The 60,592-nt window shown below is 34.6% G+C and overlaps 1 protein-coding gene across 1 annotated transcript; it reads left to right on the forward strand.

The window, feature by feature from the left end:
- Nucleotides 1-31,902: 31,902 nt before the first annotated feature.
- On the forward strand, nt 31,903-60,348 carry LOC145255585 (2-(3-amino-3-carboxypropyl)histidine synthase subunit 1-like). Its single transcript, XM_080114061.1, has 12 exons — nt 31,903-32,058; nt 32,825-32,901; nt 36,429-36,498; nt 39,706-39,769; nt 41,149-41,270; nt 45,654-45,808; nt 46,508-46,626; nt 51,716-51,784; nt 53,171-53,327; nt 54,899-54,999; nt 57,583-57,661; nt 60,113-60,348. The coding sequence occupies exons 1-12, from the start codon at nt 31,980-31,982 to the stop codon at nt 60,299-60,301; spliced, it is 1,281 nt and encodes a 426-aa protein (XP_079970187.1). The 5' UTR covers nt 31,903-31,979; the 3' UTR covers nt 60,302-60,348.
- Nucleotides 60,349-60,592: the final 244 nt, after the last annotated feature.

The raw sequence follows: 60,592 nt of genomic DNA on the forward strand, positions 1-60,592 counted from the left end.
TAAATGAAATGCCATAACTTCGTGAACATCGCATGAATTTGAATAAAATTTTGGGAAATAACTAACCTTAAAGCAGCCCTTTGATGATACAATTTTCATTTTATTGTGATGTATATTTAGTGAAATATTGATCAATAAAGCGATTGACACAGTTTATATATATATATATATATATATATATATATATATATATATATATATATATATATAGAGAGAGAGAGAGAGAGAGAGAGAGAGAGAGAGAGAGAGAATAAATGACAAAAAGTTATATTCCAAAATTCATGATTTTGACGATCTTATAATTTATTCCTTTAATTCGGTTGACTTATACAATTCTTGACAGTATCTGTTTCGTAGCGCAAAATCAATCACTTAATTATTATATCAATCAGTGATCATGAATTTTGGAATATAACTTTTTGTTATTTATTCTCTATATTGCTCTGTAATTACATTGAGCTTCTTAAATAAAGGTTGATACATATTATAAGAAAAAAAAAATATATATATATATCCCTATAAATATATTAGCATCTTTACTGATAACCATGCCTGAAGATGGATTTGGACGAATCAAAAAGTATTGGCTAAAACGTGATTATGGTAGTTACATCAGCCAGTTTTTACTAGAAACAAGAAAACTCATTAGGAAATTAGAAATCATCAAGACTGAAATATTCTTAATGTTTAGTGAAAATGCCTAAATAAAGGAATGCTGCCCAAATACACTCCTCTTCCACACATATATTGTAAATTATGAAAATATATTTATGGCAAGTGAGCTACACAAGTTTCTCCCTTTTTTCAAATTTATCATTTTGTTTTAGCTGGGAATGAGACATCATACCAGATGCCATACATTCCGAGAGATATTTTAAAGATATTAACCTTCCCTTTAAGTGCACTTGTTTGTATCTCTACTGCACTTAGTTCACTGGGTATATTTACCAGTTAGTTTTTTTTATATTCGTTTTCATAAGTCAGGTTGCTCTCATAATTACTGAAATGATGGAAATCTCCTTAAGATTCCAATTTCTTTTCATGTCGTACATAATACTTGGTTATTTCGTTATTTTTCCCCTCTCAGTTCTGTTTAATCCACTAGTAGGAAACTAACTTCTACTAAGGTTGCTTCTTTTTCCTTCCTTTCTCATAGAATGTCAGGTTTATGTGAAAATATCAGCAGCAGTCGAAGGATAGATGGCTAGCGAAGGTATTAGCAGCAGCAGTGGTTGAGCACATATGCAAATTAGCAAGTGTGTATGTACTTGCGTCGGAAGAAAAAGAAAAAATAGGAGATAAAAATGCACCACGTTGTGAAAAGCAAAGTGTGTGTCGAAAAAGATGGACGTGTAAAGTCGAAGTCGCTGCAGCCAGCATGTGGCGAGAAGGAGAAAGAAAAACGCCCCAGGTGAGATGATCGTTTCGGTCCGTGGTGGTGGCGAGAAACTTTTAAGCTGGTGTCGAGACGGCAGAGTGTTGTTAATCTCATGGCAGACGAAATGAACACTTAGAAAAAAGAAACAGGTATTTTTTTACACAGGAATTACCACTTATCAAGGCTCGGAGGCCACTCGAGGATAAGGGTTAATGGATATACATTAGTCAATGTGATTATAGTGTAATAAACATAAGTAATGGGAATTTTGTAAATTGGATTACTTAGGGGGACGGTTCATCAAGAATTTGTTTATGTTGGACTTGAAGACAATCAAATTGTAGTCAGCTGGAAAGCAGACTAATGGAAGAGAGTTCCACAGGTGTGCAGTTCTAAGAAAGAATCTTTGTTCATGGAATCTACATTTAGGTTTAGGCACAGATAAAAAGTGTGGGAAATTATTGATAGTGGTTTCAGATAGACGAGTGTTTTTTGTGAAAGTTTGGCGAAGGGGGACCACAGATTGAAGCTCAGCTGAGCACTTGGCATGAAAATAATGATAAAGCAGAGACAGGCTTGCAACGACTCTTCTGTGGGAAAGAGGTTGCAGGGAAGAGAAAAGGGCATCCCCTACTAAGCTACGGAGGCCATTCGAGGATAAGGATTAAAGAGTGTACAGTAGACAATTGGACAATAAAGTAATCGTTAGTAATGGAAATTCGGTGAATTTGTTAATTTATATGGAACGGCTCACCACAAACTTGTTTACATTAGACTTGAAGACAAACATAGCAGGAAAACGGAAGATAATTCCATAGGCCTGCAGTTCTAAGAAAGAAGCTTTGTTCATGGAATCTACATCTAGGGTTAGACACAGATAAAGAGTGTGGGAAATTATTGATAGTGGTTTCAGATAGACGAGTGTTTTTGGAAAGTAATGATAATAAATGCTAAAACAGACAAAAATGCTGAGTCGGATTTATTTACAGTGAATAGCAAAAGTATTTAGTACATTTTTTTTTTTCGTATTTCTCAAAAAATATCAAATTAATTTGAATAAAATGTACACTCAATCCTTCAGCAGATATTATTTATTTAAAAATAAAATGGAAAAGAAAATATACTCAGTTAACAAATATTTATTAACAAAAAATCAAATTACTCATATGCAAAAGTATTTAACATCTACTAATATTTAGTTGTATATACTCTGCTCTGCCTTACAACCTCCAAACACTTTCTATAACAGTTTCTTAGAATCACTTGATGGTAGTTTTAGCCATTTTTCTTCACAAATTTTCTTCAATCACTTGATATTCTTGGCATCTCTTGCATGCACCCTTAACTTCAAAGTTTTCCACAGATTTTCGATGGGATTTAGATCAGGTGATTAGCTAGGCCACTGTAGAACACTAATCTTATTATCCCTAAACCATTTCATAGTTATTTTAGCTTTGCCCTTGGGATTATTGTCTTGCTGAAGGATAAAGTCACGGCCCAATCCTAAATCTGTGGCATTCGTAAACAGATGTGTTGACAAAATCTTCTTGTATTTTGCTGTATTCACTTTCACTTCTATGATTTCCATTCCTCTAATTCCATTTGCAGAAAAGCAGCCCCAACTAATCACACTTCCACCTCCAAATTTTACAGTGGGAATGCTATTAGATGGTTTAAATTCCGTGTCCTTTTTCCTCCATACACGGTTCCGAAAAGCTCAATTTTTGTTTCATCTAACCAAATAACTTTGTTCCAGAAGTCATCCGATTCACATTGATATTTATAAACAAATTTCAAACGATCTTCCACATGTCTAGGACTCAACAATGGAGTCTTTCTCGGTAATCTAGAATACAGGTACCTGCTTCCTGCAAATCCTTCCAAATTTCTGAACGAATCAAGTTTCTTCACGTTACGAGCAATGTAACAAGCAGTAACATTATTTAATTTACGTGACCGACCACTTCTTAAACGTTTTTAGCATTACCATCCATTGTTTTCCACTTTCTCACGACTGCCCCAACTGTACTCAACACTAAATTTAGTTTTGAAACTATTTTTCTGTGTCGCTTTCCATCTTTATGCTTTGCTATGATTTCCTGGTGCATATAATTAGTCAATTCTTTTGTTTTAATCATTTTAAAACAGTAATGAAAACGGCAACATGCGCAGTGTCTGAAAGCTATTATTAACCGACCTGTAAGGAGCAGTAACCCTGGGGTGCCTTCTGATTGGTTGAAATATTTTAGCAAAATGGAATGACTGATTAAGAATTAAATTTTACAGTATTTGAAATACTTTTGCATATGAGTAATTTGAGTTTTTCTTAATAAATATTTTTCAACGAAGTGGATATTTATTTCCGTTTTATTTTTTTAGGTAGGATAATATCTGTTCAAAGATTGGGTGTAAATTTCATTCCAATTAACTTGATATTTCCAGAGAAATATGAAAAAAAAAATGTACAAAATACCTTTTCTACCCACTGTATTTTTGGTTTGTTTGTTCCTGCGAGGGTACCCACGTTACTGTATGGATTGCATAGTCACAGTGGATGTTGTAGAACTCATTTTCAACATTATTTTCTGGTATATGTTCCCAGGACTTGCTGCCATATTCGGTAATGAACTTTCTAGAAATGGTCCAGGGGAAATATTTCCACACCCCATTCTGTCGCTTTGTATAGTAGCTGTAACCCAACAGAATCTTACAACTGGATGTTAAGTTCGGTGTGCGTTTTAACATTTCTTGAATTGAATACAGATCGATGGTTACAAATGCAAGAATAATAAAGATTTGCTAGGGACATGCACCTGTTTGGCCTAAAATAAGAACCAACAATTACCAGGGTGGTGGCAGACGTAAAGGATATGCTCCAAATGCCCGTTGTTCATGACAAAGGCATTGTTGAACATGTCGTGCACATTCCTCTTGGCTGATGGACTGCGTCTTTTCGGTGATAACCTCGCACCATTACCGCATTAAAGGCAGCCATTGACGAGATGACACAAGGTACCACCCAGTGCGTGCGTGTGCGCTATATAAACATACTTTGCTTAATAGTCTGTAACGATAATGTCATTAGGTTTTATTTGAATTGGTTGTTTTGTTTTACGGCAAATAAACACTTGATGGGTCATTTAAAACCAATGATGAAAGCACTTGTGAATTGTTTGAAAGGAATGTTGAAGAGCGATTAGATTATTACTGTAATAAATCAGTTCCATTAGTTGAAAACAAGCGAAAATAAAATGCGATTTTCGTCAAATAAAATGCAGAATCTATATGATTATAAAACTTATTTAAGTGATTGATTTTGCGCTACGAAACAGATACTGTAAAGAACTGTATAAGTCAACTGAATTAAAGGAATAAATTATAACATGGTCAATATCATGAATTTTGGAATATAACTTTTTGTCATTTATTCTCTACATTGCACTGTAATTACATTGAGCTTCTTAAATAAGGATTTGTATATAAGAAAATATATTTCTACAGAAATATATATATATATATATATATATATATATATACATACATATATATATACATGTATATATATACATATATATATAAATGTATATATATACATGTATATATATATACATATATATATACATATATATATACATGTATATATATATGTATATATATATACATGTATATATATATATATGTATATATATATACATGTATATATATATATACATATATATATACATGTATATATATATACATGTATATATATACATGTATGTATATATATATACATGTATATATATACATGTATGTATATATATATACACAAACACATTTATATATATATATACATATGTGTGTGCATATATATACATATATATATATCTATGTATATAAGTTGTAAAAATAGATATGGCAATCAAGCTACACACTATTTTCCTCGTTTCATCCTCGTGAGGATTCGTTAGACTATATCATGGAATTGATGTTATCAAGTGTTTTTACATGTGGTGCTGAGATTGTTAGTTAGCCAATCAGATTCTTTGTTGATTGAGATTGTCGGACTGACTTCCTCATCTTGGTTGTTATTGTCACAACGTTTCGGCCGTTTTGCCCTCCGGCCTTCGTCAGGTGTTTTGTATCGAGCTGGGGAACCATTTGTTAGGAGTCTCGAACCCAACCCTTTATTATTATTACGAGGGTACCGTGTTCGGACTCCAGCTAGGCTTTGGGACATAGTTGCTGATTCTCTGTTTTTAATGTCCCAAAGCCTAGCTGGAGTCCGAACACGGTACCCCCGTAATAATAATAAAGGGTTGGGTTCGAGACTCCTAACAAACGGTTCCCCAGTTCGATACAAAACACCTGACGAAGGCCGGAGGGCAAATCGGCCGAAACGTTGTGATAATAACAACCAAGATGAGGAAGTCAGTCCGACAATCTCAATCAAGTATCATAGTTCAATTGTGTTTAAACAGAAACATTCATTTCGAATATATCTTGTCTTATGAAAGAATCAACTGTTGATTTCATGCAATTATTTTTACATAATCACTTGAATTAAAGTTAAACGTATAACAGTCAAGTATCATGGTTTAATTGTGGTCTAAAAATTCGAACACTCCTCTGTCTACAGTTGATTTTATAGGTTTGGCCTTTCGGCTTTTATGGTGATAAAACTTCTAAAATGCATTTGCGTTGTTAGGTTGCATAAAAGTGCTTTGGTCAAAATCGGACTCCTTTAATCAGATTTTTTCTATTATCGATTTTCGTTCGAGTCTTTCTTCATGGCTTTTTCCTCGGGCCACAATAATTATGAAGATAAATCCTTGTTTTTTTTTTCTTTTGTTGTTTATAAGGATTAACAAAGTCTGTAAAAAGAAATGAGGTTTAGCCAGTTTTAACATAATATTAAAAATTGATCGTAAAAAAGAAGATAAACAAAATGGCGCCGAGTTTTTATCATGTAGGATGTATGGAAGTTGGTCGCGTCCCAAAGGACATCCTGTATAGCAAGCTGGTCTCTGGAACACAGCCAATTGGACGACCAACTCTGCGTTACAAGGACACCTGCAACAGAGACCTGAAAACTTGTGGCATTCAGCCGCAAGGTCTCGAGTCAGAGTCATCCGATCGCACAGCCTGGCGAGTCAAAGGTCAAGAACGGCATCAAATTAGTAGAAAGGAAGAGAGAAAGACAATGTGAAGAAAAGAGAACCCAAAGGCGAGAGAGGATACAGTCCACTTCTGCCACCCCTGCCATCACTACCGTTGACTATAACTGCAGCAACTGCCAACATAGCTGCAAATCTAAAATTGGACTATTTAGCCACAGCAGACGCTGTAATAAACCAAACTAGGCACAGAATGCCATTCTCTCAAGAGACAGAAGGTTGCCAATAATAATATGTGTTAAGTTTTTAAAAAGACAATCCACAAAATAAATTACACAAGTTTATCAAGTATTATTTAAACAAGAAAAAAAAAAACTATTTTAACAGCGATATCTCTTGTCTGCCATTTTCTACTTACATGAAGAGCAATGGCCAAGGGACATAATTCAATACACAGTTATCATCATAATACCAACTGGAAATCGTTTATCAATTTAAGCTGATGCACCCAAGTCATATGGATATTTTTTTTTTCATTTTTGAAATCGCAACTTTATAATATATAAAAATCGATAGAACATTAACTCTAAAATAATATATACGAAATCTGCAAGAATTAAAATATCATATTTAAGCGTACTTTATGACCAGGTTATGTCGAGCGTCTCTGCTAGCTTAGATAAATACTTTTGTAGTTTTAACAAAAGAGCTACACTAATATCATAGCGTTTCCATTGACACTGAATATCTACAGAATGCCAACATCAACATATTGCATATGAATGAGTCCCTTGTGGAATTTCCACAGGGCCCACTAGTATTGAATGAATTTGTGTAAATTCTGCTGTAGCCATTAGAGGTATCTAATAAAGTTTTTGTGTGTTTTTTTTTATTTAGGATTCACCACTTATCAAGGCCCGGAAGGCTCGAGGATAACGGTTAATGAATGTAAGGTGGTAGTGTAGTGATCATTAATTGAGTAAATTGGGAAAAATTTGGTTATTTATGGGGACAGCTCGACAAGAATTTATTTATATTGGATTTGAAGGTCACCATGTTGTATTCAACTGTGAAGAAGGCTAGTGAGACAGCGTTCCACATGCGGGCAGTTCTGGGAAAGAAGCTTTGTCCATGGAATTTGCGTTTTGATTTAGGCACAGATAGAGAGTAGGGGAAATCATATATAGTGGTTGTAGCTAGTCGAATGTTTTTGTGAAAGTTTAGCAGGGGGGGCACCATAGATCGGAGTTCAGTCGAGCACTTGCCATGAAAATAACGATAGAGCAGAGACAAGCTCACAATGTCTCTTCTATTGGAAAGTGATTGCAGGGAAAAGAAAAAGGGCATCACTTACGAGGTTTCGAAGCCAGTTTTGAACTCTATCAAGGCAGGATAGGGCGCACCATGCAGCCCCTGCCCAGATGTGGCAACAGTGCTTCATTTTAGGATGTACTAGATGTCATATCAGCAGATTTTTAAAAAGGCACAAATCGAATGAGATAATGATAGCCATCCATAAACAAAAAATATGAATATCAATGACAAAACCCCGAATGATTTATGCTCAAAAAGCAAATGTAATAAGAGATGATACTTCAAACAGTTACAAAACAAATAAAATGTTTAATAAAAGACGACAATAATTTTCAAAGCAACATTAAAGATGACAGCCACTTTCTCAATTACATAAAAAGACGACATTGAATTTATTAGCTGCATAAAACATTTGCACTTTCCCGAAATGAACGAAGAAAGAAAAAAAAAACGACATCGTTTAAGTCAGCTTACATAAAAGACGAACTCGATTTTCTTAACTAAAAAAGAAATGGCGCGTTTTGACTACATAAAATACGATACATTCTTCCTCGGTAGCATCCACACCTCGGTTACATAGTCAACAACATTTACTTTCTTAGCTACGTAAAAGATGACATCTGATTTCTTAGCAAATTCAAACACAAAGTCTGATTCCTTAGCTATATAACTACTGGCAGGTCAGCCGGTGTTGCCCAGTCATAAACTACGCTTAGCAACAAAATATACGTCAACTTTCTGAACGAAGAAAGAAAAAAAAAACGACATCGTTTAAGTTAGCTTACATAAAAGACGAACGATTAGCATCTAATGTTCTGACTACTGTAAGAAATTTCTTTCCTACACACTCAATTTCCTCCTTGCAGAAGCAAACGAATTCCGCAAACAAAAGCCATACCTATTAACTCAAAATTTATTCACAAGTAACAGCAATGAAAGTTCTTTGGATCTGGCCCGATTTGCTTCCATACGCATGGAGCCTTTAGTTCAAATTCCTATTGTTGGAATGTTAGTTCGTTGTTCCTTTGGAAGGATTCATGATGATCATGGAGAACACGGCGGGAATGATGGCGCCTATAATCAGGCATAAGGTGAGCCCTTGGGACTCAAGAAGAAATAAGATGAGATCCAATATTTGGATAATAACATGCTGAACAGTTGTAGAATGTCCTCCTTGATTTGAATAGGTTCAATAAAATAAGTTGTCTCTGCTTGTAGATATGTGTCTTCGTTCACTGATTGTTTGGTGTCCCTGAAGGAATTGTCTTGGCTTCCTCGTGAAAGAACTGCTGGTTGAGTCTATCCCGTTCCATGTTTTTTTCTTAGACTGAAAAATAAAACGTATGGCCGGCCTAAAAGAAAGATGGCATTGTATATGGAATTTGTCACACTACATAAAAAACGATACCTACTTCCTCGGCAGCATCTACACCTTGATTTCATAGTCAAGGTTAGGGTTAGGGTTAGGGTTGGGGTTAGGGTTAGGGCTTAGGTTAGGGCTAAGGTTAGGGTTAGGGTTTAGGGTTAGGGTTAGGGTTTAGGGTTAGGGTTGGGGTTTAGGGTTAGGGTTAGGGTTTGGGGTTAGGGTTAGGGTTAGGGTTTTTTACTTTCTTAAGTACATAAAAGATGACATTTGATTTCTTAGCAAATTAAAAAGGCGAAATCCTTAGCTATATAACTACTCACAGGTCGGCCAGTGTTGCCCAATCATAAACTATGCTTAGCAACAAAATATACTTCATTTTTCTAAAAAAATTTTTCAGCTACATAATAAGCGAAATACACTAAGAAAATGTAGGGAAAATCGTAACTTACTTGGCTAGCATGTGTGCATGCTTCAAGCAGTCAGTCGTGTAACAAAAAAAAAGGAAAGAAAGGCTAAAGTAGTGACACCCAGTTGGTTTTATGGTTGACAGTCACATGAGCGACGCAAACTGTCGCTGTTTCTATGCAAATAAAGCAGGTGAATAAAAACGGACATCAAGCGAATAGGGGAACGAGTTGGAAGGTGTGCTACGTATGTAGTCATGTGCAAGTCAACTTGAAAGAGTGTCGAGTTGTGGAGTTGGAAGCTTCGACATCAGTGTGTTGAATTTATCAGAGAAGTTGTTAGTTAACCATAGAAAAAAAAAACCACATCTGTTTGACTTGGTTTACATAAAAGGCAAACTCGATTTTCTTAGCTACAAAAGAAAAGGCATCTAATTTCTCAACTACATAAATGGCATCAACATTTTAGCATCATGAAAAACAATACCCACTTCCTCAGCAACATCCACATCCTCGGTTACATAATCGACTCCATTTACTTTCTTAGCTACGTAAAAGACATCTGATTTCTTAGCTGTATCATTACTGGCAGGTCGCCCAGCGTTGCCCGGTCGTAAAATACACTTAAATATGGTATTTTAATTTACACAGATTTGGTATTTATTATTAGAGAGCCAATTCTCTATTGATTATTATATTGTCCCCAATATATCGTAGTTGTTTTTAAAAAAAATTTAAGTATATATGACTTGAGTACCATTAGTTAGAATCGAAACTAAAACTTTTAGTGTTCCAGCTTTCTTTGTTACTATCTGAGCTAAGTTCATACACATATAAAAACTTTTAAAAATTAAGTTGTTAAGGGTAAAAATGTATATTTACACATGCGTAGTCATGTTTAGTCGACTTATGCCTGCCAGGTTCCAATGTCTTTTTTTTAATTTTTAGTTTTGGATATTGTGACTCCCGGGCAGGAGCAGGTTGCCATTTGGAGCGAGACATGATAATGTGATGGTTAAATGTTATGAAATATACAATATTTCGCTAAAATAAAATGTTGTTGAAATGGCGTAGGTATTTAAAACAATAAAATATTTACAGTCGAATATTTATGTAATAAAATAGGATTGGAATTTTAGTTTGGAAATAAAATAGTTAGAATTTATCTGGTATTGTGATGTCTAAGAAAGAAACGAGTTTATCAGATAGTCACATAGACAAACATGGAGATAAGTCAAGCAGTCAGAGTTAGTCAGTCAGTTAGTTGGCTAAAAGACAGAGTCCAGTCAGCAGTCTAAATGGTTTGGCGAGTGAAAGGGGATTCCATCTCTGTGCTTTATATGGTTCCGGAAGAGAGAGACTCCTCATCTCCAAGACATGTTGCTCAAAATAATTTAGTGTATATACATTGAGTGCATTAGAAAGGAGTGGGGTGAACAGCAGACAGGTTGAACAGTTGTGTCTTAGAGAAAGAGGAGAAGAGGAGGGTGATTATTATAGTGGAAGAAGGTTTCATCCAAAATTCTGTGCAGATTTCGAGTTTGATAAGGCACACCTAAAAAAAGGTCCGAGGTTACATTGGTTGAAACATTGAAAAGGTAGCACTCAGAATAATAGCAGTCATGCAAAGAAAGCGAAATATATCTAAAATAAATATGAATGGAATTCAAATCCGACAGAAAAAAAAAATCTAAAATCGAGATAGGAATAAACAACAAAGTATAAAAAAGAACGGATGTACATAAATCACATACATCAAATCTGTTGCCAATGCTGCTGGAAAATTAGTGGGATCATTCTACCGCTCCAGTAGATATTTCACTGCTGATGCAATACTCTCTCTGTATAAGAGCCAAGTACATCCAAAGATAAAGTACTGTTGCCACATCTGGGGAGGAGCTGCTAGAAAGACCCTTATTCTGACTTGATAGAGTTCAAAACTAGCTTCGAAACCTAGTAGGTGATGCCCTTTTCAACTGTTTCCCACAGAAGAGACGTTGCGAGCTTGTCCCTGCTTTATCGTTATTTTCATGCCAAGTGCTCCACTAGGTAATAATCTATGGTTCCCCCTCGCCAAACTTTCACAAAAATTACTTGTCTAGCTGAAACCACTGTCAATAATTTCCCCACTCTTCATCTGTGCCTATACCTAAACGTAGATTCCATGAACAAATCTTCTTTCTTAGAACTGCACGCCTGTGGAACTCTTTTCCGTTTCCCTACTTTCCAACTGACTACAATATGGTCGTCTTCAAGTCCAATGTGAACAAGTTCTTGATGAGCCATCCCCTTAAGTAATCCAATTTACCAAATTTCCATTACTAACGATTGCTACAATATTTTCCCATTGACTACCATACATTCATTAACTCTTATCCACGAGTGTCCTCTGGGCCTTGATAAGTGGTGACTTCTAACTATGGTAGAATAGTTAGAAAATGACCCCCAGATTATAGTGGAATTGGGCCATAAATGGATGGTAACATTTAATGCTAGTAAGACTAAGCTGCTCTCCTTTAACAATTACAAGAAGCCTCTCCAATCACCGATAGCCATGACAAATAACGCCCCTCCTCTTCCCTGAGAATTCTTTCTTCCTTTAAACTCCTCAGCCTAACATTCACGGGCAATATGAACTTGAACAAATAGACTGAGGACATTGCAAAGTTGCTGCAAAAAATGCTAGAAAAACTACTAACACAAATAATAGTTCCTTACATCCAAGTGGAAATATGTCTTGTTATGGAAGAACTTGAATAAAAAAAAAAACATTAAAAAATACATTGACTAATATTTAACTTTTATTGCATAAAATCTTAGTGATGAAGCTTCTTTTATTAAAAGAAGCGAAATATTGGGCTAATCAATATTTTTGCGACTTTGGTCAATTCTGCTTTAATATTTATCTGCATTTCCCTTTCATGTATCTATTACTAGCAGTGAAACCCGACGTTGTCTGGGATTGAATGATGATCAACAAATGTTCAAACTCTCCTATACTTTTATTGTCAGCGAAATTTTTTATCAACTCAACTGATTGCCTGCTTTAGTTAGGGACCTAAACCCCACAATGTGTTACACAGAGAGAGAGAGAGAGAGAGAGAGACAGACAGAGAGAGAGAGAGAGAGAGAGGTGAGTAAATGTGGAGGTAGACACGTTTATCAGAACCGAAGGTCAGCTGACCAGATTACGTATGAATGACGTGATCAGCAGATCGGTGAGATTTGATTTGGGCTTTGAAGAAGACAGACGGCTTTCCGTTGTCTCCCCCTCTTAACTGGGGAGGGGGGAGACGAACGCTGACGTGTATAGAAGAAGAACCCACACAAGCCGATTTCACTTCCACCTCTTGCAGGACCTCTGGGGAAAGTGAAATAAAAACTATAAAACCCATTCATCGTCTTGGAGTGATAAATCTTCGTCAAACAGGTATCAAGTCTCCCTCCAGGATGAGAAATTTCCAGATGGTCCAACATCGAAGAAGCAGAGGTAGGTTCTGAAAATACATGTCACACACACGATTCCCTTTATGATAATCAAATACGCAACCCTTTATATTAGAGACAATCATACGCACACGGAATCCTTTTTATGATTATACAACAAAAGTAAATGGTGCACCTCGATGATAACCCTATGTAACAAATGTTCAATTTGGAGCCGTAACTGACCAGACCACCTAGCAAGGGTGGGTTTAAAAGAAAAAAAGAAGAAAAAAAAAGACTTCGGTTGCCACGGGGGAAAAAAAAAAGAAAAAAAAGGACTTCGATTACCACGGGGAAAAAAGGAAGAAAAAAAGACAAGAAAAACAATAAAATGTCTGGAAAAAAAAGAAAGAAAAAAGAAAAAGAAAGAACAGTAGAAAAAAAATACAAATCAACACACACACAACGTAGGGTCCATTAAAACACTAGGCGAATTAGAAAAATAATTAAGAAAAAAAAAGAAAAAAAAAGAAAAGCAATACACACATACAACCTTTTCACGAAGAAAGAAAAGGAAGACATACAGACACACAGATGTAAAACTTTATATATAGAAAATAGTTAAAAAAAAAAAAATGTTTATCGTATTAGGAATAAGCTCGTTATGAACGAAGAAAAATATCACTTAATGTCAAAATTAGAAGGGAAAAAAAAGAATGACCTTATTCTGTAAATTTTTAACAACAGCCAGTGAGAAAACCAGAAAGAAAAAAAAAAAGAAATAGAACATATGACTGTAGTAAGTGTGCGTCAGGAATGAGCCTTTACCAAAAGATAAACACATCAATCACAAATATGTGTTATGAATATTTTTGTTGCATTTTTAAACTGTGAACTAAGTGTAACTTTTAATGAAAAACAATATGTACTTTTGATGAAAAACAATGGATAGGTTCTGAAATGTGATTTTTTCACTAATTGTACGATTTTTTTTCTTAGGAATTTTTTTTTTTTCTAACATGGACAATTTTAGTTCCATCGAGTGTTAGGATTGTCTGAGACTTTATAAGTGAGTCGTTTTATTTTATTTTAGAAACGGCTGTATTTTAATTGTAAATGTCTAGGTATTTTTTGTAAACGACTGTGATTTTTCTTTAATTTTGAATTCAGTGGAATGGTAAAAGATGATGCACTATGCAGCCGACCTAGTTGATGACGTGGTCAAATGGGTTTCCACGAATCTGTGTTTTGTTATTTGGAATTTTGTTGTTAGTGAGATGGGACTTTGTGATTGCTTATAGGATATTTTTGTATTTTTTCATTTATTATTTTTATGTAATTGATGTGTTGTCAAACGGTATTGGCAGAATTTTCTTGTTCTTTGACATGTATTTTTTTTCGCAGAATGGGGAGGTGGAATCTTTGCTTGTGGGGTCTATTGAAAGAATGATTAATAAAAGAAAGAACGTGTTGTTAATTAATTAATTAATAATCTTAATAGTAATAATAAAATAGGGAAAAAGAGAAAGAAATAAGATTTAAACAGTATAATAAATAATAAAAAAAAAAAAAAAGTTTCGGAAGAGTCAAAGCTTTAGTCGGTATTAATTTTAATTTTCGAAATGTAGAATAAATGTTCTATTCGACATGAGTGACGTTTTGACCACATAAGTAAGGTAGAAAAAAAAAAGGATAAATATAGGGTTAAATAAACTATATGAAGAAATGAAAGAAAAAAGTGGGGCGTGAATGGAATTTAATTTCTGTGGCAAGCATGTTAGAATTTTGGAGAGGTGTTGAATTACATGGGTAGTTATTAATTTCATTATTCTCGAGAAATGATTCGAATTTTATTTTTTTTATCGTGATTTCTATTGATTTCGAGTAGAATCAACATGGAGCAAGTTTGAGTACTTCATGTGTGGAAATCCGATGTTTTCCGTGAAGCTATGTGTCTTCAAGGCAGGTTGCACTTACCGACTTTGGAAAAAAAAAAGTTCTTTCTGACATAGCAGTAAACGGAATGTATTCTGTCCAGCGTGAGCGGATCTAGTTGTAATCAACTTCAGGGAGCAAATGAAATGCCCTCTGACATGGTGTAAGGGCAGAGGGGTGCAATGGCTGACGTGGCCATTATGTTACGAATCGCTCAAGAGAAGATGAATGAAATATGTATGCAAGTACTTAGGAAAATAGAAGGCTACCTACCATATGGAATGTTAAGAGGTTTTTTGTTTCCCACAAAATACTAGTAATAAGAGTAGGCTTATGATGAATAGGATAAGGCTTGGGATGGAAAATTTTTTTTGTGTGCTACCTATGGGAAGAAAAGCTGATCTGTAAAGCCAAGGACGATGATAGTCCGTTTTGAAGAGGACGATGGACCTCGATTTTATTATTCGGTTGATTGCCGAGAATTTATCGATCACGCATAGTGTCGACGGGAGTAAAGGATGCTCCTGAAATTCTGATTTAAATTATGAAGAGACCATGGGGTCACAGGGAGTTGTTGACCTTCGAGGGCGCAAGGATCAGCGCCACATGGTATTATTTGTTGATATTATTTTACTTAGTATATTGAATAAAGGTATGATAGTTTTCTTTGCCAGTGGGGTGAGCATATATATCCCATTCTTAGTAAATGTGGAAAGTAGAAAATGTATGCCTTCGCCATACATTTTGATAAAAAGGGGGCAAGGAATGTTACAGAGAGAGAGAGAGAGAGAGAGAGAGGTGAGTAAACGTGGAGATAGACACGTTTACCAGAACCGAAGGTCAGCTGACCAGATTACGTATGAATGACGTGATCAGCAGATCGGTGAGATTTGATTTGGGCTTTGAAGAAGACAGACGGCTTTCCGTTGTCTTCCCCTCTTAACTGGGGAGGGGGGGAGACGAACACTGACGTGTATAGAAGAAGAACCCACACAAGCCGATTTCACTTCCACCTCTTGCAGGACCTCTGGGGAAAGTGAAATAAAAACTATAAAACCCATTCATCGTCTTGGAGTGATAAATCTTCGTCAAACAGGTATCAAGTCTCCCTCCAGGATGAGAAATTTCCAGATGGTCCAACATCGAAGAAGCAGAGGTAGGTTCTGAAAATACATGTCACACACACGATTCCCTTTATGATAATCAAATATGCAACCCTTTATATTAGAGACAATCATACGCACACGGAATCCTTTGATGTTATACACAAAACGTAAATGGCCCCTCGATGATAACCCTAGTGAGAACTCACAATGAACGCTATGTAACAAATGTACTAGGAGGAAGGTTCACATTCTTCCCCGCAGTGACTTAATCTACAATACATAATAGCCTACATTGCACTGTAGAAAATCTCCTGTGAATTTTATAAAATTATTAACAGAAAGACAGGATTGAATAATGATCAACAAATGTTTCACAATTCTATATTTTCATTGTCAGTAGAAAACTTCACATGCCTCTTCACCGTGACTTAGTCGACAATACATTGTAGTCTACATTGCAAAGTAGTAATGCTTAAATGTGAAAATGCTTAAATGTGAAAATGCTTAAATGTGAAAGAACAAGAGAAATGTTAAACACAAACAAAATAATGAGTTCAAAAGTTCATAAAATAAATATTTTAGTCAGAAAAATCCGAATCAAAACTTTCTCACTCAATTAAAAATTTATATTTGACTAGCCTGGGTGCCCGGCGTTGCCCGGGTGTTTGGAGGTGTGTGTTGAGCAAAAAAAAATAAATAAATGAATAAAAATTTTTAAAAAGTGGTAGTAGGCAGGCAGACTCGAACCTGTACCGCAAAGGAGGAAAAGAATGTGAAAAAAAAAACATGACGTCTTTGCTGTTGAATCCATCACCAAACTGAAGTGGCAAAGGTTTAAATTAAGGCTAGTCAATCGAAAAGAGGGGATGACTTTCAAAAATATCGGCGAAAAAAGCGACCCCTCCTTGTAGAAAGTGCCCAGTTGAGGGTGAAGGAATTAATGTTTTTAACCAATTTTTCGATATTTGCCGTCTGAAGGGTCGAGCTTCAAAACGATACTGATCTCGTGAAAATCCGTTGCCTCTATCGAACATTTTAGGCAGATATACATAGATACATACATACATACATACGTACATTTTTATTTTTACATGTGGTCACCACTTATCAAGACCCGGAAGCCACTCAGGAATACGGGTTATTGCAAGTACAGTACGTTAGTGTGGAAATTTAATGAAGTGTCTACTTAAGGGGGCGGTTCATCATACATACATACATACATACATACATGCATACATCTAAACAGAAAGGTTAGATTTATATTATAGATTAAAACTTAGGTACTAGTGCACTAGGAGTGTCAGAAGTCGCCATTAAAAAAGGAGTGATTAATTAGACTCGCTATCTTATAACAATATAAATAATGTAATTTAAACCCTAATTTTTTTTTTCAATAAAAAGAGCAAAGACCAAACTTTCAAAAAATAAAAGGTTTCATCGAAAAATATACAATATTTTTTTTAATCGGTTTTCTTTAAAAAAGATTTCGCAAAATTCAACGGATTTTAACTGAATCTAAATATAATAAATATATATAAATTCAAAAAAATCACTTACCTATATAAAATACTAATCAATGGATGCTTCCATTCTTCATTTATGAGAATTTGTCCATATTTATATTTTATATTCCATATATTTTTTAAATAAAAGAATTTTTTTAAGCAACCATTTGAAAAGACCGCCATTACGTAAACATTTACCTGTGCTAGCAAGCCGGTGTTTCTTGTCTTTCTTCCTGTTTTGAAATATAGATGGATAAAAGGGCTATAAAACGAAAAAACAACACATACATGTGAGCCGTCAAGCTTTGTGCATGAAAATATGGGCCACCGTATCTGAAAAATGATCACATTTTACTTATCAGTTTTTGCCTTTTTAAAAAAAAAAAAACACCGGACGAATCTTCGATTTCTTTTTTTTCTTTTCTCAAAGAAATACGTGAGTTTTTGATTTAATATATTTTATTTCTTCTTTATGGAGTGAATTTTTTTTTTTAAATATTGAATGAAATAGAAAAAATTGTCATAATTGTATGAAATTTTCTGGACAATATAACAAGATTATAAGGTTTTACTTAAAAAAGGTTTTAAACTTTGAACATTACAGGTAAATTTGCAAATAACTATTCTTTTTTTGTTTGTTTTAAATTAGCTTATTTTATTTATTGATCTTTTAGCTTCAATTTGTGATATATAAATTTGAGGTAGGAAAATTAATTATTTTCATTTTAAGAGACATTTCAAAATGGAGGGGGGGGTGAATTTAAGAAAAACGCTTGTCTAGAATATTATATTTGATTTATTGGAAAGAGCATAAAATTTCACATTGAACTTGAAAATGTTGTAAAAATTGAACCAATAGAAAAATTTTGATGGATTTTTAAAGTGAAAAAATTGAAAAAAATTTAACTCGTAAAATTCAATTCATTTCATTACGTTAAAAAAAATGGCTGCATGAATGCACGCAGGCACTTTGTAATGTAAGAGATTCTGCAGAAATAAACAAGCTTTTTATTGGACAGTTTCTCCGCCCACAGAATTATTTTAACTAATCAAATTGCATGTTATAACTAACTGCCGAGAATGTTCTTGGCACCAAATTCCCTTTTCAGATCAGAATCTGAGAAGACACAGAGTTGGACAGATTGGATTTCTCACTTAAATCGAGGCAGCAAAATACTTTGTTGCTTTGAGACGTTTTAATGCCAAAATGTGGAGCAGAACATTATCATTGCAATTACCAATGCCCTTAAGTAGAGTGAATTTATATTTGCACGCTTGTGCTACAATTTGATGTCTGTCAAGACAAAATTAAGGTCTACGGTTTGACCTGCCTTGTCTGCCATTGGACTGACTACAGGACTCCTCATGGATGCCCAGCTAGCAGTATCCATCTTGAAAGTCACCTCAACATCTTCAAACTGCACACTACTTCGTCAGCGGGAATTCTACCCAGCCTTTATCGAAGACAAATTATTATTCCCTTCTATTATACCAGCCCATAGTCGCAGATAGCTGAAGATGACGCATCTTTTGCAACATGGACTTTTTTTACTTTAATAAAATTTACATTGAAGTCTTAAGGTGAGCTTCTTGTAATTTCTGTTTGGTTTTCTTCCATTCTGCCAGGGGCAAAAACCTTGTGAGAGAAAATCTGACAGTAAACACTGTTTTTAAAAAAATAAAAAATAATATTTCTATTATTTTTTAAACCACTTTAATAGTTTATTTTGGAAGTATATTCCAGAAAGGAAATAAACAACCCACTTTAAAAAGAGAAATTACGAGTTTTTTATATTTTATTCAGTTTTGTGTTAAGGGTGTCGAAAATTCCCTCAAAATTCTGACGCACCTACTAGTGCTCTTATTGATCCGTGCTGAGATAATAACGTTATTATTTAGAAAGTTATTCTTAATATGGGGAGGGTGTTTTGTAACCTTACATTTTAATAAAACAGATATCATAAAACTTTAGTTAAACTTTAATTAATATGTAGGTTTTGTGAATACTTTCAAGAGATTAGATAGGCCTACAAAACTTAATACACTTGGTTTTTATCTGTTCAGGTACTCCCTTATACTAGAAAGATGATTAAAGTTGATCAGATTCTTTCTTCAAGTTCTCCAGGATCAGGAAACGACCCTAACACGTTTCGGCACTTATGCAGAACACGGACCGCGCTGGAACAACGGTGTTGTATAGAAATCCATTCTTGACTGTTCTGTATCTTCATCGTTAATAAACTAACGCACAGCAAAAATTTGATCCAACTTGAAAAATTAAATTAAAAAAATGTAGGATATAACGGGCCAACTTACCAGAGTATCAGTATGGCTGCCCCGGGGGGGGGGCGATGCTCTTCTAATTTCAAAACGAACGATTGCTTTCTAGCTATGCTAACAGATAGCAGTTCTTTTATTTCTTTTTTTATGGCGGCTTCAAATAACCAAAGGTTTTAGACCAATCAGAAAAAAGGTTAATTCTTCTTCTTCTTTTTTTTAAATTATTCTTTAAAGTTTATTATCATTTATATATAGATAAATTTTTATTTTTAGTTTATATTACATAAAAAATATCAGAAATACGACACCACAAATAATATTTTAAAAATACCGCGGATCAATAAGTGCATTAGCACCAAAACTTATTAATAAACTAGCAAAGATACCCGTGCTTCGCACGGAGCTTTGTTGCGCACTCGGGTACCAAAATCTGTGGGCACCTTTCCAGTAAGTTGATGTTGTAAGAGCAACGATTGCATAAGGTGATTAACATTTTAACTACCTCTTGTAGTGACTGAAATTCAATCAGGAACTTCACAAAACATTTTCATCAAAAAGGAAGGTTACTTGATGTTACATAGTAAATTTTTCATTGAAGTAATTTTCAACTCTTGCTTAAATTTTATCTTGCCCATTCAATACTAAAAACTTACCACAATCAGATCATGTCAGTTTTTCCTCATATCCATTTCTCGAACTTTTCACTGAAGAGCCTCAGGGTTAACTACATTTCTGCTGCTTTGATTTGGAGCCAGAATGTAGAGTTTTTCTGAACTTCCTGTCCGGCTGATGGAGACGTAGAACATACCGTGACTGAAGCAGTCTGATGTCAAGTCTACGCCAATGGTGTTAAATGTCTGACCTTGACTTTTGTTTATGCTCATTGCAAAACACACCTTCACAGGAAATTGGAGTCTCCGGAATTTAAATGGAAGTTCTGAGTCCGATGGAACTAAGGGGATCCTTGGCAGTAGAACGGTTTCGCCTTTGTAGGGACCACAGGAAATGGTGGCCTCAAGTACATTGGTGTGCAATCTGGTGATAACACCTCTGGTTCCGTGTGTTGTTTTTGGCGGTTCCAAGGATCGAAGAATCATGATTGGCGATCCAATTTTGAGATTTAAAATGTGTGGAGGCATTCCAGATATCTCCAAAGAGTTTAAAAACTCCACAGGGTAGTGAACAGCTTCATATTCATTAGTAGCCGAATAAACTGACTTGTATTGCTTTGTGTCTCCTGGAAATTCATTCATTATTGAATTGTTCAAATGATTCACATTGCTGTTTAATGGCGAAATAATAGCCCTCTCAGCAAGCCAATCCGGTGATTTTCCATTGTTTTGCAGGTCTGGGTACACTTTGTCTTTCAGTTGCTTCTGATTACCGACACATTTACCAAGCGCAGTTGGAATCTTAATTGTGTCAGGTGAAGAAGTGATAGGAAACTGACCATTACCGATTTGGAGAAGCAATTTTGAGAAGTCTGCTGTAGCTGTGTTATCAGAGATATAGGCTCTCATATTAGTAGTCAGTCTCTTCACTATAACGTGCCTCCAGAGATAGGATTGTTTCAAACTTGCATTGACAATGTTAGCCCTTGTGCGATTTTTAACCACTGGGAGGATTTGACGGAAATCACCGCAAAATAAGGTTGGAATGCCACCCATGGGATTCTTGTTTCCTGTGATATCTTGCAGTGTTCGGTCAATTGCTTCATAAGCACTCTTGTGCGTCATTGGGGCTTCGTCTACAATGATTGCAGAGGTGTCTCTAATTACATTTGCCAAGGCTGAGTTACCAGTAATTTTGCAAACTGGCTGATCCATTCGATGAGTATCCAAGGGTACTTTAAAAGTGCTGTGAAGAGTGCGGCCACCTTGTAGTAGAGTAGCAGCAATGCCACTGGATGCTGTTGCAAGCACAATCTTTCTCATGGATCTAATCTTTGCAAGGATCAAATTGATTACAAAAGTCTTGCCCGTACCACCTGGAGCATCAAGAAACATCATGTTTTTGTTCATTTCACCTTGTGCTTCCAACATTGCCATGAATGAATTGTAAACTTCTCTTTGAGAATCGGTCAGTTTTTCTTGCATATTTTTTGCTTGTAGGGAAAGTTCTTCAAGATTATAAGTAACTTCACGTTGATACTCTCTCGCGAGTCTTTCATCTCTCCCTTGCGTTGGTGCAGGTAATCCATAGCTTGCCAATGGTTGACCGCACATAAGGAGAACTTTTTCTTCAATTAGACAAAGAGTCTTATTGTAGATGTCCTCATTAAAATCTGCTTCTGGATTGTTAACTTCTTGCCTGCATCTGTGAAGAATGTCTTCAGATATTACATCACGAAAAGCCATCCAGATCTCAAGAGGATTTCTTGGCTCACAGGCTGTTAAAATTATCACAAATAGGCTTCGCAAATTTGAAGGTGATTGAGTGGCACTTGCCTCTCCTACTGCTTGATGCAAGTGATGGTCATTTTCTAGAAGGCCTCGAGCAAGGCACGCTGCTCTGTATGTTTCAAACACCTGACCATTGTATGCTCGCAAATTTTGAAATGAAGTTGGACCAGCAACCTCATTGAGCAACAGGCGTAAGAAATAACACTCCCCTGCTTTTGGACTAATCGTGTAGATTCTCCCAATGCATGGTGCCTTCCATACATCATCATTTTCAGTACCTTCAACTTGTACCCCACGCATTCTTCTCATCCATTTCTTTGTCGATTTGTTCCAAGTGTAAAACTCAGGGACTTCTTCGTATTTGAGACCCCTTGCAAAGTCATCCTCATGGCAGAGTTGAAAAAATGGTGTCAAAGTTGTGGCAGGCGGTGGACCTTGGGCTCGTTCCAGAGCAGTATCAGCTGAGAACATGACATGCTGCCCATTTTCAAGATGAACAGAAAGTTGTACAATTGGGGGGAAATGTTCATGGATGGGATGTTCCAATATCCTCCAGGCCGCCTCTGAACTGCCGACATACCTTGCATTCTGGAACTGCTGGATCTCATCCACAATGTGACTTTGTACTTGGCCTTGTTGGTTAGCTGCTCCATCAGTTCTTTGTAGTTCAAACACTGCTTGATCACATCCTTTATTCACGTATTTGAGGACATATTTGATGCTTTGGATCGAGCTGCAAATTTCTACGTTAATGTGAGCGTTGAACTGCTGAAGGAGGACCTTGTTGTACGGAACAATCCACTGGTTTGTTATTTCTTGATTAACATACCGACCATTTCTCTTCATCCTTATTGTACCAGTCTGGCCTCCATCTTCTGGTTTTCTTCGCCTGTACTTGGGGTAAGAGTCTTGGCCTTGCTCGGTACACTGAAGAAATTCTTTTGGGTATTTTTTGGAACATTTGTTGTCAATCGTACATGGACAATTTGGATTAAATGGTCCACAAGGTCCATGCACCATATGTGCCATCACTTTAGCATGAAGATTAGGATCTTCCTCTTTGTCAGGGATCTCTGCAGATATGCAGAGATCCATTTTTTCTGGTAGAAGTTTGTCCTGTGGGGCCTGCCAGGTGAGGATGTGTGCATGCGGCAGTCCTCTTTTTTGATATTCAATACTGTACAGGAAAGCCCTCAACCTGCCAAATCCTTCCTTTTTAATAAATTCAAGTAACTTTTTTAGCTTCTGCCTGAAAACCCTGGCAACAATATCTGGACGATCCTGAGGGTCTTGCCCTTGAAGACAATTTTCTGTAATTTCTGTCCACTTTGGATTTGTTGTGAACGTGATGAAGAGGTCGGCTCGGCCCATTCGCCGAACATATGCCATGGCATCACTTTGACGCTCAAACATGTATCGAGGGCCTCCTGTATAAGTTTCCGGAAGAACAACTCGTTGACCAAACTGTTCTGGATTCCCATCCTCCCTAAGAATTGAATCTCTCAAGTTGCTATAATTGTCAGCTCTCAGGGTCTGTTGCTCACGCCTCAGGAACTGTAAACGTTCTGTTTCAATCTTGCAGTACACATCCACCAGCCATTGTTGAAATAGCCTTCGGTACCAGAGAAAATAGTTTCCAGGCCGAGTCATTAAATGGTACGAATAAAATTGCTGTTGGGTAACTTTTCGCCCATTGGATGCCTTCATGTAAATGTTGTAAGATGGAGAACCATAGGGGTACATTAACGGGTACATTAAAGTATCGTAGAGGGGATGTAGTTCGGAGATCCATTTTAATGTATCATTTCTAAAACGCAAGACAATATCCCGGTTAGCTGTTGGTTCATTCTCCATTAATATTCCAATCTCATACGTTGTTGTTGGAGCATTGAATCGCCGTGGATGCTCTTCTTGCGTCCTTCGGTCTTCCCTTATGACAACTTTATGTTCTACCAAGTGTTCTTCTTCAATCCTCTCCTTTGTTGTTTTCAGCTGACAAATGAAGCTGTTGTTCTCATGTAAAAATTCAGTCAGACTTTGGAGAATGTCTCTATTGAGTCTACTGTCACGTCCCCGATTATGTAGTTCCTCTTCCAGACTATCCAAGAAGTAGACTTGAATAAACTTTGCTGTTTCATCTTCAGGTGGTAAAAGACTCCCAATCTGGTGGCAAACCTGGCCTCGAATTCTAAAAGAAGGATTCCACCCATGTACTGCCACAATTTTGTGACCAAATGATGTCATTGCAAAACAATTGTTATAACTGCGTAGATTTTGCAGAAAATCTTTAGAGATGGGACCATTGCCGGAGAGCAAATCTTGAAGCAACTGAGGCAGTGGTGGAAAGCTATCAAGCACAACTTTGCCAGAAGAACAACAACAACCAGGGGTTTCTCCTTTAAATTTTACAGCTGAGCAATGTTGACATACTTTGTCCATTTTTCCTATATCAGCTGTAGTGAGAGAGTCATTTTTGTTGTAGAGCAATCCTTTTCTATTGCAGTGTTCTATTTCATGGTGTCTCAAAGCAGTCATTCGTTGTCTAGCTGCCTCGTTTTCTGTCAATTGCTGGGGCAAAGTCATACTCTCTCTCCATGCAGCCTCTCGTTGTTGCCCTTGGTATAGGCGAAAGCTTCGTTGGGTTTCCGATTCATTCTGATGTCGTTGAGCCACTCTCAACTGACCTTGTGTACGTCTACTTACCTCATATAATTCATTCGATCGTAATATTGCTTCTCTTTCCAGTGCATATCTTTGCCTTTCTTGAATTTCATCTTGTGATGAATTTAACCGCCTTACAGCATGTCTAGTTCTGTCAGCTTCACGTTGGGTTTCTCTTTCCAAATCTGACAGTCTTGCTCTCCTTTCTCTTTGGCGTATCCTGTTAAGTTCTAGACGTCTTTCTCTATCTGAATTGTTTTCATTGGAGCGAACTGCAGCAACTCTTAGTCTATTAGCTTCCAATCTTTCCATTCTTTCTTCCTCACTTTCGTTTCTACTTCGTTTGGGTGGCATAATTTCGGTTTTAAACGGAATTGTTTAACGATATTAATGATTGTAAATTAATTAAGCGTAAAGGAAATGTATAATAACTGAAATGGACGAACTATAAATAATATTTCTGAATAGTACAATTATAAACAATTATATTGTACCTATTTACTATGCCTCCCCACGGGACAGAGTTAGACACCAGGGTCGTTTTTTAACGTGGAGAAAAGGTACAAAAATAAAAATTGTCTCAGTCGTGAAGGATTTCTCCTCCACCGAAAGAGAACAAGAAAATGAAGTGCAGCATCTGAAGAACAGATACTACACTTTGATCTTGACCAAAAGGAATGAATAAAAGCGACCTACGTGTGACTCATTACTTCCGGGTGTAAACGTCACAGTCTAAAAGTAATAATTAAAAAAAAAAAGTAAATGTAAAATAAATGTAATACCAACTTAGGTTAACTAAGTAAACAGTACAATTAAAACAGTTCTATTAAAACAAATAATTACTAAGATCTAGGTAATTGTTAGTCTCATTGTTATGGTTTTAAAGAAAAAAATGTGTAAAAAAAGTTCTGCTTTTGTGAGTACGTGTATTTCTTTTAAATTACATAACCTTTTTATTTTATTATTTATATCTCTTTTAAATTTATATATTTTGTTAGTAAACTGGAAGAAATTCAGTTGAATAAAACCTTGTTCGTGTTCTTTACGTTAAACTCATATTTTTATAAAAGGTTCATCCGGTTTAAAGAAAGCACTAAGTTTAAATAAGACTGAAAATAACTAATTCAATATATAAATAGAAAAATGAAATAAATATAAGCTTTAAGTCTTAAGATAGTAATAATCAAAATGTAATAAATTATTTGTAGTTCAAATCTATGATAAGACAGGCTTTCGAAATAGGCTCGACCAGAAAGATTAAATTGGAACGAAATTATAATCTCCGTGCCATTTTCAAAACAACCCCACAAAAGTAACGGTATCCTGCAGTTGGTTAAAATGACAATGGTTGTAAGAAAAATGTAAAAGAAAATGCGCTTATCTGTTTATTTTGACCTGTTTTATTTAATTAAAAAAAAATTGGCTATAACTGGAAGAGAGCGTTATGTTTTGGGGGTTGTTTGAAAAATAGAATGGAAATAAAGTTAGTTCCGTTTTAATTGTCTTTAATTGCGGCAAGCGCTAACAAAATCGAAAAATCACTGTTTACATTCGAAATGTTAACTTTTATAGGTTTACAGGTTTGCTGACAAGGCTGGGGGTGTTTAATACAATTATTTTACTAAATTGATTTTTTTTCATTTAAAAATAAAATTATTTCTTTTTTAATAAAGTTTTATTTTAAAATATTTGTTTTTGTTTATTTATATAAAATTACGATAGTTGAATTGTATTCTTTCAATTATATTGGCAAGTAAAATATAAAAGATTAAAACGGAACGAAATTGAAATTTCCATTACATTTTCAATACAATCCCAAAACATAAAGCTTTGCTCGCCAATGAATTGTTTTGATAATATACGTAAAGTGAAATAAATCGAATATAAAATTAAATGAAAATATATTAAATAATTAAATGTTAAATAGATTTTGTAAATAGTACAGTTGAAATGATTAGAATATTTCCAATATGTAATAAGGTCGAGGTAATTAGTTAAAGAGATTTAATATAATGTGATATGCAAATGAGCATAAGTCATTCGATATGGGGGTGGTTTGTAGACTAGTATATAATGAAATTAGGCAAAGATTCTTATGTCTCTTCCTTTATATTTCGTTGATGATGGAGAGCTGTACACACAGACAGAAACACACGAACCCTATTACTTTATAAAGATATAGATGTTTTTTTTTATTCAGTGAGATTCAGGGTAGATAAGTAAATAAAAATAGAGAGTTATCTCCCATTGAATGTTATTATTCAGGGGAGATAAGCACATTTTATTATTTAAATTTGACTAAAACTTATTAATAAATGTTTATATACCGTTAGAAATATTTAAAATATTAAAATGAATACGTTTATACAGTTGTTTTTGATTAGCAGACCACATTGTGAAAGAATAAACATGATGTGTTTATGCGTGTGCATTAGTATCAAAGTGTGTATGCTTATGACTGTGTGTTTGCATGAGTTGATAAATGTATTATTTTAGCTTTCCCATTGCTTGAGAGAAGGGCAAGAGAAGCTGACGCAAAGCAGATGTTAGCTTTGTTGTGGATTTTTGCTCAAACTCTCCGTGAAGGAAAAATCTGGCTTTTTATACATTCAGGGTGGATCAAAAAGGCAATTGCCATAAATTCAAAGAAAGTATTGACTTAAAACGCTTTTATTTATTTTTATTAATTAATGCAATTGGCCGAGATCACAGTGTAGTATCTGTTCTTCAGATGCTGCACTTCAATTTCTTGTTCTCTGTCAGTGGAGGAGAAATCCTTCACGACTGAGACAATTTTAAATTTTTGTTCCTTTTCTCCATGTTAAAAAACGACGCTGGTGTCTAACTCTGTCCCATGGGGAGGCATTGTAAATAGGAACATGCATCGAGTTAGATGCACAGAAACAAGTTTAAGCATTTTTATTTTGGACATCAAAAAGTATAAACTTCGTCACTTGCTGAAATTTTTTTATTTAGCGCCAGTAAATAAAGGTATATCACACAAAATCGTTTGAAGGGACGAAGAGACTTCATTCAAAGAAGTGAAAGCCATAATGTTATGTAGCAATCACAGAGAACTATTTTCTCTTGTGAATCAATGCCCCCCCCCCCCCCCCCGGAGTTCTCCGGCCACAGGCTGATCAATCAGCTAACAGGGTGCATTGATTCATCTGCTCCCTAAAAGTCTTAAGGGAACGTCAGCAGTCAGATCCGGACCACCAGCGCAGTTACATCTATTCTCTTTCGTCTCCTGTCCACCGGAGATCTCGCTATAGCATTGATGGTCTTGATTTGAGACAACTGCTATCCAACAGGGGACGACAAGATACTGACTGACTTTCAACGACTTTAAAAGAACTTTCTTTGCCTTCTTCCCTTTTAGCAGTCTGACCTGTCAGTTCCTGTTACAAAATAAAATGCTCTTTATTGTTATTGTTTAAAAAAGAAGTTTGTGTTTCTTTTGTGTTTTGTTCTTTGCTTTAATTTATTAGGAAGGTAAAACAATTACCTCTCCTAAAGTTGTCTTATGGTTTGCCAAACATTTGTTAATGACGTTGAATTTTTGATAATGGCATTCCGTGGTATGCTGGGGCAGTAATTTGCAACCTATCCCAACATCATCTCCACAATATTTTTTGGATAGCGGTGAGTCTTTTGACATCAGGTATTTCCATACCATAATTTGTGAAGCCCCAGTGTGGATGAGCTTGTGACTTTTTTTTTTCCAGTTCCCCTCAAGGAATGGAGCATAATTGCTATCAAGAGACAGACAATATACAAGGCTATTTCTCAACGCCTCAAAGGAAGAGATAGTTTCATTATTTCCCAGACACCACTGTTTAGGGCTGTGTGCAGACATACTGAGTGAGATATACTTGAACAACTGGCATATGAGGGGAAGAGACACTTTAATAGTCCAGTCTTGTCACGATAATCGCTTTAGATCGTCCAATTAGTTGGTGAGTAATATACTTCTCACTCAGAGAAAAAAAAATTCCTTTTTTTTCTCTGAATGATAAGCAAGCATTGATAAGTGGTGATTCCTTTGTTAAAAAAAAAATAAAATAAAAAATAAAATTATGATTGGACTGAATCAATAAAATTCGGGTGCTTATGCAGAATAATGCAACTTTCAGGGCAGTTTATGTAAAACACCAAAAAGTGCCAAAACACTGAGTCAATGAAATCACAGCAGCCAACGACATTTAAAACATTTTTTTATTCTCTGTCAGTGGAGGAGAAATCCTTCACGACTGAGACAATTTCAATTGTTTATTATGTACTAGCGGGGAAGGGGGGGGTGTTGTCCGATCATAAAAATGCTTTTTTTATTTTAATTCATGAAGATTTTGTATTTATTCTCTATTATAATTCTCTATGAAATACTATCTGCATATGTAAAAAAAAAAACATGACTTGGGTGCCATCAGCTAGAATCAAAACCAAAAGTTTAGCGTTCCAGCTGCGTTCTCTACTGTTTGAGCCATCAACATATGAAAGATTTAAAATTAAACCACTATAAACTATGAATGAATTTGCGTATGCACAAAATTAATAAAATATGTCACGAGTTGAAATTAACATTTTTGCATTTCAACTTGCCTACATATTTCTGTATGCGTTATTCATCCATCCAAACAAAGATTTTGCTTGTTACAAATCATCTTTGGTTTATGATTACTATTTCCTGTTAATTTCAGCGTTATGTGACCAGTAGATAAGAGTTTAGCGGTTCAATATTTTCACACACACACACACATTCATCTACTGTTTTATTTATATAGATAAAGAACTAAATTATATTGATTCGAACGAAAATATAAAAAATAAATAACATTTTTTGTTTTCTATTAATTGTTTGTCATTCAAAAACTAAATATTTATTCATGAAACTTACCTTACAATGATTGTTTTTTTTTTCTTGAATTGAATTTTAATTTTTTAAAGTTTTGTAAAAATCGTCCAATAATTATCCATTGTATTTGCTTCATAACCAAAAACATTAAAACATTATTTTAATTTTTTTAATTTTTCATTGAATTATCTTCATAATAACTGAAATAATTTTCTTTTCATTGAAAAAAAAAAAAAATGGCCAGCATTTGCACAAAAAAAAATCACAAAACTTTCATTCAGCATTTTTTGGCATTTTACATAAATTGCCCGGAAAATTCCAATGATAGTACAGTTTTTATGCTGCCTGAATATCAAAACTTTTTATACCTTTTAAGTAATAAAAAAAAAAACAATTAACTTCTGATATTATTTGTAATCGGAAAATATGATTTAGTTTTCAAACGAATTATGTTCGAAAACCAAGATTCCACTGTAGTTTTGTTTAGTGACCAGTGTCCATCATCATCATCATCATTACCACCACCACCACCACCATCATTATCATCATCAGTTTATCGCCCATTTTACATTCTAGTATGTGGCCAGTGTCCGTCCGTCCGTCCATCATCATCATCATCATCATCATCATCATCATCATCACTACCACTACTACTACCACCACCACCATCACATCATCATCATTATCACCACCACCAACATCACATCATCATCATTATCACTACCACCACCATCACATCATCATCATTATCATCATCGGTTTATTTTACATTCTCACATTAGTGACCAGTGTCCATCATCATCATCATCATCACTACCACTACTACTACCACTACCACCATCACATCATCATCATCATCATCATCATCATCATCGGTTTATCGTCCATTTTACATTCTAGCATGTGTTGTATGGCTTATAGAAAACGACTTCCAAATAAATCTATTTTTCTGTTTTATTTTCTTCCCTGTTTCTATTATCGCTTGATCCCATCTTTTCCTTGCCCACCATGTGTGAACTGAACCTGCTACCTCAACTCTTCTACATCTGCTAAACCAACAACTCTTGTCCTAAAATGGTTATACCATCGAAATCTCTCTTCTGCAATGTCGGTTTTTAATGTGAGGAAAATCCATCTCCTCAAAAAGGGGCACTCTAGATTGAAGAAAAAAAAATTAATTGCCTCAGTCTAGGAGGATTTCTCGTTCAACAACCGAGGGCAGAAAAGATAAAGTATAGCGTCGGAAAAGATACTACACTTTAACGTTAATTCTATTTTGAAAAATAAAAAAAATGAATAAAGATAAACCAAAAAAATTGTAAAATCGGCAAATATTTAGAGCAAACGTAAACATTAACACTGGTTCTTAATTCTTTTATTGATATTCAAAGAAAACTTTTTTTTCAATTTCAAATAGTCAAAATTAGTGGCCATTTTGCTTTGATTTCGCATAATGTTGACACATTTCAAGCTTGTTTTTTTCTATTTTACCTGCATAATACTAACTATATTTTAAATGGGAATGATTCATTTAATATATAATAAGAACATAAAACCATTTTTAATTTCATACAGTTTTTTGTTTGTTTGTTTTTTTGTTTTGTTTTTGTTTTTGTTTTGTTTTGGGGGGGGGGGGGTTGCGTTCTTCTCTGACCGCAACCTTTTATGTTTACTTAGAATGACGTCACAACACGAACCTCGGTTGCTCTGGCATGACAATTGATTGAAACTAAATTGCATCTCTGGTGCTTATTTACAGTGGTGACCTTTTTAAAACAACGAATTTCTGGTGGAAAAAATCATTACGTACTTACGTGCCATGTCGAAATTAGTATAAAGTCCAATAATTATGAAAAATGATCGAGTACATGATGTGATAGAAGTATTTGTTAAAAAGATCAGCCACAATTACGTCCCCATTTATCATGTTTAAAGATGGTGGGCCCTTAATGTAAGTCAATTCAACTCAAGGGAGATAAGTCAATTTGCCATACTGAATTGGTCGCACAACTCTTCTACATTAAACCATACGATAAAACACGATAATTTGATAAATATTAATTTTACTTGCAATTATTCTTCTATTGGATTATTTTTAGTAATTTTTGGAATTTAAGCTAATTTCGTCCTGACATATGTAATAATGTTTTCAACTGAAATGTGTTGGTTTTTAAAAGCTCATTAATCTATGCAAAGCACTGGAAATCTTTAGTCGTTAAGGGGAGGTAACTCTCAAATAACGAAAACAAATATGGCGGACACAACGGAGGAATACGATGGTGCTGTGGTTATTTCAGCTAATAATAGCTCGAAAAAAGTATTTTCTGGTGGTTAGTATAATTTAATTATTATTGTTAATCTATTATTGCTATACGAACTACATTACCAGATCGATAAACGTAAATAAAAAGTTCTGTTATAAAATTTAAAAAAACAAAACCTAACACATGTCATGAATTTCGATTCTTCGGAAATTACTGTTCTCATCTTGATTGCTATTTTCATAAAGTTTTGATCGATGTAGCTTTCGACCTTCTTCAGGTGTATCTTGTCAAATATGGGTAACTGCATGGAATTTCGAATGGAACATTTATGTAATCCACGGGAGTACACGTGGATTCATTCATAATTGTGAAATTATTCAAAATCGAAGAAATGAAGTACAAGCGCAACTGAATTTTTTTTTTTTTTAATAATTACACAACACTTTAAATTTAAATCAATGTATTCAAACGGTCCTTCAAGGTTTACGATATCTTTTTGTTTATTAAATTGTTAGGTGAAAGTACGGAATAGTTATAATAGACCCGACCCGCCAGTCCGGTAACATAAGTGCATAAGTACCAATAAAGTGAGTTTTAATATCGTAGTCAGCTAAATCCATAACAAGCGGCACTTGAATGAATGGTTTATTTTATTGATGCTACACTGTAATCACGTGATTAAAATTCTAGCAGACGAAACATTGGGAGGCAAAAAAGTAAGGAGTTCCTTATTTTTGTTTTATTTTTCACCCATTTTTATTCTGTTGTTGTTTACTAGACTGTATAATTGCCAACCTTTCTTTGTTCCAATTTTGATTGTCCATTTTTGCAGGTTCCAAACGTCGAGTAGCTAATCAAATCCCCGAAGAAATTTTAAACAACCCAGATTTGCAACATGCCGTCGCTAAGGTACTTCTTTATTATTTATTTGTTTAACCAATGCATCAAAAGAATAAAGGTTAATGAAATAATATTGTCATTTGAATGATGACGAATATTATGAGAGGATTGAAAATGATAAATGAAAGTAAGTTTGGTAACGTGAAAATGATATTGATGAGTAGAAATGTAAATTTTCTTGCATTTGGTAACAGTTATTTGTTTTTTTTTTTTTGTTTTTTTTTACCTGTTTTTCTTTTTTAATGAACTAATTGTTGTCTGGAAAAAAAAATTACAACCATTAAACCTAAATTTGGGTCAGCCCCCATTGCCACCTTGAACTTAGGGTTAGTAGTTAGATTACTGAAGTGATTGGGGGTTGGAGGCTTGTATAAAAACTAAAAAACAAAACACTCATTTGGAGGCTATTTATGTGGACAGTTTATGCCCAATAATATTTATTGACATTGGATTTGAAGACAGTCATGTTGTAGTTTGCTGGGAAGATGTCCTGTGGTAATGCATTCCTTTGATGGTCAGTTCTTGGAATGGGACGTCAAAAATAACATATTTGTAAACGATTCCAAAATCCATATTACTGTAAATAGTAAGTGAACATACATTAGAAAATAACCAGAGTTAATTTGTTCAAAAATACTTTTTTTTTTTTTTTTGTAATTGAGTGCAATTCAAAGTATCTATTGTAATCAGCAATTTAATTATCTCCCTTGCTCATTAACTCTCTATAAAATGAGGCAATTATTGCAGACAGTAGAATGACAATAGCAACGTCTTAACTACTCGGCTGTTGGCTGTCAGTGCTACATATATTTTCGGGGGGAGGGGTAAAATTTTACCCTTTCCCTATACTGTCAGCAGAAAAATAAAAATGGGGTTGTATATATACTAGCATACTGCCTGGCGTTGCTTAATCGTAAAATATGGATAAATATTATATTCTAATTAATGCAGAATTCTTATTTACTATAAAGAAAAATACCGTAGGTATTAAACGTAACGTTAAATTCCTTTTAAAAAAAACAATGAAGTAAAAAAAAACGGAAAGAAATTAAGACATGTGCATGCAATTATTATGTTTTTTTCTAAATAGTTCACTTCTTGTAAATAAAAGAAATACTCGAGCTGAAACCAAAATCCAAAATCAGTGAGTCAAGTATGATAACCATTAGACCTGCTTGCCATGATCTTTAAAAAGTGTTTTCGGGTTTGTATTACTGTACACATAGATTCGAAAAAGTTGTCAAAAAACAAATATATTAGAAATAAATATTATCAAAGGCAAGATAAGTTACTTTTCTACCAAACTGGATATATTTTTTGTGTTTTTATTCAATGTAACATGTTTATTCAGCTCGAAAAACATGCAGTGTTTACCGATGTATTGGAAAATTCAAAATGGCGCCCAACACTCTCTTTAACATGGTAAGTTTGGCAAAAGGTGTTATAAATAATAAACTAGATAAAATATGATTTAAAAACCACCGAATATATGTCAACTTATGTCATGGTAACATATAATGAGCGAATTTCTAACAGTATTTTGTCTTGTTTATTATTTATAACATCTTTTCCTGAACTTACCGTGTTAAAGAGAGTGTCGGGCGCCATTTTGAATTTTCCAATACATCGGTAAACACTGTATGCTTTTCGAGCTGAATAAACATGTTACATTGAATAAAAACACAAAAAATATATCCAGTTTGGTAGAAAAGTAACTTATCTTGCCTTTGATAACATTTATTTGTTATATATTTGTCTTTTGACAACTTTTTCGAATCTATGTGTACAGTAATACAAACCCGTGTTTTCAAACCTACTTATTCTTAACATAAGGAATCTGTCATATGAACGTTTCAAGCATGCACATTACTGAAACAGCTGACAAACATATAAAAGTCTGATGACTCCCAAGTACCAATTTTTCAATTTTGAACCCATTTAGCAGCCCTTTTTTTTTTTTTTTTTTTTCTGGATGAAAATCGATTAAAAAGTTTTCCATATATCTAAATACCCTATATACCAAATTTCAAGTCTGTAGATCAAAAATTTGTTGTATTTTTTTTTTTTTTACACAGTGGTCACCACTTATCAAGGCCCGGAAGCCACTCAGGGATAAGGGTTATTACAAGTACATTACGTTAGTGTGGAGATTTGATGAAGTGTTTACTTAAGGGGGCGGTTCATTAGGAATTTGTTAATGTTGGACTTGAACACATCCAAGTTGTAGTCAGGTGGGGAGCAGGCAGATGGAACAGTGTTCCACAGGCATGCAGTTCTAAGAAAGAAGCTTTGTTCATGGAATCCACGTTTTGATTTAGGCACAGATAAAGAGTGGGGAAAATTTTTCACAGTGGATTCAGCTAGACGGGTGTTTTTCGTAAAAGATTGGCGAGGGGGGACAAGAGATTGGAGTTCAGACGAGCACCTGCCATGGAAATAACGATAAAACAAGGATAGGCTCGCAACGTCTCTTCTGTGGGAGAGAGGTTGCAGGGTAGAGAAAAGGGCATCCCCCACTAAGCCACGAAGTCTATTTTGTACTCTGTCAAGGCAGGATAGGCTGTTTTTATTTGCTCCTGCCCAGATATGGCAGCAGTATTCCATCCTTGGACGTACTTGGCTTTTATATAGATAGAGAATTGCATCAGTAGTGAAATATCTTCTGGAGCGGTAGAAGGATCCCACCATCTTTCCAGCGACCTTGGCAACAGACTTGATGTACGTGTTCCATTTCAGATCAGGAGTATAGATCAAACCCAGAAACTTGTCAAAATACGGGGCCTCTCTCAGACGAGAGCCATCCATCCCAATTGATGCCAGATGGGGATCAGAGCGTTGATGATGTAAGGATAGGAGTTTGGTTTTAGATGCATTAAAGGTAACCAGCCACGTCTTCCCCCACTGAACCACGCACTCGAGATCAGAGGAGAGAGAATCAGAGAGAACTTTGTCATTTACAGCCTTTGATGTGTTGCTGTAGATGGTCGTGTCATCAGCATAGATGTCAACGAATGATTTAAGTATGTGTTTAGGGAGGTCATTGATGTAGATCAGGAAGAGAGTTGGGCCCAGGATTGACCCCTGAGGGACTCCAGCATTAATACTGCAGGCCTCTGATTTTTGTCCATCTACCACTACTCTTATGAGCCTTATGGAGAGAAATGATTTAATAATTGAGAAAACATTTCCAGTTATACCGTAGCTGGAAATCTTGACCCTTATGGCATACCTTGTTGAAGGCTTTTGATATGTCAAGAGCAATTGCCCTAGAAAGGAAGCCTTTGTCAAGAGATTCACTAATCCTGTGAGATATAACCATCAGCACATCTGCGGTAGATCTTGCAGAGCGGAAACCATATTGTGTGTCACTAAGAAGGTTATTCCTGCTGAGGTGGTTGACTATTTCTCTATTTAATATGGATTCCAGCAACTTACTCATAACACACAGGAGACTTATTGGTCTGTACTGAGAGGGAGATGATTTATCACCTGAATTCTTAAATATATAATGTCTTTTATTTTTTTATTCGTTTCAGCTCCCCAAAAATTATAATTTTGAAATCTATAAAAGTGTGTGGAAGATCAAAAGTTTTCAATCCAAAAGAGGTGAGTTTCAAACACGTTCTTGTCCAAAATTCCGTCTAAGCAAATTAAACGAGAATAAAAATCTGTACAATGTATGTACATACGTATCCATGACAAAATGAAAATATATTCAATTGATCAAGTAGTTTTACTTTTAAATAAGAAAATAAAATTTTATGATTAACTGAGAGCCACTATCTCACATCGTCGTTTTCAAAACAATATCAAAAAACGAAGGGAGATAACTCTCAACAATTTTTTTTTAATACTTACTAGATTGTGTTGTAATGCCTATGAATTCACATTAAACACTTAAAAACGATTTTCTTCATGAAAATAAAACTAATTGATCAATTTACATGTTTTAAAAATGTTTGCGTTTCGTCATTAGTGCATCCATTATACAGTTTTTTTTTTTTGTTTTTTTTGATATGGAGAAATTCTGAACAAGAATCCAAAATTTCTGTAAATAAACATATTTCAGTGAAAATAATCAGTTTGAAGACATCTTTATGTGTTGACCTACATATATATTTAATTGATCAAGTACTTTTATTTCTAAATAAGAAAGTAAAATTGTAGGAATAACCAGAGAACCACTGTTTTGCATCACCATTTTGCAAACAATATCAAGAGACAAAGAGAGATAACTCAACAATACTTACTATATTTCTGTTGTAATGCCTACTAATTCCCATTAGATGCTTAAAAACGATTTTCTTTATAAAAAAATTAAACGAACTGATAAGTTTCCATAATAGTTTTAAATATGTTTTCATTTCATCACTAGTGCGTTCATCATACATTTTTTTTCTTTTTTTTAATTTGGGGGAAATTCTGAATTGAGAACCACTTCCTTTGCTTTTGTATTATAAACTAGCTGCCTGTGTCCCAGTGTTGCCTGGGGAATAAGATTGACTGAAGAGATTCCATAAAAGATAGAATAGTTAACCTTCTAAGAATGGCTAGCTATATTAAATTAGTGAAGGAGTGAATTTTGCTTTCGTATTATAAATGACTAGCATACCGCTCGGCATTGCCCGGTCGTAAAATACGCTTTAATATTATCTTTTAATTCATGCAAATTTTATATTATTATAGAATCAATTCCTTATTAATTATTATATTGTACCCAATATATAGTAGTTATTTCAAAAGTTTTAAAAAGAAATATGACTTGGGTGTCATCAGTTAGAATTGAAACCAAAACACTTAGCTATCAGATAAGAACTGTATTTAAACACTTATGTATTTATGATATTGAATCCGACAATTTTTTATGGTAAAATTGTGCTGGTGTTTTATCTAGATTTAAATGGGATATATATATAATTTCCCCAAAACCTGACTTTGATGGAGGGGGAGACTAAAACTTCCTGCTATGGTTTTAAATGATCTGGAATAACAGCAAGGGAAGACTTGATTCCAAATATTTCTCATGTTATATTTTCCCTCTTTTTGAAATAGGGTACGATTATGAATATCTTCAGTATTAAATAAGTTTTATACACTGTGAAATTTACTTTATGTATGAAAACCAAAAAGAACATCACCAACATGACCTCCCACAACACTAAAGCCAGCTTGAGATCACAGCCATCCACTGAATATTTGTAGAGCTCACAGTTCCAAATCTCTATCAAGGCGGTGATTGAAGCTGAAGATGGCTAGAATGAATAGATGTCAGCTTTACTACATGATCAAGTTACCTGAAGAAAAGACTTGAGAAAAGGTTTAGGTAGAAAAGAATATATTGTACAAGAAAGTGTTTGGTGTTTCTGAATTTTTGAGATGAGGATTGGTTATTCGTATTATTTGAATTCATCAGACTACTGTTCTCATCTTGAGTGTGATTTTCAGGTGTATCTTGTCGAACTCAGGAATTTGGGCAGAATTTCGAGTGGAACCTTTTATTTACTTTACTAGCATGTTCTTGTTCCATCAACCATAACTGGATAGAGGGCCTAAGTAATTCGAAATTGTATTTTTCGGTCGCCCACAGTGAGAGAAGTACTGGTTCTCTTTAGACTTGTTGGCCAGTGCCGAGTTCTGCTGCAACACACAGAGTTTGCCAGCAAGAGTTGATTGCACCCAGGGATCACCCTCTTCAGCACATCCAGGTACACTTTGGTGTTGACTTTCAAGCTGACTTCAAACATGTGGGGTGGCATGATATGGCCCTCACTTGAAACCGTACCAAAGACCATAACCGTGAGTCATCCAATGTGTTATGCTGTACCCTCAAGCGTTGAACCATCCAGATTTCCATTTTGAGGGTGCTGGCAATGGTCCTGTTGTCATAACTTGGATCAGTAAATAGCATGAGTTGTACAGCGGTGCATCTCTGACACGACAGAAGGCTGCTATCGTTCTACAAAAAAAAAGAAAACGATTTTCATCAAATAGAAATGGAATTATGTTGTCTTTTCTTCTGCAACAATTTTATCGTTCCACCCCGTATATATGTATATATAATATGTGTACGACTTGTCAAAGTTATGCTTTGAAGGTATGTTAAAAAGCAAAAGAGGCCGAGGAAAGCCAAGGGAAATGTGGAGAGAAAATGTTTTTGGTTGGACATCTCTCAACAGTCGAGCGTCCATCAACCAACTTGCCCTGAATGGGAAGGAATGGCAAAAAATAAGAATTGTGGGTTCGCAATCCGCACCAAGCGAAAGCTGTGACTCTTGATGAACATATGTGTTTTCACCCTAAACAAGACATATTGCTTTGAAATATAACAGGGATACTGTGATTAGGGGTTAGATTTATTGGGACATCATTAGTAGGGAGTTGTGCGGCAAGATATTTGTTTACATTACATTCAAATTTCTGCGATACAGTCCTGGAAACAAGGAGCAAGGAGGTAATTTCAAAGACAAGCAGTCAGGAAAAAGAAGCTTTAAGAGTAGAAAGTTTTTCGACATCCAGGTACTTCTACATTGAAGAGGTGGGATTTTGCTGCTTCCCCTGACCTCATTCTTGATGTTTTCTTTCAATACTTGTAAGAGTTTCAGGATTGTTGATGTAAACTTTTTCTTTGCGAAGAACAAGTTGCTAACAAACTGAAAATAGAACAGGATCTTCTCAACAGGAGAGAAAAAAAAAAATGAGGATCTGAGCGTTATTAAATTCTTTCTAATTCTTGGGTTCCAAGGTCTTTACATAATTTCCTACTTTTGATGATATTTAATTGATCTAATGAAATATATATTTTTTTTATTTCAGTTGCTTTGCAGTTTCCCGAGGGCCTTCTTATTTATGCATGTGTCATATCAGATATCATAAAAGAGTAAGTAACGTTTCTGAATTTTTTAGATGAGGATTGGTTATTATTTGGATTCATCGGATTATCATTCTCATCTTGAGTGTTATTTTCATAATGTTTAAATCGATGTAACCTCCGACCTTCTTCAAGTGTATCTTGTCGAACTCAGGGATGTTTCTGTTGAAATTTGGGGAATAACCAACTACTAAGTAGACCTAGTATAGAATTTAATATGATATGGGAACCAGTAATTATAAACAATAGATAATATATAAAAATTATAAGTAAAAATATTAATATATATAGAAATAGATATACATTAATATGTAGTAATAATTAGTGAAATTTACAACTAAAAATAAAAATAGGTTTAAGGCTTCTAAAATTCATACTAGAATTGTCCGCGAGGACCCATGGTTAGAGTATTTGGAAAAATCAATTGTAAAAAGTCATATTCTCCTGAAGGTTGAAGGTTCAGTCCACAGTGTGGGCGACCGAAAAATACAATTGCGAATTACTTATGACCTCTATCCAGACATGGCTGGCGGAACAAGAGCACGCTACCCCTGTGAAGTAAATAAAAGTTTTCGCTCGAAATTCTGTCCAAATTCCCGAGCTCGACAGAAACATTCCCGAGTTTGACAAGATACATTTGAAGAAGGTCAGAGGTTACATTGACCGAATGTTGTGAAAATCACACTCAAGATGAGAACAGTCGTCCAATGAATCCAAATAATATGAAGAGTAACTTTTCCAAATAATCACAGAAATTATTTGTATAATTTGCAATTTTTTTTTTTTATGAGGATTAATAATTTGAATTCTTCAGACTACTGTTCTCATCTTGAATGTTATTTTCACAATGTTTTGGTTGATGTAACCTCTGATCTTCTTCAGACGTATCCTGTCGAACTCTGGGAATCTGCACGGAATTTCAAACAGAACGTCCTATTTAAAATCTTGTTATCTTCAAGACTTCGGTCAATAAGCATCTTTCATTATTGTTATCTCTTTACATTGAGTGGCTTCACGTTCCGATTGATATAACTTTCGACCTTCTTCAGGTGTATTTTGTCAAACTGTATACAGAAATTCAAATGAAACCCTTTATTTAATGTACTGATAGTAATTTGCTCTCGTTCGTCAGCCATAACCAAGTAGAAGTCTTAAGTAATTCACAGTTATGTTCTGAATATCACCTGCACTGAGGATTGAATCTTTAACCTACAGAAGAGTGTCAATTTTACCTAGTACTTTATCTGTTATGTCACAGGTACTTGCGGACAATTCTTATATGAATATTTTGGCCAATAATGTTAAATGTTTTCTTATTCTTTTGACTTTGAGCATGTCTGCAGCACATCCTGTCCAATAATATCACGTGTTTTTTTATTTATTTATAGATTTACAGATGCAGAAACGTTAATTATGGGCGACGTCACATACGGAGCTTGTTGCGTCGATGACTTCACTGCAAAAGCTTTAGGAGCTGATTTTATGATCCATTATGGCCATAGTTGCTTGGGTAAAAAGAAGATTTTTTTCATTATTTTGTTGAATTTTGTAATTCATGTATATTAAGTTAGAACAACAGAACAAATTAAATAGGAAAATTAGTATTGCTTTCGGGCTAAGATCACAGTGTAGTATCTGTTCTGATGCTATTGATATTCATATTTCTCAAAAATTACTAGGCCAATCTATCTGAGACTTTGTATGAAACTTTTGATAAGTTGCAGCGAACTAAGTATTGTATCTGTTCAATGAACAGTTAGTGATTAATAGGAATTTGTATTTAATGCAAAAATAGGCACAAATTTAATCATATTCAACTATCGATTTGGCATTCATTCTAAATCAATAGCTATAATTTTTTCTCGTTTTTTTTTAATATCTTTTTATTTTTTAAAAAGAATTTACCAATTAACTTTGAAATTTTAATGGTAAAAAAAATGTTGATCCAAAAGCAAATTTGTATTATTTGCATTCATCTTGAGTACACGGCTCTACAGACAAATTTATCTTTAGTTGTCCTTTGACAACTAAATATTTCCGTTTACTAGCCAAATAGCTGAAAACACTATCAATAATTCTCCCCACTCTTTATCTGTGCCTAAACCTAAACGTAGATTCCATGAACAAAGCTTCTTTCTTAGAACTGCACGCCTGTGGAATTGTTTTCTGTTTTCCTGCTTTACGGCTGACTACAATATGGTTGTGTTCAAGTCTAATGTAAATAAGTTCTTGATGAGCCGTTTCATATAAGTTATCAAATTTACCGAATTTTCATTACTAATGATTACTATATTGTCCAATTTCTACTGTGCACTCTTTAACCCTTATCCTTGGGTGGCCTCTTGGCCTTGATAATGTGGTGATTCCTGTGTAAAAAAAAAAAAAAAAATACAAACGTTACCGGCCAAACCTACGTGATTTTTAGAATATGACATCTTCGTTCTGTGATGATTATGTACGTAAAGTTTTTTTCCCATATTTTTTTAATAAGTGTAATTCTAAATATACAAATTTTATGTTAATATTTGAAGCTATATATTCTAATTTCTTCAGATGTTTTTTTAAAACCGCCTTCGTTAAAAAAAAAAAAAGTATATTCTATTAAACTTTTATTGTTTAATTTAACTTTGTTTTATTAAAAAAAAAAAGTTGAAGAGATATTTTTCACTCAGTAGTGAGCTTCGGAAGTTTGTCAGTGAAAGAAACCAAACACGATCACCAAAAGATAAGCATTTCATTATTTCTAGTCGCCACTTTGAAAAATAACTCGCAAATGCGACATTTCACTTGCAACGTAAAGCTCTGAAGTGTCATTTTCACAACGTTTTGGTCAATGTAACCTTCGACCTTCTTCAGGTGTCTGGAGATACTGGATTCCTGACTAAAATGCACCAAACATTAATGTTATTGCGTTTTGCCCTTTCTGCAAGGACCCATGGCACAGTGGTTAGAGTACTTGGAAAAGTCAGTTGTGAAAGTAACCTTTTCCTGAAAGTTGAAGGTTCAATTCCCAATATGGGCGATCAAAAAATACAATTGCGAATTACTTAGGACCTCTATCCAGTCAGGGTTGATGGAACGAGAACATGCATGCCCCGTGAAGTAAATGAAGGGGAGGGCCGTTAGAAATTCCATCCAAATTCCCAAGTTCGACAGAAACGTTCCCGAGTTTGACAAGATACACCTGAAGAAAGTCAGAGTTTACATCGACTGAAATGTTGTGAAAATAACACTCTAGATGAGAACAGTAGTCCGATGAATCCAATTAATACGAATAACCACTCCTCATCTCAAAAATTCAGAAACGTAACTGTAAATTAATTTTTAAATGTTTCATTTTGTTTGTGAAGGTGAATGTCAGATATAGTGTCATGCTAAATGCTTTAAAAATATATTACGTCCGTTTTTTTTGTTTTTGTTTTTTTTCTCTTCGCTCTTTGGTATAATCTTAAGACATCCAGTGGTGTAGCTCGATTTCAAGACTGTGGAAATATGGAATTGACCTTTAGATACCATTGCTCCCAGGTACACGTTGGCTTAGAGTGATAATACTTGTTAGGACCTCTGATGCTACCAGATCAGGCTGTCTGAAGATACTGAATTCCTGACTAAAATGCACCAAACGTTACTGTTATTGCTTTTTACCCTTTCCCTTTTGTAAAACTCAATCATGTTCTGCAAAAATCAAAAATAACAATTTTTCTCAAAACAACCAAACCAAACTCCATGAATAAATATCTGAAAATATAAAAAAATCTTGAAGCATAAAAACTTTTTCCAAAATTATTGGATTCAGCATTAAATAAATCAAAAATGGTTGATATGTTGTAAAACAAAAACAACCAAACTGTTTCTTAAAATTCTGAATTTTTTAGATGACGACTGATTGTTTATATTGTATTGATCGAACTATTGATCTCATCTTGTGCAACGTTTCGGTCAGGTTGTCCTTCAACTGTTCTTTTGCTCCCTTAAAATTTCCATGAAAGAAGGGAGAAAATACCTTTTGATCTTTAATAGAGTTGCCTCCCGTTTGTCAACCAATTTTTTTCATAAATACAAAACAATAACCATAAAATAGAGACTAACTCAAAGAATATGAAAATATCTATGGAGCCAGTAACTTTTTCCTTTTCTTTTCCAAACAACAAACGCGAAGACAGTTGAAGGATAAGCTGACCGAAACATTGACAAAAAACACTCACGATGAGATCAATACAAAGTGGTATAAACAATATTTTTCTCTTCAACTTTGAAATCTCTCGATGGAGGCTTCCTTTCCAGGGCAATTGCTCTTGACATATCAAAGGCCTTTGATAGAGTCTGGCATAAAGGTCTACTCCACAAAATCTCCAGCTATGGTCTAGCTGGAAATGTTTTTTCAATTATTGAATCATTTCTCTCTGATAGGTTCATATAAGTGGTGAACGATAGGCAGAAATCAGAATCTCGCAATATAAATGTTGGAGTATCTCAGGAGTCCACCCTTGGCCCAACTCGCTTTCTTGGCCTTTTGACCAACTGGGACAATTATTATTTTTGGTAACCAGAGTGCCCCCTTTTTGCCTACTTTTAGGGGAGCTGGTTTTTACCTCACATTAAAAACGGCCTTGTGCCTAATTTGCTCAGTGGGGGAGCAAATAAACACCATCTGTTCTTCAGATGCTGCACTTCTATTTCTTGTTCTCTTTCGGTGGAGGAGAAATCCTTCACGACTGAGACAATTTTTATTTTTATACCTTTTCTCCACGTTAAAAAACGACCCTGGTGTCTAACTCTGTCCCGTGGGGAGGCATAGTAAATAGGTACATCAATGATCTCCCAAATCACATCCTAAGATCATTCGTAGACATTTATGCTGACGACACTACTATCTATGGCAACACTTCAAAGGTCGTAAATCACCAAGTTCTTTCTGATTCTCTCTCTTCTGATCTTGATCATGTGGTGCAATGGGGAAAGAGGTGGCTGGTTAATTTTAATGCATCTAAAACCAAGCTTCTGTCTTTACATCATTAACGCTCTGATCCCTGTCTGGCATCAATTGAAATGAATGTCTCTTGTCTTGAGGAGGCTCCATATTTTGACAAGCTTCTGGGCTTGACCTTTACTCCTGATCTAAAATGGAATATGTACATCAAATCCGTTGCCAAGGTCGCTGAGATCCTTCTATCAATCCAGTAGACATCTCACTGCTAATGCAATTCTCTACCCATATAAGAGCCAGGTATGTCCAAGGATGGAGTATTGTTGCCACATCTGGGCAGGAGCTTCTAGGAAACTCTTGTCCTGCCTGAAGTTCAAAACAGACTTCATAGGCAAGTAGAGGATGCCCTTTTCTCTTCCCTGCAACCTCTTTCTCACAGAAGAGATTTTGCGAGCCTGTTTCTGTTTAATAATTATTTTCATGGCAAATGCTCATCTGAGCTCCAATCTCTGGTCCCCCTCACCAAACATTCACGAGAAACACTCGTCTAGTTGAAAACACTATCTATAATTTCCCCCACTCTTTATCTTTGCAAAAACCTAAATGTAGATTCTGTGAACAAAGTTTCTTTCTTAGAACTGCACGCCTGTGGAACTCTCTTCCATTTGCCTGCTTTCCAGCTGACTACAATATGGTCGTCTTCAAATCCAACGTAAACAAACTCTTGATGAGCCGTTCCCCTTAAGTAATCCAATTTACCAAATTTCCACTACTAATGATTACTATAATATTGTTCTTTTGACCACTGTACACACCTTAACCCTTATCCTCGAGTGGCCTCTGGGCCTTGATAAGTGGTGATTCCTTTGTAAAAAAAAAAAAATTCTTTCCATTTACTAATAGCCAAAATATCAAATTTGTTTTTTTAATATTTTCTTTTATCTTTTATTTTGTTTTCGATTTCAGTTCCAATAAGCGCAACAGAAGGAATCCAAATGTTGTATGTGTTTGTGGACATCAAGATTGATAACGTTCATTTTGTAGAAACGATCAAATATAATTTTGAACCCGAAACACGCATTGCACTCGTCAGTACGATTCAGTTTGTTGCAGCTCTTCAGGTAAATTTTATTTTTAGTGTAGTCATATCAAGGCATAAACACGCCTCCACAATTGTACATTTTTTTTAATTTTCTGAAAATGAAAATTAAAAGAACATCCTGGTTTGACATATTTATTTAATTAATTTATATTTGAAAATTATTACTTCCAATACTTTACTTTTTTTTTAACATTATCTGCACTACCATAGCTTTCAAAAAATTTTTTTATCATAAATAAAATATATTTATCATAACAAAAATATATTTATCATAACAAAAATATTTTTATCATAACAAAAATATTTTTATCATGACAAAAATATATTTATCATGACAAAAATATATTTATCCTGACAAAAATATATATATCATGACAAAAATATATTTATCATACAAAAATATATTTAAAATATTTATCATACAAAAATATTTTTATCATAACAAAAATATATTTATCATCACAAAGATATTTTTGTCATAACAAAAATATATTTATCACAACAAAGATATATTTATCACAACATAGATATATTTATCATAAAAAAAATATATTTATGATAACAAAAATATTTTTATCATAACAAAAATATATTTATCATAACAAAAATATTTTTATCATAACAAAATAACAAAGATATTTTTAGCATAACGTATTTTCAATATCCAAAATTCAGAAACATAATTAAATACTGATCTTGCCTACTTTATTTTTTTTAGGGAGTTGCTGAGGAGTTAAGGGAAACGTTTTCCGTTGTTATCCCTCAAGTGAAGCCATTGTCACCTGGTGAGATTCTTGGTTGTACATCACCCAAGCTCGAAGATGTTGATGCGTTAATGTAAGTAATTAAAATAAAATGCATAAAACGTTTTATTTATTGTTCATTATATGAGGTCCCTTCAATAAGTTTTTTAGACTTTTTTGGGATGGGCATTTTTATTGATAGTATACACGTGAAACTCTAGTCTCCTTCGAAGTAATCTCCTTCGGCTGCAATGCACTGGTTGTACCATTCCAACAACTTCTGACAGGCCCATGGAAGTCCTCTTGTATGAGGGTGTCAATGACCTTCATCACAGCCTTTTTCTTCTCCTCAATTGTCTCATACCAATAGCCTCTAAGGTTTCCTTTGAGCTTAGAGAATAATCAAAAGTCACAGGAAGCAAGGTCTCACAGTATATGGAGGGTGGGGAACTGTCTTGATGTCCATCTTTGTCAAATAGTCTGTGATAAGGATAGAGTTGTGGACTGCTGCATTCATGCAAATCTTTTGCATCTTCGGTTCCTCATAAATAATTGTGTGTACAGTTCTGACATTGACATCAAACTGTGCACTTATATCTCTATAGACACATGACGGTCCTTATCCATGAAATTCTTTATTTGGCCAATCAACTCTGGTGTTCTGCCTTCTTTACTCTTCTGACACCTCTCATCATCCCTCACAGACTCCCTGCCTTCCTTGAATCCCTTAAACTGATGAAATTCTTTATTTGGCCAATTAGCTCTGACGTTCTGACTTCCTTACTTCTTACACACTTCTTATCATCCCTTACAGACTCCCTGCCTTCCTTGAATCTCTTGTGCCACTCAAAAACTGATGTTCAATTCATGCAAGATGGTCCAAAAACAGTCTGAAGCATTCTATACTGGCATTTTTTTCCAAGTTTAAAACAAAATTTTATTGCATATCATTCTTCTAAACTGACCTCACGTCCAGATTGCATTTTTTAACATTCACCAGTTGTGACAATCAGGCTTTAGTAGGGTGTATTCCAATTCTTGCTGTTGCTATTTATTTGAACTTGAAATCATAAAAATTGGTCAGTCATCTCATAAGATGTATAGCAATAACATACTGAATTTTCAAGAGTCTGCAACAATTTTAAATGCCTATAAAAAAAAAAAAAGTCAGGAAACCTGTTTTAAGCACCTCACTATAAAAAACAAAGAGTGCTTATCCAGAATCTTACCCATAGTCACATTGGCATCTTCCAGCAGTTTACAGTAAGCTGCTGGAAAAGAAGTCGGAAAAAGCCAATTTGATTTTTTTTTTTTTTTAAATTCTTTGCGATAACCATCTATCGTTCTTGTTAGATCCTTACATTAAGAGGCTTCATGCCTTGTCTGGAGTGATTTCCATAAAAAGAGAAGTAAAGTAACATTAGAAACAAATGTTCTGACATTTTTAGCTGACCAAGAAACATACTTATAATAATTGTTTATACCAGGGGTTGCCAAAGGCGGTGGGAGACATTGCTGACTTTTTAGGGCTACACCGGTTAAAATTAAAAAATAAATTGACCAGGAAACAATGAATAACTATAAAACTATTTGTTTTCAAAGTCTGAATCGGTGCAGAATTTTCTGTTAAAAAATTAAATTTTGAAAATCCTTTCAACTCTGTCTTCATTATCGTTAGTATTAAATTAAAATTGATGCATGTCTGACATAATCAGATAAAAGAGAAGGAGGGTGGAGTCCGTCACAAATGTATTATTGCTGTGGTTTATAAACCCAACTCTTTTTTTTAAAAAGAGAAACTTGTCTCTGACGCATTGCGCAGCTGCAGAAGACAAGTGAAAATGAAGGCCGACGGCAGAGTCAAGATGAAGAAAAACAAAACGCGGCATACCCATACAATGTTTAATGTTTTGTTGGTTAGTTTTGCTTTAAAACTTCATTCTTTTAATTTTTTTTTTTTTTCCAGAAAAATATAAAAACCACTTTCCATTTTCAAAATTTAAAAAAGTTTTTCATAAGAGCTCTGCGAGCCAGATTAAAGACCTTAGCAGCCATACTTTGGAGAACCCTGTTTTATACTGTTGGATATTGACTGGACAATGCCAGATAATCTGGTCGATTTGTTATTAGAAAAATAAATCAATTAGATTTTGCAAAATGAGTATTTACAGCTTAGAATTTTTAACTCAAAAATAAAATAAAGTCGATTTAGGAATTTTAAAGTAGATTTGGAATTTAGTTAGAAATAAACAAATTCAGGTTTACGTGAGAGATCATCTGCATTGTGTTGTTTAACACATGGTTGGGTTTGCAGATATAATAGTTAGTTAGCAGAGATCAAACTGAGGAGTTAGTGAGAAACCCGTTAGCAAACAGATGTGTAAACAACTCTGTTGGAAGATGAGAGAGTAATGAGTGAACATGTAGAAAGAGACTTAGCGTGCCAAACTCTGACAAGGGAATCCATAAAACGAATAAAACTCATGTAAAATATAACTTTCTTTTAGGAGTTTGGACAAATAAGAAGATATGCGATTCTTTTGGTCTGAGATGAGCAGACATATTATTATGATTTAAAAAGCTGTTTGTGAAAGTTTATGTGTCACGTTTGTTAACTACGTGTGTTGCATAGTGGTACATATTAAAGAGAGACAGGAGCATATATAACAATGATGAGGGAGATAAGACATTTATACTATTACAGTTCTGGGATGCTTGGGACTTTGTATAGATACTGACTGGAGATGTATAGAAGTTCTTAACAAAGAGGAGGGGAGATGCATAATCGTCGAAGCGTTACACAACGTTCATTACAAGATGATTAACACATTACCTTTTGGGTTATTAAAAGATGACACATGACAACAGTTGTACAAAAACACATGATTCTTTATTCATTGGACCGGTCGAATGCTGATGACGTCAAGAATTCAAATTTGGACCTACATGGTTAATTTTCTACCCTTCGCTTCCAAAGGGTCGGTCCTGGATATGACCTAAAACTATATCCGATGGTGAGGCCCCAGCTTGCGGACCTTAGGGAGTGTAGAGCCACCCTTTAATTGCCATTGCTCCCAGGCCCACTCTGACCCGGAGTGGTAGTACCTGTTAGGGTCCCAACTATGGGTTAAATAGAATCTGACTTTAAAAAAAAAAAATATACTCCATTAAAAATCGTTCCTCAAAATAACTAGATTCGGCATTAAATAACCTGAAAAAGGTTGATATGCCGTAAAACAAAAACAACCAACCAACCAATCCAAAGGGTCAGCTACCCACTGACTGCCAACTGACTGACTCTCAACTCTCTCTCTCTGACTCTATATTGAAAATCCCCCTTCACTATGACGTCACAAGTGTGTTTTCCAAACGTGACCCATTCACGTGGCTATGCTCACACTTTTGACAACAAAAGAACTCTCAACATATGACTCTAACCTATTCTTTTAACAATATATTTTTAATTTGTATTGTTCATTTTTTTTTTTTTGGCTGACCTTTTTAACATTTCGATTCCAAACAGAATAAACAATCAATTCTTTTTACGATATAAACAATATCTATTTCTAATAGAATTTAGTCTATTGATAAATTCTAACACTTCAAATTCTTAACCTTGCTTACAATGTTCGAGTCTTGGCTTATCCTAATCTCATTTTCACCTATCTAATACTCTTTCTTATTTACATGGAAAAGGGGACAGCCTTTCCTTGTAACACGTGCATTTGTGAAGAAGCGCTCGCACACACAACGAACATTTTATATACATGCAGGACACCATGAATATTTCTACACTCTGTATACACGCATTATCTTATATTAAAGACACTGTTATTTATAGCACTAGATGATACACGAATATAGACATGTGTATATATATATATATATATATATATATATATTTTTTTTTTTTTTTTCTTCCTTTGAAGATTGTAATGCCGGGTATGGGGCAGCCAAACCAGCTGCCAACATTGCCCCGCTTTTTTATTGAAACCAACCGAGAGCTCTTTTTAGTATCCTCGCTGTTCCCTTAAGTGCAATTGTCTGAATCTCTTTTGCACTTGGTTCACCAGGAATATTAGTTAGGTAGGACTTTAGGTTCTTCTTCATAAGTCCTGTGGCACCTATGATAACTGGTATGATCGATATCCCCTTTAGGTTCCAGTTTCTTTTCATATCATACATGAGACCTTGGTATTTGGTCTGTTTCTCTCTTTCAGCTCTGTTAAGACCACCATCATTAGGAACACTCACTTATGTCAGGTCAGGTCATATGCTACTGGTACCATGTAACCCAATACTACCTGCCTCATGGTCAGGTCACCGGCGACTAAACTAGTTCCCTCACCAGATTTGTTTGGTGAGGAGGGTGGCTAGTCTCCCTGTAGGATTAAAAACAAGACCTTTCAAAGGGCCAATGAACCCTTTTTCGGGGTCAACGGCCAACTAGCATTGTGTGTGTTTGTGTGTATGTATGTGTGTGTTGGGGTGGAGAGGGCTCCCGTAAGCCGTGGTGAAGGCAACCTTTCTAGGAGAAGCAAATCTCTGATTTAAAAAACAATAAAGCGGGCGACCAGTACCCGCATTAAGCTGGTCTGCAGTTTAACTTGTTGCTGGCTATCTTGCTTGTTGTTGGATCTCAACATCTTGAACCGAGAGAGAGACTTAGCTGTCGTACAAAGCTAAGACTATGTAACATCATCTGTGTATAGATACTCCCTCAGGCATTTGTCTATTAAAATGGTCCCGTGGTGATGGAAGTCATTTTTGGGCTCATGCACTTTAAGCGTCTGAGGGAGTGGCACACGTCTGACAAGGCGTTGCAAACATCATACATGTACAGAACACACACATATACACACGTCATATAGATGACTGTGACATGTATATACACTCTCAGACAATGTTATACACCCACCGCCTACAAACATGTATTCAATTTGGTGCCGTGCATTGCCTCCTCCACATGGGGGTGGGGGTATAATGAACCTGGAACATATGGGTTACTACCGCTACACAACAATATTTATACAACTTCATTGTCTTTTCTACTATGCTTACTCTCTATAACATTTCTTTGGCTGATCAGCTTATTTCCTCTTTTTTTTTTTTTTAATTTTTAACAATTTGGAGAGGGGACGTCAGTAGTATCACAAGTTTAATCAATTGCATTTGCTTTGCAGATATCTTGGTGACGGCCGATTCCATTTAGAATCTGTGATGATAGCCAATCCACATGTTTCGGCATACAGGTAATTTATTCGTAATCGTATTGTTTGCTAAATGTTAGGTGTTTGCGCAGTATTATGTAAATTTCAAAACAAACTCATATCAGGTGAAAACAGTATTGCATACAATGTTGAAATCAGTATAAATTCTAAAAATTCCAAAAAAAAAATGATCCAATAGAAAAATAATTACAAGTAAAAATAGAATTTATTGAGTTTTCTTGTACGTGAAAGAATTGTGCAACAAATTGTGTGTGACAAACTGACTTATCGCCCTGGCTTTCCTTGGAAACCTCCATCGAAAAAAATAGAAAATGTTAAACTATTTTTGTCTATGATATTTTTGTCTATGATATTTTTGTGAAAAATACATCTAGCACATCTATTGGATCATTTTCCTTAATTTTTGGAATTTATGCTAAAAGAAAAAAATTTTTTAATTTAATTTATTCAGCTTGAAAAACATACAGTGTTTACCGATGTATTGGAACATTCAAGATGGAGCCTGATTCTCTCTTTAACACCGTAAGTTTGGGAAAAGATGTTATAAATAAAAAACCGGATAAAATAATGTTAAAAACTCGCTCAATACATGTTACCGAGACGTAGGTTGACATATATTCGGCGGGTTTTTAATAGTATTTTGTATAGTTTTTTATTTATAACACCTTTTTCCAAACTTACAGTGTTAAAGAGGGTGTGAGACGCCATCTTGAATTTTCGAATACATCGGTAAACACTGTATGTTTTTCGAGCTGAATAAATATGTTACATTGAATAAAAACACAAAAAATATATCCAGTTAGGCAGAAAAGTAACTTATCTTGCCTTTGATAACATTTATTTGTTATATATTTGTTTTTTGACAACTTTTTCGAATCTATGTGTACAGTAAAACAAACCCGAGAGTTCCAATGGGAGGTAAATACTGTGTAACCATTGCCAATTTGTAATAAATTGTTCGTCAAAAATAATAAATATGAATTAATTGCTTTGCTCTTAGCATAACTGAGTTATTTCCCTTGTTATTATGTCACATGTTCCCAAAACAATATGGCGAGGATTTTTTTTTTTTTTTTTTACAATAAAATCAAAAACTTATGTGTTTTAAATAATGTGGTATATATTTACTTTTGACATGCCTATTACATAGATATTATTTTTAGTTGAAATTGACACAAGAAGTCAAAGTAGATACTATTATTTGTTCTTTCTTTTTTAAATCAATTTTTTTTGTTTTCCAGATTTTGCTATTATAGTGTATTTGCAATAATGTCTATTATACATTGTTTTTTTTCTCCAGAAAAGTATTGTCGTTAATCATTGGCAAAAGAATGTGAAAATTTGTTTTATTGCACTTAACAATTACTGTGATCATTATATCCAATTGTATTTTTTGTTTTATTGTAGATATGATCCATACAGCAAGGTGTTTTCGCATGAAAAATACGATCACAATAAAATGCAGGCTATTAGGCAGAAAGCCATTTCTGTCGCTAGAGAAGCAGAAACTGTCGGCATCATCCTAGGAACATTAGGACGGCAAGGATCACCAAAAATACTTGATGTAAGTTTGATTCGGGAGTAAAAAGAAATGTACATCCCCTGAAACAGCATTCACCCTAGACAAGTTAAACCAGTTGCCTCCAAAGGAGGAAGTTTCATGAGAATATCAAATTCATAAGTGGTCCTCAGTCATTTGCATTGTAGCACTATATTTATCAAGTGTTGGAGAAGGGTAGGAAAAAAACAAAGGAAAGATGACAAAAGAAAAGGAAGTAGTTTATATTACTGGTAGGGATCGAACTATGTTGGTTTTTGTTTGGAAAAAGAAAAGAGAAGTTACTAGCTCCGTAGATATTTTCATATTCTTTGAGTTAGTCTCTATTTTATAGTAATTGTTTTTATTTGTGAAAAAATTGGGTACTTGTACAGTTTAATCAAGACATTAAAAAATGAAAATATCAAAAAAAAAAAAAAAAATGTTATATTATACGTATCTATTTTGGGATGAAGTTTTCCAAAGAAAATTTCAGTTAATTTGATCAAGTAATTTTTTCTTTTTTTTTTTCTACAGCGACAAAAACAATTTGTTATATCGAGCAAAAAGTAGTCACATGTTTCGATTTTTTTTAGGAAGAAAAGCTAGTATTAAAGATGGGGAGGGAGTGTTCGCGCTTTAAACTGAGTTATCTCCCCGTGGCGTGTTCAAAAAATTCAAAGATGGCTATCTTCATAGCGCTCTCATAAAAACGTGTTTTCTTTTTTTAACGTTTTGATTAAACTGTAGAAATACCAAAAATTGATTGCCAAAGGGGAGGCAACTCTAATAAGGATTGCTGAAATTTTAAGGGTGTACAATATTTGTTTTTTCTACAATTAGAGGCTCCCAAATGCTACTAATATCTAGGCTTGGTCTGCTTAAACAATCCACCATCATTTCCAAACTTTACAAGGAAGTAGGTCTAGTGAGTAATCAAAGTACTTATCAATAGACAATGGATAAGAATTTGGTCTTAACGCAGGCAAAGAGAAATAAGGGTAGGGTTTAAGGTGTGACGAGTGGTGATAGCAAAGGGACTGAACAATGGATTAAGGATCGAACAATAGGAACGACACTTGATGAAGAGGAGGGCATTCAGACACTTAGTTGAGGCCTAAACTCCGAGGTGAACAATTGAGTTTTAGATACAGTTGAGAGCAGTTGATCGCTGGAAGGTTTTCCAAGGGAGATAAACTGACGGCAAGTGACTAACAGCCTCGACAGTAGATATAAATGTGGACCTTAGCATGAACTTAGTCATTTTTTTTTTTTATGCCTCGTTCACTGTGCACTCACGGTGGACCATACATGTTTCATTTGTTTTTTTTTTTTATTCCTGACATTTATTTGGGGGGGGGGGGGGTCACAGAAGAGGCCGGGGGAGTAGAAGGTACTTTAATATCAGCCGATTGTCAAGGGCAATCCTGAAATATCTTGGCCAAGATAATTTTATGTACATAAATAAAATTTTATATATTAAAAAAAAAAAGAGGAAAGATGGAGAAAAATATTCAATAAATATAAATTTTTTTTTTTTTTTTTTTTGTCGACATGTTTCTTTTATTCATTTTTTTTTCTCTTTGCGTTATTCACAGACGCTGAAAGAAACGCTGAAGAATCAAGGCAAAAAGTCGTTTACAGTTTTGCTCTCAGAAATATTCCCAGACAAATTAAAGCTATTTCTTCATGTCGACGCGTAAGTCATGTTCCTATCTCATTTTTTTTTTAATTCCATTGCTGACACAGATTTCAGAATTTGGAAATTAGAAACTCTAATTCTAGCGACACTTATGAACAGATGCGATAACATTGTGACCGTTTTAGGTAAGTCATTCGATCGCAACTAAGAGTAATCTGAAAGTGCTCCATAGAAATAGTAAAGTGATTTATAGATACATAAGTACAATTCTATCTCAAGATTACTTGATTTCATATATATTTTTAGAGGGAAAGGGGATATAGAAATGGCTGAAGCAGTTTACGATCTCAATCTTACTTTATTTCATATATATTTTTAAGAGTAAGTGGGGAAATATTGAGTCAGTCCCGGAAATGGCTGAAGCAAGTTTCAATCTCAAAAGTAATTTATATATATTTTGAACTAGCCTGCGTGCCCGGGTGTTCGGAGGTGTGTGTTGAGAAAAAAAAAATATAGTAGGCAGGCAGGCTCGAACCCATACCGTGAAGGAGGAAAAGAACATGAAAAGAAATGACATCTTTGCCATTGCGTCCAATGCCAAACCGGAAGTGGCAAAGGTTTGAATTAAGGCTAGTCAATCGAAAAGAGGGGGATGATTTTCGAAAATATCAGCAAAAAAAGCGACCCCCCCCCTCCTTGAGAAAAGTGCCCAGTTGAGAGTGAAGGAATTGATGTTTTTAGCCAATTTTTTCGATATTTGTCGTCCGAAGGGTTGAGCTTCAGAACGATACCGATCTCATGAAGCTCTGTCACGTCTGTCGAAAGTTTTAGGCCGACATACAAGCATACATACATACATACATTTATACAGACAGGTGAGACTTATATTATAGAAGATGGAAAGGGGGGATATGGACTTAGTTCTGGAAATGAATTTTTTAAAAGTGCAAGTAAAAATACATTAGTTTATTTTTGCACTCGTAATGAATCTGAGATATTTTCATTGACTAATACATATAATTTATAGTGAAATTCTAAATACAATTCTAATTTTATGTTCTGAGGGTCGTTCCAAAAGTAAAGCCTCCTATTTTTTTGATTCAAAAGCTACAAAGAAGGGAGTAGTATCATTAAAATGAGCAACCTTTTGTGCTCCAGAATTTATTTTTTTGCATAGTCACTACCATTCTCAACGCACTTTTGCCAGGAATTCTATGACACATCTTTGCTTCTGACACACGTCCAAGACAGGGATTGCTTTCTTAGAGTCTCACACCATCAATATCTGCAACAGAAAGATGAAACTTTCAAGTCATGAATGTATATGTTCAGTCATCATGACAATGCAACTTGTAATCCCCTGATTGCGTCTTCAGTGATCGGGAGATACTATTTATTAAAAAGGGAGGATAGAAGGCGATAACGAACTATGAATATAAAATTAGCATGTCTGTAGCATCTGACTTAAATGTTTGTGATATGTTGTCACCTTTTATCCTTTTTAATGAATAGGATCTCTTGATCAAAAACTTTATAATCTGGAAACTGACACATGTATAAGTACGTTAAAGGTACTGCAGTATTAATATATACTAGCAGAACCTGTGGAAATTCCACGGTAGTTAAAAATTTTTAAAACACAAATAAAATGAATAAAAATAAAATGAAACAAATTATGATGAATTTAAAACAATTTTTTAGCAATTTTTTTTTAACCTAATAATTTTTTTTTAACCTAATAATTTTTTTTTAACCTAATAATTTTTTTTTTAACCTAATAATTTTTTTTTTAACCTAATAATTTTTTTTTTTAACCTTTTAAAGCTAAAAAGAATTGCTTTAAAAAGTTTAGATTTTTTTCATTGAAAATTCTACACAAAACACATTTTTTGTTTTTTGGGGTTTTTTTTAATAATTTTTTTATACAAATTATAAAGGAACAAATATCCATTCGCTTGCATATTTTATTTTATTTTTTTTATTTTAAAAACAAAACTTAGTCTTCTTTCAACTTGACCTTTTTTTATTATAAAATCTGATGTTTCAGATCAGGCTGTCTAAAGATATTGGCTTCTTGAACTGAAATGCACCTAACATTGATGCTTTTTGTTTTTCTATTTTTTTTTTTTTTTTTTTTGCAAAAACAAAAACAACCACCCACCTTTTCCCCTTTTTCCCATTTCCCTTTTCTCTTTCTATCTACCCCCCCCACACACTTTCTGGCTGGTTTCTTAACTTAAAATGTACCAAACATTAAAACTGTAACCCTTTTTCCTCTCGTATTGCAAAACTCATTCATGTTCTGCAGGGCAAAGAACAAAAATGATAAAATTCACTATAAAACAACCAAACCAAACACTAGCGATTAAAGATACAAAAAGTTTGAAGAATAAAAACCTTTGACAAAATAACGGAATGCAACATGAATACTATTTAAAAAATCACTGGATTCGGCATTAAATAACCCGAAAAGGATTAATATGACGGAAAACAAAACAACCAAACCAAAAATAAATTAGGCGATTCGAAACCGGACGTACGGACAAGTAAATTAATATTTAAATTATATAGTTGTATTATATGTGTATTTATATTTATATTATATATATATTTTATTCTATTTGTTTGTCTTTATTTCAGGTGGGTTCAAATCGCTTGTCCACGTTTATCGATTGATTGGGGCATGGCATTTCAGAAGCCAGTTTTAACGCCATATGAGGCAAGTAGCTTTCGATTTGTATTGAATTTTTTTAAACTAGTGAGTCACCAAGGTCGACTCGAGGTTAAAGGTCAATGAGATTGTCAGTTGAATGATGAAGAATACTGTGAGAGGATTGGAAATTATATGAGCAATCGGCAAAATTTTGTTACTTAATAGACAAGTATTTGTTGACATTAGACTTGAAGAAGACCCTGTTGTAGTCAGCATGGAAGGAGCTGTCAATATTGTATTCAATAGGTGGGAAGTTCTTAGAAAGAAACTCTGCTCATGGAATTTTCATATTGTTTTAGATAAAGAATGAAAAGTTTGGGCATTTATTAGAATAGCCAATAAATCTAAAAAAAATGGAAAATTTTTTTAAGCAGGCTGAGTATAGAGATCAACAGTTTATGGGAATCTCTAATCATAAAGAAAAACAAAAAAAATTGTACAATCCTTCCTTAAAATTTCAAGGGTCAAAGGAAGATAATCCCCCTTTCAAACTTTATTAGAGTTACCTCCCTTTGTCGACCAATTTTTTTTTTCATACAAACGAAAACACGGAAAAAAAAACAATTCCAAGAATACAGAGTCAGTAACTTTTCTCCTTTCTTTTCCAAGATGCCAACCAACATGCCTGATGATGGTCAAATACTACATCAACCGAAACGTTTCAGAAATAACACTCAAGATGAGAACAATAGTCCGATCGAAACAAATAATACGAACAAAAAAACATTCAGAATTATTTTTGTTTGTTTTGTTGGCTATTCTAATCAATATATGTATAAGAAATATGACAAATATATATATATATATATATATATATATATATATATATATAGGAAACTTCTATTTAATCTAATTCTATCATTCTGTCAGCCATGACCAGATATAAGTCATAAGTAATTTACAATTGTATTTTGAGTATCGCCCAAGAGCATGCTACCTGTTCCATTTGAAATTCCATACATATTCCCAAGTTTGACAGAAAGATTCCCAAGTTATACAAGATACACCTGAAGAAGGTCGGAGGTTACATCAACCGAAACATTTTGAAAATAACATTCAAGATGAGAACATGAATACAAGTAATCTAGATAGGGCAGCTTACACGCTTCGGAGCATTTCGGATGACTGATGATGGGTGATGCGGTCGTACCAATTGAGATGACATTGTACAACATGTTTTCTTATGTTGGCTTGTAGAGCAGAACTGGCAATTCTCTTCCTGCAAGTCAAGATGTAACCAGTTGTCCAAAGAATGCAAATAATACTGATTATCACTCCTAATTCTAAAAATTCAGAAAATGTATAGTGTTATATAAATCCGTGTTATATAAGTCCGTGTTATATAAATCCATCTATATATATATAAAAGCGAAAATGTATGTATATGTGTATGTTTGTGTGTCTGCTAAAACCTTTCGACAGACACAACGAAAATTCACAAACTCGGTATCATATCAAAGCCCCATCCTTCGCTTGAAAAATTGGCCAAAAACGTTCATTTTTTCACCCCGAAATCGACAATTTTCAACAGGGGGGGGGGGCAACAAAAACGGTCTTCTCATGACGACGAGCAGTTCTACGCATGTATCAGATGACGTCATGACCTGAGTTACTCTATATAGTTGAAAAACTGAACAAGTTTCATGTACGTCGTGTTAGGTCAGTCGATTAGCGCGTTGGTTCATTATCTAAATGTTTTGGGTTCGAATCGTAGTGTGAGATGTCTTTTTTTTTCCAATTTTTTAAATTTAAATATTGAACCAGTGTTATTTAAGCCATTTTTCACGTAACGTTCATTTTTCTGGGGGGTTTTTTACTTCGCTTATCCACCCCCGACCACACACCCAAAAACACCCGGGTACCCACCAATTTTTAAAATTTTAATATCGAAACAGGCTTATTTAAACCATTTTTCACGTGTTTGTTTTTCTGTTTTCATCGTTCATTTGCCTTACGTTAGTTTTTTTTGTGTTTTTTTTTTCGATGTTTTGATTATACCCCCACCCCCGTCATCGTCGTCTTAACGCTCAACGACTTCCGGGCGCGCACCTGTCAATTTGGTTCTTACTTAAATAAATTCGAACATCTTTCACTAACTCATTCTGGCTGGCCAATTTTATTTTCAAACTTCGCCTCAGAGCTTCGGGTTCGATCCTCCTCGTCCCCCCCCCCTCGCCCGGGTTCTTTTATTTAACACCACACACACCTACAAACACCCGGGCAACGCCGGGTACCCCCGCTAGTGTTATATAAATCCATGTTATATAAATCCATGTTATATAAATCCGTGTTATAAAAATCCATGTTATATAAATCTGTGTGCATAAAAGACTTCAGTTGGTTCCTTGATTGCTCTTTAGTGATAACATAACATTTTCAATCACTCCTTATGAAAATGTTACGAATTATCACTCATCTCCAAAATTCTTAAACAAATTTTCCTTTTTCTATTTTTAGATGTCTGTTGCACTCGAGCAAGTTTCCTGGCAAGAACGCTACCCGATGGACTTTTATGCTAATGACAGTCTCGGACCATGGACACCTAACAACGAAAAGCACCGACCAGCTCGTCCTGTACGTAGCCGTCCCCGGCCACGTATCGCTGTAAAAGTAGAATGTGAAACCAACTGTAATTGTATAGATTGATTCTGTAGACTTCAAAGCGACAATAAATAATATTTTTGTAATAAAAACTTGTTTTTTTTGTTTTTTCATTCGTAAGATTGAGGAGGGGGTTAGGATTAGGGAGGGGGGGGACTATAAAGCTTATTCCTTTTAAGTGTTACAGCTATTTAAAACGTCATGTTATAAAAATGTCACATATTGTCCTCTTAAAAAAACGGATTTTTTTTTTTTATCATTTCACTCCAAACAAGGCACAGGGCCACTTAGTCATGAGGGGCTACTATTTGGGACCCGATTTTCAAGGATACTATT

This window comes from Euprymna scolopes, chromosome 31, assembly GCF_053919585.1.
Source record: "Euprymna scolopes isolate OS-2025 chromosome 31, ASM5391958v1, whole genome shotgun sequence".
Taxonomy (NCBI): Eukaryota; Metazoa; Mollusca; class Cephalopoda; order Sepiida; family Sepiolidae; genus Euprymna; species Euprymna scolopes.

Coding starts and splice junctions, on each gene's coding strand:
- LOC145255585 (XM_080114061.1), top strand. CDS start 31,980: ATGGCGGACACAACGGAGGAATACGATGGTGCTGTGGTTATTTCAGCT. Junction 36,499..39,705: donor AAGTTTTCAATCCAAAAGAG/GTGAGTTTCAAA, acceptor TTTTTATTTCAG/TTGCTTTGCAGTTTCCCGAG. Junction 39,770..41,148: donor ATATCAGATATCATAAAAGA/GTAAGTAACGTT, acceptor ATTTATTTATAG/ATTTACAGATGCAGAAACGT.